The 72,089-nt window shown below is 40.4% G+C and overlaps 2 protein-coding genes and 1 long non-coding RNA gene across 4 annotated transcripts; 2 read left to right on the top strand and 1 right to left on the bottom strand.

Moving 5' to 3' along the window:
- Positions 1-26,330: 26,330 nt before the first annotated feature.
- On the bottom strand, positions 26,331-35,161 carry vrk1 (VRK serine/threonine kinase 1). 2 transcript variants are annotated; one of them, XM_015002024.2, is made up of 13 exons: positions 35,045-35,161; positions 33,522-33,700; positions 33,332-33,387; positions 31,774-31,843; positions 31,182-31,269; positions 30,732-30,840; positions 30,028-30,120; positions 29,070-29,202; positions 28,545-28,665; positions 28,395-28,453; positions 27,997-28,166; positions 27,173-27,263; positions 26,331-26,634 (listed from the first exon to the last, which is right to left on the bottom strand). In XM_015002024.2, the coding sequence occupies exons 2-13, from the start codon at positions 33,679-33,681 to the stop codon at positions 26,492-26,494; spliced, it is 1,293 nt and encodes a 430-aa protein (XP_014857510.2). In that variant the 5' UTR covers positions 33,682-33,700; positions 35,045-35,161; the 3' UTR covers positions 26,331-26,491. The 2 variants fall into 2 exon arrangements, with proteins under 2 accessions (XP_014857510.2, XP_014857512.2); XM_015002026.2 differs by lacking the exon at positions 35,045-35,161 and adding an exon at positions 34,664-34,682.
- A 15,390-nt stretch (positions 35,162-50,551) lies between these two features.
- Positions 50,552-52,836, top strand: LOC148152838 (uncharacterized). Its single transcript, XR_015761974.1, has 3 exons — positions 50,552-51,309; positions 51,510-51,629; positions 52,695-52,836. It is a non-coding gene; the product is annotated as an uncharacterized LOC148152838 (long non-coding RNA).
- A 2,143-nt stretch (positions 52,837-54,979) lies between these two features.
- On the top strand, positions 54,980-59,720 carry LOC106926863 (uncharacterized). Its single transcript, XM_088002701.1, has 4 exons — positions 54,980-55,272; positions 55,588-55,700; positions 57,158-57,299; positions 57,454-59,720. The coding sequence occupies exons 1-4, from the start codon at positions 55,194-55,196 to the stop codon at positions 57,723-57,725; spliced, it is 606 nt and encodes a 201-aa protein (XP_087858827.1). The 5' UTR covers positions 54,980-55,193; the 3' UTR covers positions 57,726-59,720.
- The last annotated feature ends 12,369 nt before the right edge of the window (positions 59,721-72,089 follow it).

A 72,089-nucleotide genomic window follows, 5' to 3' on the forward strand; every position in this document is an offset into this window, starting at 1 on the left:
ATTGTACTGGGTGGCCTGTGACATCCCTTGTAATGATAAATGGGCATAGATAATAGATAGATGAAATGTGTTTATAAGTAGACATACTAAAGATGAAAAAAAACCTGGGTTTTTGCTTCCTAAAAGGAATTTACTCCCCTTATTAATTGGCAAACCATTTTGGTGACAAGCTTGAATGCATTTGAGTTTGAGAATAAAATGAGCTGAAACCTCAACAACACGCTGCGTCACCTGAATTGCATGATTCATGTACACCTGCTAAATGAGTCAGACAGAACGCTCCGTTTTACATTCTCCGCTTTTTGTTTTGCTTGAGCAGATTTTTTCTCTGCGTTAGCCATCAAACCTTCATCTCAACTTGTCCATCAGACTTCAGCTTCTTTAATTAGTTGTGCCACACAAGTTTTTAAAATAAAATGCTTCATGTGTTTTTTTTTTCCAGAAATATTAGAAATGTAACACTTCTGAAACTTTTTTCTTACACAAAAACAACAAGGCAGTTACTATAGGAAGAAACAGCAAAAAGGTCAAGGGGAAACTTAAAAATCAAGACCGTGTTGATGACACCTCCCCCCACCCCCACTGCTGCACATTCACGCACAGCAATGCAGATCTGTCGGATCTCATTCTTTTGGTTTGAACATTGGATCAGTCAGTGGAAATAAACCTTTGTTCCTTGTTAGGTAATTTATGAACTGATCATTTTCCTCACGATTAGAACCAAGTCCTCCAGATAAAAATGTTACACAACTGGAAATAAAACAGGACCAGACCGGACTAATAAGTGTTGGTTTTACACTTGTTTGCTCCTAAGAGTGAGTGTTCAAGCAAAAAGTGGATAAAAGAGAGCTACAACCACGGACCAGTGAGTTTCTTGTTCGGTACAACGGTCTGGAGATTTTTACAGGGCCTGCACATAAATTTGCTTGCTTCTTTAAGCATCAATCTATCAGTCCTTCTGCGACCATGTCTCCCATTCTCATTTCTTTTGTTAAAATTTGTGGTGCAACACCTTAATCTCAAAGTCGACCACATGAATGCAACTTCGTGGCTCGCTTCACTGCTTGTGACCTAACGTTTCTTTATGGGAGGAGTCGGTGAACAGTTTGCATCTGATGCGATGCTCTCTTCGCTGCTGGCCCATCCTCCACCCCTCTGCATCCTCAACAGCTGAGCAACAACAGAATCCCTGCCTCTGTGACTGACAGCCTCCCTAATTGTATCCACTCACTCATGACAATTTGATTAAAATATTATGCCAGAGTCTCACCCCCTGTTTGTTCCCCCTATCCAAATCTAATTTTGATATAAAAAAAGAAAGATTACCTCCATGAGCATGACTGAGGATGTCATTAACTTCTACTTAATCTTTATTACTTATGTGATATTAACATATGTATAGCTTTGGCTTTGATTTTTTTTCCCCCCATGTCTGCTGTACTAATGGAAGACCAGGGATGGAATAAGTATATGGGGCAGAAGTTGAGCATTCATGTTGTCCTGAAGTTTGAAATTAGTGCCTGCAAGAGTGAAACTGACCTGAGAAAAAGTTGTCCAAGGACAGACAAACTTCTTACAAACTTCGACTTTTTCTTGTGATTTCTGAGACCAGAGTCTGATGTTGCAAAGCAAGCAGCCAAGAGGTCAATGAGGTGGTGACCCTCCAGGAACATTAATTACATAATCCCCATTCTCTCCACTTCAAAACGTCAAACCAAGCTAAGAATATTGCATTATTTTTTTTTTATATCTTTGGGTGTGTGGGAGTTTGGACAAACATTTGTAACAACTTTTACTAACTTGGAATAGGTTTTGGCCAAATCCCTCCTGGGTTCCTGTGGCCACCCCTTCCTGAGTCATTGTACTGCCAAAATGAAATGGTGGTTTACTTTGCTCTCAACAATTCAGGCCATTTGGCAGTGGCCTGAATTGTTGTCATTGCTACATGTCACAGATATTGGCTCTCTTGAGTTGGGACCTCCAGTGGGTACTGGTGTGATTTGCAGGTGCCCATTCTGAAAGCATGGCATTACCAAATTGAGTACCAGCCTAAAATACATTAACTTAAGTACTTAACAGTCTTATTCATGAATAAAGATAAAAGCAAGGCCACATTGGGTCTACCAGGCTGTCATAGCAAGAGGACAATCGAGTTAGCATGCAAAGTTTTCAATTCACAGTTGAACCGACAAGAAGCTTTTGTTTGCTTAAATGAATGACAAGTCATATCATGACAAACATCAAACTGAACTTTTTTAAGCTTTTAAACTGTATGTCTTGGATCAAACATTATAGGTATATTTCCTCAAGCTCTTCCCAGGAGTGTGCTGAAATTTTGACCCATTCCTTCTGAAATAACTGAGTTATCGACTCAGTTATTTCCTCTAAATACAACTATGGTCATGAGCTTTAGTTTTACTTTCATTAGACCAAAGAAATGAAGGTGTTTTTCCCTTGGTTTATTTGCACATCCTAATTTAAAATTTTTATGTTGAAGTCATTGGTTTTGTCGTTGTTTTACTCAATTCATCTTAACTTGAGTGAAGAACTGTCATGATTACAATGATTTTTATTATTCAATGTTATTTTTGTTTTTACTTAAATGGTCATATACACACATATTTGTAAACACAAATAAGGTTTTTTGGATAAAATGAGACCAATGTCAAACAAGCTTTTCCCCTATTTGTGCCACAAGACTCAAATGAAGAACTAAAAGAAAATTAAAATCTACAATTTATTTGTTTGGTAAAAATCTAAATACTACAGTAACAGGATACAAGCAACTGCATGAAACATTAAAAATGAGCCTGAAAACCTCACTGTGCAAGAGATGAGGGGAAGCATGACAAAACAATAGTCTGGCACTAAACAAAGAAACTGAGCTAAATATTTACAGAGGGAGCAATCAATTAGATACAAAGCAGGTGCGATGATTTTCCAGCCATGAGCTGGTGTGTGAGGGAATAGAGCGAAAGAAAAGCAAAAATAAAACAGCAACACATGTACACACATCACATCTATTTCAACCAACAGAACTGAAAATCATTTCAAACAGAAAATGTAAAGAACAGATGTGTGACGATAGTGAGAGACAGATTATCATGTTGATATTAACCCATTCCTGCATTTCTACTTGCAAAGCATTTTAATATTTGTAAAGTTATTCTCCACTTCCCCTAAAATACAATATGGACCTAAAAATACCAAGGTTTCAGGTGTTGAATTTTTAAAATTGTACCTTGAAAGATTTGCAATATCTTTTGTGAAAAATTGGTTGTTTTTTTGCTCCTAATTTAATTTAGACTTGTTTTGATGCATGACTTTATACCGACATTAAAAAAAACTGAACTATCACTACAATTTGACAAAGGAAACGACAGAACTTCCAATATCTGACAATGTAAAGGTCAGTGAAAGACTTTTGCTCTCTGTGAACATGAACCTGCATGAAAGCAGAGAAACTTTTCCTGCTTTATATTCATTTTCTTTCAGGTCATCTATTCGGCTAACTCATTCCCATGGCCTTGAATAAATGCAAAGGACTACCCATGTACAATTTTGCAGAAATATTTCAGACAACAACATGCACACGCTTTGTGTCAGTGAAAGTACCAACATACATTGCATGCACGCATGCATTTTTAGCTCCAGCTGTTCCCCTCTCAGCTCGCCCGTCCATTTGAAAGAAAAATAAATCCAGTGTAATGTGATAGTAGGAGGCAGGGGGTGATAAGGTGGTGGGAGGCTGTTATAGGGGGGCTGGGCAGCTCAATCATTCACTGAGCAAAAATTGCCGTGTATCATTCACCTGATTTGAATTGTGGCTCCCCCTTCTTTTGAACCTCTGCCAATTCATTTTGTACATTAAAAATTGGTCAGGGTTGATAAGATTCCATTTTCACGGTTGGCAATGCAGAACTGGCGAAAGAATACAATTACAGACCCCAGAGTAAACTCTCCGAATGTCAACTTGATGTAAATGATCAGGAGGTAGGGTGCCACAAAAGAAAAAGCCTCAACTTCATCAGCCCCCACCTTCACACACACCCATCTCCCACCTCTGCATCTTTGTGCATGTCAGTCCGACACTTCTTCTCAGAAGTTCACCTTTTCATCGGACTTGATGATGTGACATTGTGGGTTAACAATGTCAGAGTCGCAGTCTGAATAGCCTCAGACAGAAATACTAATACAGCTTTCTGTTGCTTTGCCATCTTTATGATGAAAATTTGTCAGAGTGACCATGGTGAAGTTTTGTTGAGAATGAAAGTCTTTGCACTCAGAGTGTTTAGCCTCTCTCTAACCTCTTCACCTGGAATAAAAAGTTAGAAATGTGATTAATCTCTTGGATTTACCAGCAGCACAGGTCATGAATGAGTCAAGTACCTGCTATTGGTCCATTTAAGGGGGTTTTCAGTGGGTTTTGAAAATGCCAAAGAATTGTTCTAGCTATATTTCAGAACGTTCCTGATATAATATGGTACACTACCAGAAACAAACTGTCAAAAGTTGAACGCTACACAGCAACCTGATGCATTTCTGAGGTAGAAGCATTCTTCAGATTGATCTTAAATATATTCACTAAAAAATATTGAATGTTGAATATCTTGGTATGCAGGGACATCATACTTTACTACAGTTTGAATCTGTTGGCACTTTGCTTGAGGATTGTCATATTGTGTACCTACAGCAAAGACAGAGGTATAGAACCATTTTCTTTTTATCCCATGCTGTAATGAAACACAGGTCCACTGTCCCAGCTTCTTCTGCATTCAAGAAGCTGGGACTGATAATAACGGGTGTTTCATTATGTTCAGCAATGAATCTCCAAACTGTATCGTCACAGAACTATGTGACTGTGTGGTGGTGCAGAGGAAAAAGGACCAATCCAGTCAGTATTGTGTGGAGACACGGCACCATTTCTCCTGGCATCACGTTGTGGGGACCATTAAGGACAAACTTCAAGGACTCTATCCTGTCTTACCCTGTCTAAGTCAGGACTTTGGTACAATATGATTTCCCATCAACTACTTTGCTGGTTGCAAAACTTTTTTAATTTGTGAGTTTGTAAGTTCGGGCATATTATATATTTTACCAGAGGCAGAGGATCTTTTGATCCTCCTTTTATATGAATCTGAGCAATGTTCACTTTCAGTGGCTATTTCTGCATGTGCATCTAACACATGACCAAAATGAAAATGTAAAAAAAAAACAATAATTAAAAGCTGCTATTGTAATTTCAGCAGATGTTTGAGAGTGATTTATAGAAAAAACTCATGTTTGTTTGCTTCAGACGTCAGCTCCCCCCGCGATGAGGCGTCATCTGCTTTGACCTCAGCCCCCTCTTCCACGCCCCAGCAGTGTCACCCGGCTCTCTAGCCAGCCCTGTGCAGTGGCAGCAGGGCTCTTTTGCACCTTGCAATTACAAGGGTCGTGTCCCTGCCATCCAATCACACATTACGAGTCGCCAACATGCCCCATGACTCCCCGTCACTTTCCCTTCCATTTCCTAAACCATTTTTTCTCACCGTCTCTGTCCCCATGATTATTCAGAGGTTTGCACATTAGTCACTCTGGCTGTGATGGACAGCAGCATGCATAAATTGTTTGCAGAGGCTGAACTTTGACTCCCTGTAAATAGATGAAGGACATGCACAAGCCATGACTCTAATCCACAAACAGAGCTTGTGTGCACACAGGTCAGGGGTCTGAATCAGTCCCTGTTTGGCTAATCGCGATGACTCTGTGTCTGCAAGTACACAGAAAGGCAGCGGTTCAACTCCAGTGCATGTGATCTGACAATATGCTGTAGTTTAAGTAGTGACATTTACATGAGCTTTGAGACCACTGAGCATATTGGCACCAGCAGAGCAGAAGAGGAACCGTCTGGGCTCAGAACAGCAACTTTACTCACCAAGAACAAGCTCAGTCTCTGTCGGTGTAATGATGGCAGAAGAAACAAAAATTTTGATGTTCATATCAAAAGTAAAAGAATGAAAGCCTGTATTGCTAAAAAAAAAAAGATTGTTTTGTCAATGTGAAATTAAGGATAAGCAAAAGGGGTGTTTTTGGACACAATTTAATATTTCAGTGATTCTTGAGAATAGGGACAAAACAGGTCCTATGGATAAAGCATGAAATTTGAATAAAATATACACAAAATATATTTTTTTCAAATATCTAACTAAACTAACCTGGGTCATGTGAGCACAACAATGTATATTTTTCTTTTTTTTGCTGAATATTTTTTTATTTTAAACATTGTAGTCGGTGGATGATGCCTGTAAAAGCCCTTGTCCAGGAGCAGAACTCAACACATTCTTATAGTTTAAAACAATTAAATAAATACTAAAATTATATATTATGACAATTAAGTATAAGTAGACATATAAATAATTATAAAAGTATTGATAAATTGAATTAAAAATAATTTTTAGATATTTTCCAACTCCGTTGAAATTTGTCCTTAGTTTTTGTCAACACCGTCAGAAATGAAAAGAATGTAAAAAAATCAGGCATTATTGGGGGGCACCAGAACTTCTGAGGACCCCATGACGTTGTCTTTTCTCTTCCTTTGCTAGGAGGGCTAGTTAGCTCCGGTTAGCTTAAGTTATTCTTTAGTTTTTTCTTCTGTTTTATTCCTAAGTTGTTTGTCACAACCATGATGTGTCAACTCCATAACTGACAATTTACAAAACTTTGATGAAATTTTGTGAAATAAAAGCTTAATTTTGGTATAATGTAAAGATTTCATGGACCTGACGAGCTACAATATGGCCTCCTTCAGAATAACATCATATAAATTGAGGTAGTTTGGCATTTCGTCAACTCCGTCAGATGTCAACTCCGTCAGAGTTTTTCTGACTCTTTCAGTGAAATTGTTGTCAAATCTCACTTAATTGTGCAACTAATTCATTTTAATGTATTTTACATGAATTGCATTACTTCACATGTACCAAGTTTTTCATTTTACTCACTAGTTTGTCACCACCTTCAGTTCTGTGTCAACTCCGTCATGCACTGTCAACTCCATCAGATGGACTTTTTCTTGTTTTTTGTTTTAAATAATATTTATTTTATTTCTTGAGAAGCATTTGTCTGTAAATTGAGTAAAAATATCACTAATGGGTATTTTAAAAATCATTTTAGATTTATTTTTGTCAGATGGTGATGACAAAGTTCTGGGTCAGGTCGATTAAAAATGTAATTTTTTTTTAAAAATTCGCAACTGGGAGCCTGTACCTTAGCATCTTCATATTTTCTAAACATTATTTGTCATATTTGCATACATAAGGTTGAGAAATAATTAAAAAAATATATGGGAAAATTAAAACCCATTTTGTCCCTATTCTCAAGAATCACTGATTTACATTCTTACAGATTTCTTCGAGAGAGTGGAATTTTGCTTAATTGGGCGAAGGTGATGTTAGTAGAATTTCATCCTGTACCAGTTGGTTTCCAAGTTCCCACCTCAGCTGCTTCAGTTATCCTTATAGGACAGTTCACCCGTCTTGTCTCCTGGTGGTGGTACACTGTCAAACTGCCCCAGGACAGCTGTGGCTACAATGTAGTAGCTTACCACCATCAGTGTATGAAAGTATAACATAAGCATTTTTTTGGACACATATTTTTTAGAACTTTTGTAAAGACATTTTTGTGTTTTTAATGATCTTGACTTTATGTCTACTCCACTTAGTAACCTCAGGTTCTGTCCAGTTGTCACTTCCCAAGATATTTCAGAAGATATCAATAAGACAAGTTAATTTATTTTAGCATTTACGTCAAACTAGCTTAAATGTTATATTCTACACTTTAAAAGTGTGAGATTGTGTCTGTTTTAGCATTTCTCACCTTGTGAGATCAATTTTTCAAACAAATACTACACTGTGAGGACCCATCGCTCTTTATGGGGCCCAAAGCCCAGTCCCCAGAATAGGTGCTGGTTTTTTTAAGTTAGGGGTTAGGACTAAGGAGTGAATCGAGTTTGAAGTTTACAGTAAGGTATGTCCTGGTAATGGTTAGGCGAAGGGTAAAGGGTCAGAGTTAGAGTATCGAAATTAATGAAAAATGAATGGAAGTTAATGCGAAGTCTTTGTGAAGATAAGACGAAATATGTGTGTGTGTGTGGATGGGAGGGGCGGTTTGCAGGGCTGACTTTTAAACACGTCACCCAGCATGCAGCAGGGGACCTCAGATCATCAATATTAATTTCTTTATGACAGCAACAGTCAGCGTTGTGTAACGCCTGGTACTTAACGATCACTGAACTCCTACCACTTAAGCATATGTCACCTCACCTCAGAGATGTTTTCATCAAGAAAAACCAGGAACATGGCAGTCTGTAGCTTGTGACGAGGAAGGCCATCTGGACATCATGAGGAAGATGTCAAAAGGCTATGTGGGGATAAGATGGACAAAAAAGGAAGAGATGGACGAAATAGAGAGAACATGGGAGGATGGAGGCAACACTTGCCTCAGAGTGTCATCAAGGGCTTTGACAGGATGCCATGTTGGCCGATGGTGGCTGATCTCCTCTCCTCACCCAGCAGACAGCCTTTGACACCAATGAAACGTGGCTTCTCTGCCCCTAATGACCACATGGCTGAAGGTGATGAAGCAGGAGGGGGAGAAAGAGAAAGGGAAGGGCTGTCTTCATTATCCATCAAGTTAGAAATATTCCTCATTTATCATCAGGCCCCTGCCCAAAATGCCACCCAGCTGAGCCTATATCCCTGCGAAAAACATCACGTCGAGTTGAGGGGAGGGAAAAAAAAAAAGGAAAAAGAAAACTGTCAGAGCCCCTGCAGCAGCCGATGGGCAAAATTAACATGCAAATGTATGCAAGAAATTAAAAAGCAGAATTACACAGGCAAATGAGGTAGCTACACTTGAATTGTTAGGATTATGAATAATTACTGCGAATTTCCTGCTCCTAATATAACTTGTTTTTTGATAAACAAAGACTTAATTATCGAGATGCGCTGGAGAATTTCCGCGGCACTCATTAATCTTGCAGAAAAAACAAGTCCCCGGTGGCCGGCGGTAATGAAGAGAGCGTGCCCTGAATCGGCACGAGGAGCAGAGCCACGGGGCGCCGGGCGAGCCGCCCTGCCACTGTCCCTCACCATACCCAGGAGGGTCATAACTTCTTCCGCTAACCATCAAAGGGACTTATTTATGCTGGCAACACAGCCATAAGTCCAATTTTATGAGGCCTGGAGCTGAAGGGGAGGAGGGAAGATGCACCGAGGGAGGGGTGGTCTGGAAATGCCACTTCTGTAACTGCAGTCTCTCTCCTCCTTCCGTGTTTCTCCTACTGTTTCCTTTCTATTGGTATAGATATGCAGCCTGAGGTGTTTCTGCAAAATGCTGCCCTCTGCAGGGGGCCAAGGGCCCACACAGGACCGGTCCTGTCCTCTGTGTGTGTCCTTCAAACCTGTGAAATGCAGTTTAAGCCCAACACCTCCGAGGTAAGAGAAGATTGGCTGGCGCTCACCTCTTTGTGGGGGCCAGGCCCCAGGGTTTGGTTTAAACAGCAGGACAGGAAGGACTCAGCAATGAGTGAAAATTACAGAAACTGTTTGGAGATGAAACTTCTGTGTCCGAATGTAGGCGTTTAACCTGTGTGTCTCCATCTTCATGTAGCCATCATACCTGGTCATATCTGTGGAAAGCTTGATCACAAGAAAGTCCCAAAAGAGTCAGCTATTGGGAACAAATCAACTGATAATCAGTTCTGAAGAAAAGGCCTGACACATCAACTCTGCTGCAGCAAAGCCTCATTCTAATGAGAGCAGTTAGTCAGGTAAATACTTACAGGGGAGCATGTTAATGGGTTTCTTTACATTTTTGTCCACTATCGAGACAACACTGACTGTGAGCGATTCCATTCCTGCTGGATCACACATGGACAACAATTACTTACATAAATAACGCCACAAGGGAAATATACAGATCATTCTTTTTGGTAAAAACCACTGGATTAAAGAGAAATAATCTTCCCCCAGAGGAGCTGACCTGGAAGTGGAAGACGATGGGTGGACGGACGGATGGAAAGAGAAAGAGAGTCCATTCTGGGTTAAGTTTTCAACTGAAAAACTGCATAAATGACTTAAGTCTAAATAAATAAATGATCCGGTTTCTCTTTAAAGGAATTCAAAAGCTAATGAGAAACAAAGTCCTTGACATCTGTCAGCCTGCAAAGGGCCATTCAGTCATTTCCAAGGCTGTGGGATTCCAGCGAACCATCCACAACTGGAAGAAGCATTTAGCTTCTTCCAGTTGTGTCATTTATCATCTAGTGTAAAACTAATCGCATTTCAGAAAATGAACATCATTCCAATAGTCAAACATGGTGGTGGTAGTGTGATGCTCTGAGGCTGCCTCATAAGTCCTGTGGGTATGACAGTATACCCGAGAATAATTTTCACACTATAGAGTATGTACATGTAAAACGACAAGAAACTGATGCAAAACAAAAAAAAAAAAAAAGGACTTTTTATTGCTGATGATGCTTGAGTGAAATTGACGGTTGCTCCACTGCATTTCTGAAGAGATCACTGAATGTAACTTTAGCCAATCAATAATACGTCTTGAGTGCACGGACTGATGTCAAACAATCTGCCTCTAAGTTTACAGAATTCCAACAGTACAGATTCGTTAAGATGATGGAAAGCTGCACTGCATGCCTGTGTGAAGACCGAGCGACTGACACGACGACACAGGCGAGCTCTTCGCAGCCTAACGGGGGAATGACAGACATCACAGCGCCTGCTTCGGGGCTGGTTAAAGAGTAGATTTCTGCAGCACTGCGGGGTCAACTACAACATATCATTATCCCCGTTAAAGATGAGGATATGAAGAACAGAGAGCCTGACAACCTTCATATTAAAACGTGATGGTAGTGACATTCAGCGATGAGTGACGCTATTTTTTTTTCTTTTTAGGTCAGTCATTAATTAGACAGCGTGCTGCCATCGGCTCAAGATGCCTGTTTGAAAAACAAAAGAAAGGAAGGAAGACGATGTGTCTCCTGATGAAGGCCGTACCTACGAGCTGACAGGCGGCTTTGATGCCACCGTACCCCCACTCTCGCTGCCACGCTCCACTTTTACTCACACGTGTGGAAAAAGAGAGAGGAAGGCCTTTGTCAACATGAAACAAAGACACTAAGTGAGCAGAGTCATCCCACATATTGTGACTGAAGAACGATCCTCTCTCCTCACATGTGATAAAGAGTTTTAGCATTCAGAGGTGAAGAAAATGAGCTTGTTTATCTGGAACTGATTAGATTTAGCTTTTTTTTTAAATAGCTGGATTATTTTGACTATACCCTAAACAATAAATAATTTTAAAAATCTAGACACTTTTTATGGGTTAAACATGGAATAGCTAGAACATGTCTAAATGGCTTAAAATCTAGGTCATCTATGCTTTTATGATTGAAAGAAAAACTGTAAATTGAGTCTGCAGACCAAAACCTCTGCAATAATTACTAGATTATGAGTTTATATAGTCAGTAGATGCTTTATTTGGTAAATGTGGAATTCCGTTTTAGCAAAAACACCAAATCAGTCAATCTGCATGTTAACTTGGGGCAAATCAATCAGGATTTTGCCATTTTTTCTGCCACTACCATTATCTGAAGGTCTTTGTATTCAGGGACTGTAATGAAATAAAAGTTCTAGGTTTTATAAACAAAACTTATAATTTTATTTTGCATATTTTCATTGTTCCAAGCCTTGTAACTGAGCAAAAATTATAACTTTCAGCAAACCATCTGGTTTTGTTGTTTTCAGTTTCATCTTTGGTTTATAGCAGGCCTCTAATTCTGGGTATTATCAGAATGAACTTAATTTTGTTTTTCTGCAGGGTTCCAGAGTTAAAAGCACTTTTACATTTCTAGGTTTTTTTTTTGTTTTGTTTTCTAAGACAAAGACAACAACAAAGTTTAAAATAGCAAACACGGAACTAGAGGTCAGTCAGTTATCTTAATTACTACTTTAATTTCCTCAGTTTCTACTTCATGTTGTTGATTTGAGTTGAAGTTGCTCCTAACTTCACAAGGGAAGACTTTCGTTTTCAGTGGATAAGTCAGCCTTTCCCCTGAGATCCCACGTGTTTGTGTGTCCCTTTCTGATGAGGAGCTGGTTGCCATGTTAACTAATGACCTCCTCTTAGCGGACGTGTTGTGGTGGCCGCTGCACACTGATCTCAGTGCAGCCTGACCACCACCTTGTCAGTTTAGTGATTGTAAAGTGGCCACAGGAGGTGACGGGGCTCAGCCAGTGCCACGGCAGCCAGCAGAAATAACCGACCACTAAGAGCCAATTAAAAGGTTTACTGTGACCTGAGGGGCCCGGACAGCGGTGTCCTGGCACAGCCCCATGCCCCCCTCCTCTCTGGGGCCTTCATTAAAGACAAGACGCAGTCAATTGATCTCAGAAGACATGCCGGACTCACAAACGAGCAGCACATCAAAATGAACAATGGTTGTAAAGTAGGACTTTGCCTGTGATTCCATTAATAGCTCAGATGTACACAGTGCCCTGCGTACGGACACAAGCAGGATGTAATTAAGCAGAGTGGGAATAACAGCAGCATGTTAGGTGGCCAACACGATTGCATCAGCAAGAAAGCTGCCGGAAGGGAAACGCAGAGTTGCATCATAACAGCAGCGATGATGAGGGCTGAGTGAGAGCGTTTAGGGATGGAGGGGAGTTACCTGCAAGCATCGACATGAATATGCACAGTAAGCATGCATGAATGTGATGCAACAACATCCAATCAGCTGAAAAACTGAGTGCTTATGGGAAGGTTTCATGGCAGAAACCTCCACATTATCAGTCCATTATTGTTCCCCAGAACATCAAAGTTGATCACCGTTTTAACCGCATCTTCTGGAAGTTCAAATGATTAAATCAACGATGAATAGAATCACCTTGGAAGTTTTTTATACCTCTTTCATTTTTCACATTGTGAAGCGCAAACCCAAAAAAAATGATGCATGGTTTTTAATACTTTTTACAAAAAAAATCTTAAAGGTGTGGGGTAGTTACTGTTGATTACTGATGTGTTCAACAGCCTTTAATCATCTTTTACATTTTTCCAGAAACAATTTGGGTTTTGACAATGAAATGAACTCTATTTTGCCCTCTTCATGCTCTGATTAATACCGACAACATTTAACCATGTTTTCCAATTTATGTCCACCAAATTCCTTTCACCGTAATGTCTTTGTAATGGTAAACTTTGACAACATTGTTTGAGGGTTCAGTTTCTCCAGGTAAGGGACGTTTCATTTTGTGACAAATTCTGACTGTTGATTGGTTTGTTGCTGACAAACCCAATGGATTTATTGACATGTTTGATTATGTCAATTGCCTTCAGAAATCACCTAAATGGAAGAGTCCACCAGTGTGAGTTTAATCCCAGTATAAGTGGAAAATGGGAGTAAGGATTTGGGTAGGGTTCTGAACATTTTACAAATATTCAAAGTAAATATTTGAAGTTGGAATTTTTCCATGGTAATAATGAGGACTAATGGGATTTTTATTTTTCTTGTGTGTGTGATATTATTAAGTATGTGGTGGTGATCATTTGGAATGTATGTGTGATTGAATTGAAGTTACTTGTTTGTCAAGTGTCTCAAAACATTTGTTGACTGGCACAATATGAATAAATTGAATTGAATTTTGAATTGTAAGCCAGCATCAATTAACATTTGCTGAAAACCCGGCACCTTATAAATGAACTAAAGTGAACTGAACTGAAATGCATTGAATTGAATATTTTCCAGAATGTTATTGTTTTTCTTTGGGTTTTTATTTATATTTTTATTTTATATTACACTTGATGCATCTCCACTCATACTGATAGAATCATATCGACAATGACAGCATTGACTCTTAACATGCTTTGTGCCCCACTGGCGAACATGGCTCTAGAAAGAGAAACCTGCAGGCATGCCTGAAGGAAGCAGTGGCACTGAAGCACTCTGACTGTCTGACCAGGTCCCAGGGACCTGGACCATAATGTGCCTTTAATTGAAAGCTGGGAAACTTGATGGGAGGCCAGGTTTCACAGCACATGTTCTGGGGTTACTTCCTAATTTGCAATAAATGGGATTTACGGCCTTTTGCTCAGACATGTTGGGGTGCTGGTTCCAGAGCGAGTGATTTAGGGGAAAAACCCAAATGGTTTAATGTTGGAAGACAGAATCACAGAACATTAAATGCTGTTTGTTGCAACTTTCGTCCATAGTACTGTATTGATTGAAGAATGAGGTTTTCTGTGACGAAATCCAAACTAGACATTGTTGATCACTTTACATCCAAGTTAAAGAGCTCATGCTTTTTTTTTATCACAAAAGCCTCCAAAACATATGCTAACAGTTTACCCATAAATAGGTGTGGAGTTTACAGATATGACACTTCACAAAATTGTCAATTCTAATGATGCAAAGACATTAAGAGCACTAACACTGTGTTTATGACTCTGCATTAAAAATTAATGTTCAGACAAATAGTCTCATTCATGAAACATGAAACAAGTATGACCAGATGACAAAAAACCACAGCGTTTCTTTGTGTGCAGCTGAAGAGTCGGCAGCGTCCCTAAGGATCATCCCTCAGACACTCCAGGAAACACTCGACCTTTTTAAATATTAACACTTCGTCTTCTTCATTACATTCACTGGGCTCTCGTCATATGGTGACAGATAAATAAATAAGAACGAGTGAGGTGCCAACAGGCGCTCACATGTCTACAGTACTCTCAAGCTGCAGCGGGGGCACGAACAAGAACCTTTGAGGGAATCGTCATTACATCCTCACTGGTTACCTGTTTAAAGTGGCAATGGCTTTCAGATTGTGCTAATCAGGTGTATCTGAACATAACATTTTGCCCTAAAAGTATTTTTATTTTCATCTGCCAACAAAAGAAACCATCTGGTTGCTGCTGGTGCCATAATTGGCAGAGCGAGACTTCTCGTGTAGAGTCAAGTTGTAAATTTTGTAGACGGCTTCTCTGAACAATAAAAAACAAGCTTTGTCTTATTACCACTATTACCACCACCTTCCATGAACTTACATGTTGTTAACAGTACTTCTGGACTTTGAACTAAGTTTGCTTCACTTTTAAATTACTAGAATTTATCACCTTCCTTTATCTGTTAGAACTGTGTTGTTTTATTTTACATTCACTCTGCTCATTGAAACCAACTAAATCACGACTGTTAAAAAATAAACAAAACAGGGAGTAGGTTCTTATTACTGCACAATCATCTTAATGCTTATCTTTAGCAGTGGGACGTCTCATATGGACACCTTGATCTGAACACCAGTGTTTTGCTGTTAACATAAGTTCTGGGCACCAATAATGAATCATCAGCGGGAACATTACACAACACAGAAGGACAGCAGAAGAAAAGCACAAGAGTAAGACCGTGGAGCTCAAAGCCCTGCACACATTATATATTTTATTGGAGTATTCGTTTGATAGTATCTGTACATCATGGACCCATCTCAACAACGGCCTCAACAATGAGAAGACTTTTTGTCAACACAGTATCCAAATGCAGAAATATCAAACTTTCCCCTTTCAACTCAGACTCACATTGTATCTGTGATGTAAGTGTAGGAGCGGATGAGCAGGAGTTAGGTATGTTTATGCGCCATTAAAGCTACAGATGCATATGTGTGTGCAGCTTGTATGCGAGTCCTTTCTCCCACTGGAGTCCCTTTACTTTGCTCTTAATGAAGTCCCATGGAAAGCTTGGTGTAGGAGTGTGTATGTGAGTTTGAAGATGTGTGTGTTTTGCCCTTGTTTTTCTCCCCAGTCTCCTTTTGAGCCGTGGCCTTAATTGGGGGCCCGAGCGTCCAATTAACGGTGAGCCAGTGCGACCGTTTGGTATGGAGAACATGTGGAGGCCACATATTATGATTTCATCCCAACCTGTCCCGCCACTCCATCCTCCCACAAACCTCCCCGTCCACCCAAGGGAGCTCCTCTCAGGTTGTGAGACTGGAGGGGTTAACACGTTTGTGCCGGGCGCATTGTCCACTTCACACCTCCCTCCTGGCGAGAGGTGAGTTTTCCCTCCAACCTGTGTCCTTTGTCAGCCATCCTGCATGTAGGTCACAAATGAGGAAAAGGCAGTGGGTGGAGGAAGAGGACAGGCAGGGGAGAGGGAAGCAAATGTTGGGGAGTCCCTCGATCCCTACTTCATTAAAACCAAATAAAAACAGGGGGTCATTTATCTCTTTCCCTGCAAAGCCATAAACACAAATAGGTTGTGTGTTGTCCCACCCCCCTTCCTCCAGCCTGTGGGTATATATCACACCAGATAAAGCTGGTCTGTGATGATAGCTTGTATTCAATTGGAGTGTAAGTGAAATTTCAGATTGCTGATACGACTGGAGGGGTGTGGAGCTTGATTTTGTTTCCCGTTTAATGTGTATCTTTGAGGCAACATTGAATCACAGTTTTTGGTCCAAATACTTAATGTCGCTGCTGTTCAATCTGCATTCTGGTGTGCTGGGATGATCTGATGTGTAAACTGTTCATGGTGGTAATGGCTTGGAAAGAAGGATGGATTGTAACCCATTTTATTCAGGTAAACAATCGTACTGTTCTCCTATCTGGTGACAGTTTTGGTGATAGGATCTCCTGTTTGAACTCCTGAGGAGTTCCTCAAGGATCCTTTCTAGCGCCACCTTTGAAAGCTTAATCTATTTACAGACTGGATTAAATTAGCTTTAATTACAGAACTACCTTTTATACTTATAATGTGTTTCTTAAAGATTTTCTACAACAAAAAAGGTTAAATAAATAAAAATTCTACATTATTTTAATCATTGATAACCCACTGGTCACAATTATTCCAGGCAACTAACTCTTATGGACTTTTACAGGAAGTAGCCATCATAACATTTGTAGACTGTAGATATAAAGGGATGGTTTAGCAACGATTGTAAAGCAGGCTGTGGTGTTTAACGAATGCTGAACTGGTACCAAGGGGCCCAAAGTGTGCTAAGAAAATGTACCCCACACCATTATACTACCACCAACAGCATATTTGCATACAAAGATGCTGTTCTCTGAGGCTGTGGCCTATGCTTCAAGGTTTTATATTTTATATTGAAATGGTACTTTTCATACAATAGTATGAAAAGTAACAAGGGCTTATTTAAGTTGCTGGTGCTTCTGTGTAAACAAAGCTACACTGTCAATGCTCTCACCTCCTGCACTAACAGCTGAACATTGTGATATTTTCACATTTTTACACCATCTTCGATAAACTAGATGTGTTTGATCCAAAAAAATCAAAGTTTCTGAAATAATCAGATGAGTTTTCTGATACCAGTAACCATTCCATGTTCACAGTCTCTTTAATCCCCCTTCACCATATTTATAATGTCCAATTGTATCAAATTCCTGGTTAATTTGCTATATGTGATAAGAACCCATGTAACGTGTAGTTAATAAACAGATTGGTGACTATTATGAATATATTTTTTGCAATTTCTAGCACTGTAAAGGAAGACCAAAGTGAAGATGAGGAAAAATACAAAAGTTATTTCATACATTTCTCCAACTATGATCCCCGAACTCCATTTCAGTCAGCCACCGTGGAATACTGTTGTTGATTTCCTGGAAAATCCTCCTTCTACTGTGGCGCTCCATCAGCAAAGTGTTGGCATTGGGTCCAGTTGACAGATCCAAAGGCAAGAAAAAGAAAATTCTCTGAAATGTAACTCTGTCATTGATGCATCTTTCAGATGAGAAACAGATCCCTGTTTAGCTGTCAGGCTGTAGTTAGTTTCTGCCATCTGTACACATAGAGAGAAGTAATGCTAATGCAGCTGACGGGTAGTCCATACTTTCTGCTTTCACAAAAAAAAATAAATAAACAAACATCTGTTTACTCAAAGTTCTCAAAAGTTTCTGTTTATTGCATTAAAACCAAACACACAGTTTTAACATTGAGCTGGTTCAGCGATGTCACCCACACAAAAACAGCTCTTCCTACAGCTTTTCGCACTGAAAGCCCACCAGGTCAGTCTACAAGAACTCATTATTTTTGGCTTGTTTAGCGCAGTAAGTGAACTGCATGAAGCTGAAACCTCTCCACTGTGAGTTTATCTTCTGATGGCACACCAGGAGATAAAAAGGGAAATTTCCTATGGGAACAGGTCAAAGAGTCTTAAATAGTTCCAGTTAACACCTTTATTTCTAACAGTGTACCATTTCCAAAACTAAATTTGGACAAGCCGTTTGAGTCTAATTAGTGAGGATGGCGTGCTCTCTTCCGCTGCGGGCTCACGCTGTGATTTTGGCTGATGAGGCGGCTGGATTTTTTATGGGAGCTATTATTCCAATCCATCTTCCTCCTTATCTGCTGTCTGGAGCAGCAGAGGAGCACGGGTTAGCTGGAGAGGGGCCCGCTGCTTCCCGTCCTCGTAGAGCCCGTGGTCGAACTCCAACACTTATTAAATGGACTGATGAGTGACAGAGTTTTAGCTCAGTTTTAGGGAAGCCTTTCCCGTAACTCAGGCAGAAACGGTTTGGAAAAGCAGCATAGAGAAATGAAAATCAGGGTTTGATTTACTAAATGATCCTATTCTTAACAGACCTCAACTTATAAAATGTTATCTAAGTCAACAATAATTTAGAATTAGGGGAGACCATGAATACACTCATAATACCACATTAACCTCACTAATCTCTGGTTAGGAGTGGCTTTAATATCAATTAAAGCTGATGGAATGTTTTCAGACCTTCATGAATGAAACAATATAGCTAATTTAGAAAATATTTGTATTGGATCACAATCCAGTCCAGAAGCATCTGTTTTCTGCTCTGGTCTTTATCCATCGCCACTGAGCGCTCTCTCCTCGTTGTGATGGACGGACAGATGAAGGAGGGAGGAGCAGGAGGCTCAGGTTTCACTTCTCCACCTTCTTTTTTTCCACCTCACCCTTGTGCCCCCTCTCAGCCTCTCCTTGCCCCCTCTTCGCCCTCTCCCACATTATGTTCCCATCCTCTCAGCACAGCACAGGAATGGCGGCGCCGCGAATGAGAGGAGCGGAGGATGTGATTGGCCCCCTTCCATCTGTCGTGACTCCAGGATCAAATAATAGGATTGTGTGTGAGAATAGCAGATAATTGCAGTCTGTATTCTGCTCCCTAAGTGTATGATATTAACCCCATGCTCTGTGCTCGCCCTGCAGTCACGGGCAGATGGCCGTGTGTTTTGATATCCGAGCCGAAGAGAGGGAGGTCAAGGGTCAAATTGGAGTTCAAATCCAAAAGAGCACTGTCTCTCTACCTCCTTCTTCTCCCACGCTGGAGAAAATATGGATGTCATTCAAAAAAGGACATTCCATGAGACCTGTGCTCCGGCTGACCCCTGGGAGCCCGATGGAGGCGACTGGCAGGTAGACATTTTATACCCACTAACCCACTTATATACACACTGAGGGGCGTGCGGAGGTGTCGGATTGGAGGAAAAATGTAGCTGTGCAGAGTCAGAGGTCACAAAAAGGGCCATTTGAGTAGATTTTCATGTTTAAAACCCATGTTTGACTGTGAGAGCAGCAAGGAAAGTCACAGACATGGAAAACCGAAGAAAAACAGTCGGGTGAAAAAAGATCAAAGTAATCTGGATGTAAACTGACGACTTTTACCTGTGGTTTAAAATTGTTTGATGAAAGGAGCACAATCGGCTCAAACAGTGTGGGAACGAAGCATTTCATTCGCAACTGAAAGTAGTGAATAATCTATATTTTAACGTGTTTTAATTTTAGCTAAGAGAAAGAATATCAAGCAGAAAACATCAGAAAGTTGAGAGTTTTTGAACCCCAGAGAAATGTGACTCAGGACTCAGTGAAGAAACATTTTTGTAGCTTAGACTCATCTTAGGAGAGATTTTGACCCATTCCTCTTTACTTGGCACCTCAAAGTTCTCTCTACAGATTTTCAGACAGACAACACATCCTCAGTCTGAGTGAAAGTATGAAGTATAAACTAAAGCTTACTCCTCAATGTGGGTAAATTGTCAGGCATCATCTACCTTCCTGACCTGCCATATAAAAGGACGGCTTACTTCCTGCTAAGCATTTTTTTTTACTCCTAAAAAAAGTAGGATTCATCTGCTGCCCATTTTTCAGTCCATTTTCTACCCTAGATTTAAATGTTGACCAGGGAGTCTCTACTAGTTCTATCTTTCTACTCAAGCGATCCAAAAGAAATATTTTTTGAGGCCAAAAACACATTTGAATGTCACAAAATCCCTCAATGAATACGCTGCTTTTTTCCAATAAATAAATCATAAATATCTGTCCTGCATCTCAAACTTAGATCATGATATGCATGAATCTTCGGGAGGAAATATTGAGGTTAAAACATTCATTAAGCATATTCCCCAAATCCACTGCTTCCATGTCCGAGCACGCTCCCACACAGAGCCGTGTCTGTGCAGAAGTGGATCCACGGAGCTGAGCTTCGGTGTAGAATCAGACCCAGGAGAGCTGCTTCACAGGCCGAGGAAGCAGCTCGCTCATTTAATTACTGCCGATCAGGAGCGTCAGAGTGGGAAAACCAGCCGAAGTGGGAAGTGGGTTGAAACGGGTGTTCGGGGTTTGGAGCGAGCTCAGAGCCGATGGATCCAAAAGAAGATATGAAACTTTGCTTTCTTCTACTTGTTTATCAGACAGCCCAGAAGTTTTTGTATATTATGCATCGGTTTAAAAAGAGTAAAGTGAAAATCCTGATGAATGTTGGCTTTGTAGGTTATGGAGTACATGTAATTATGAGTATCAAGTCAGAATCTGATGCTGAAATCCAGCCTTGAACGAGGGTCACAAGCGGTTCAAACATGTACAGATATGGCAAATGCTGATGTACATTTTCAAGAATAAATTAATTAATATAAATGTGTAAGAATAAAATAGAGCTTTGGGTTTTGTGAGATCTGCTCAGAACTGAACCTACTGTCTTTTTAAAAGGTAAGTCACATAAATTAATGATGTGTTATAAATGGGACATTTTTTAGGGAAAGAATATTGAATCATCATTTAATTGGCTTTTAAACAATAAAATCCCAACACAAGTCTACTTCTGTTGTTTAGAGGAGGAATCTGGGGGACTTTAAGAAGGTTTTGTAGCTGATTAATAAACCTAAAAATGATTCATTTTCAGAATGATAATGCATCATCTATCCGCTGTGCTGAGAATACAGTAGCTTTGTTTTTTAGCTCAACTCAGTGACATGGCGTCAGTGATGATTATGACCCAAGTGTGGATTTATTTTAGAAAATGGAAAGTTGCTGCTTGAGAAGGTTTCGTCCTGCAGAACTGATATGAGATCTGCTGGGACCTGAGAGATGACAAATATTGTTTTCTATTAGTGAATTCCTCAAAACATTCACGATTTTTCTTGTTCATAATTTAATCTTTTTTTTTTTTTTTTTTTTTACCTCTACTGGATTTGTCTTGTTTGTTTTAATAAAGCCAATGACTGATTAATCCACATTTGTCTGGACGTTAGCGTCTAGAAAAACTCATGGTACACCTTGAACCTTTTCAGAATTTATCACAAAACTTCTAACAAAAATCTAAATTCATATGTTGTCTGCCTCTTACCCCTGAAATAAAATGTCCCTAATTTATTTTGGTTGAGGCATTGCTTTTTATAGAGAATTATTCCCTCTGGGATTGGATGCTGTGCAGCTGGAAGGATTTTTGCTCTTACCTTTTTAAGTCTAAACAGTTATGTGTAACCATGGTAACATGGTGGGTTTTCTATAACCAAGACCAAAGCTTTTGAGGAAGAAACTGGCTTTTCCAGGTAATCCATGGGGTATAGCTGTTTGTGTGAATTGTTTTGAGAAATGCACTCACTGTGTTGCAAATGTCGATTCAAGAAATGCGCCAAAGCAACCGAGACAAACTGGATGATTAAGTTTTAGGAAGAGAAAGAGGGAAAAGTTTATGGTTTCCCTAATAATCAGGCTGAATGGACTTTCCACTGTCAAACTGCCTTCTCGTGACAGAGGACAGAATAAAAGTCTAGGCCTTTTCTCCAGCTGACCGCCATCCTCATGTCCCTGAACCCAAACGCTTTCACCACAACAATGTTTTGTGGCCCCACTGTGGGACTTTGCCTGGGGCTTCCCACCGGCCCTCGGTGTATTTTGAACGAGCGCGACCTCCCCACGGACCCCCGACAAGCTTCTTCACCCCGGTCACAGAGGGCTCCGCCTGGGGCCAGCCCACCAGCCGGACCCTGTCGCCTCTTCCAGACATCCAGGGGAGCGGAGCGTGCTCCCCCAGGACGGAGCACACACACCCCGCTACACACACACTGTCTGTGGGACTGACAGAGGATAAAAGGCTTCTGTAGAGGGGAACATGGAAGGAGATTAAAGTGATATTTCGTTGCTTTTCCTTTGATGGTGACAAAACTGAAGTGTTTGAAAGATTCATGTGAGCAAATTAGGACAATCATGTTTCTTTTGAGTGGATTCGTGGCTGCAGACATGAAAAGATCACATGACCTTAAAAAAAAAACCCGTCATATTTATTTATTTTTTGGGCTATAAAAATGCAGCTGGGCGGTCCGACAGCATGGCTGATTAGCCCCTAATAGATGTTTCATGGCCTGAGGTCTAAGCTGCTTAATAAATATGTCCACATAAGTTTATTTCCTGCTAATGGCTCAGTCAGCATGGCATCCATTACCGACTGTGATCCAATTTAACAGAGCCAAACCAGAGTTGAGGAATTTCTCGGCTGCCAATTTCCCGATGAAATCGATCCATGACCAGTCTGCAGCGCCCAGACGGGCTGTGGCTGGTGGAGATGAAGTGTCCGCCTCAGGGTGGAAGATTTTTAAATGTTTGGTCTCACAGGAGCAACGCTGTGAGTTAGCAAAAGATGGTTTTGTGAGCTGCAAAAAATAATTAATTTTAATTGCCGATGCTTGAAACAACACGAAGACGACTGGATATGGAAAAGTTTGAAATTCTTCCAATGGGTTCTGAAAACCCAACATCAATTTACAGAAAATAAATGACATTTTTCAAGGTCGTCATCCTCCAAAACGGTGAACCTCTGTAAGTGTGTTTTTGATATTTAGTAAGTTTTCTTTCGGGACTGTTCTGTATTTATCTTCACCCATCCTTCCATTACCTCCATTCTCCTCGTCTCTGCAAAGGAAAATAAGCATCCCCACATCATCATGCTGCCTCTACCATGTTTTTCAGTGGATTTGGTGTGTTCAGGGCAAGATTTCCTCCAAACTTTCTTTGCATCTGGTACATTCAGTATGGTCTTGTCTGACCAGAGAATCTTCTTTCACTTGTGGCAAAAACCTAAACAGGACATCCAATGATATTTTTCTTGCCGTTGAGTGTTCACATTGTTATCAAGCCTGCTGGACAAGGACCGAAGGCTCACCTCCTTTCTGACCCAAAAAACCCCTTTGTGCTGCCAATAATCTGCATGAAAGCCCTCAGATTTTCTGCAGTGGACATTCTGAAGAGTGAAGTTGACCCTCCATCTGAAGGATCAGCAGCAGAGAAAGGGCTCCAGCTTTTCTAAGTTTCATTTTACTGCTGCTTCTCCACACCTAAAGGAAAAAAAAAAAATCTGAAATTAAATGTGTGTGTATATTTTATCATGTCTGCTATCGTCTGGTGAAAATTGCAGGTAGCTGAGTGTTTAACATTCTCTTGTCAAGCGTCCTCCTGCTGGGACAATAAATGCCTGTCCAGTTTTGCTCACAGCGGCGGCTGCAGATTACAAACAGCAGGAGCACACTGGAGTCTGAACACAAAACCGATAAGGACGCCCGTCTCTGTGCTGCTGTTGCTTTGGCTGGCTTCTCCCCTGCTCCAGCAACCCGCTGCTTTCTAATATTTACACACAACTCGAAAGGCAAATGTAGCGTAACTTCAGCCACACACTGCACCCACACCTGGAACCTGTGTGCACATTTCTCTGTGTTGCTTTGACAAAGAAATAGAAGGAAAATGAGAACTAAAATTATAGTGCAAACAGTGAAATTTCATTGCATCTTTTTATCCAGGAGTTTGCAGGGAAGGAGGTGTGGATGATTGCAACTGTTGGAAAGTTTTTTTTTTTTTTTTTTTTTTTGAGGGCTGGAAGGTGGCTGGAATAAAATGTGTGTGCGCATGTGTGTGTGTGTGTGTGTGTTTGCGTGTGTGAGTTACCTGGCTGAGGAAGGAGCGGGAGGAGGGTGAAATGCAGATTTATTGTTGAAGCTGTGACAATTGGAGAGCCGGAGAATGCAGCAATACGACGCAGGAGGCCACTGACACAGCACATTATTCACATGTGCAAGACAAAGAGCCGCGTACGATTTACATTAAAGCTCAATGAAAAGAAAAATTACTTCTCTGGAACTTTTTACATCACATTCTGAGTCTTAACAGGCACCAGAATGTCAAAAATATATGTTGGCTCAGCTCCTCTCAGTAAGTTTAATATCTTGAAATACGACATGATTTACCGATTTAGTGTGTCAGTTTGGTTTCTCACCATCTGCTGCTTTATAACAGCCTTCAGCTCAATTCTTAAACCTGTTTTTGACTATTTCATGGCAACAAAAACCATAGGAAGAGTAAAATTTTATTTGTTTTCTGATGTGTTTGCAACCCATTTCATCAGCACTCAAATCCACTGTGTTCTCTGTCCAGCTCTGTTGTCGTCCCATCACAGCATTTCAATCTGAAAAGCACCTGGACTTTGAGTAGGCCTTTACAAAAACCCTGATTGTTACTGTGTTGTAGATTTGCAGCAGTGTTGCAAACCATTTCCATAATAACGAATGGGGTATAAAATGTGCATAAAATCTTACTCCACTGAGTGAAAGGCAGACACGCTGATGATCAGCTGATCAATGCATTTGATTAGCAACTCGGGTTGATTTAAAACCAGGAGGTATTCATGAGATTACACCAAACTGTTTGCCTCGAACATTCCAACAGTCCTTTGTCTTTAAGTTTTGGACCCCCACCACCACAGAAAACACTGACAATTGTCACAAACACAGAAACCCGGCGTTTGAGGAAACTGCTATTGAGTTCTGGCCTGGGGAGGGTCGGCTCCCATATCATGAGAGCAGCGGTTAGTCGACTGCTGCGAGGCTCGCCCATCGCATGCCGACCGCAGAGGACGCTCAGGTAAGGCCCCCACAACGAATTAGCCGGGCCCTTCTTCCTCTTTTCCATCCCTGCCCCCCCCCCCCGCGCCACCCTGCAACATCAATTTACTGTCATTATGTACTGCTGCCCCCTGCTGTGGGCCCACGGCTGTGACGCCCCTGAGGTCAAAGTGTGGGAGGGGGCTGGAGAGGCTCTTTACTCCTGAGGAGGCTGGAACAATCAATAGCTAGCCACCAGCCACCGCAGGGGCCCCCCCCGAGGGCCCTCACGCCACCAACATTAGTGGAGATGTCTTCCTCCGTAGGGAGGAAGCCTGTTGGGAGTTAATGAGAGAGGTGGGGGCCTGAGGACAGGAGGCAGATGAGGGGGAAACGGACAGCTTGTCAGCAACATCTTGAGTGTGAAGTGTTAACGTGAGCGCTCGCTGTGATGGAGAACAGAACTCTGATCGTCTGACTTGAGTTTCTGACATCTTCTGCGGAAATCTAAGACGCACAAACAAGGAGATTTAAGGCTCCTGCATCATCCCGTCTCCGAGGTAACGGCTTCATTGGAGCTGCGCTGCAGGTTGTGGCTGGTGAATGACTTTATAAAGCACTGATCTGGGAGCTGGACTGTAACATTTAAATCAAGAATATATATTTTCATCATTAATTAAAAACAATCCATCTAATCTTTCTGGGAATTAGTGGGCATGTACGCAGCTGTAATAAGATCAACTTCAGATTTCGGGATAAACTTCAGAAAAATGTCCATCAGCCGAGTTATTTTATCAAGTCCTGATGAGGCTGACCAAGTCTTTGCATGGGCCGTCCAGCATTTCATCTAATAATCCAATAAACAGGAGGAGTGTCCCGCATTTTATCTCTAATTTTTAATCAGCACCTCTGCAGGACATAACACCCTCCAAGGATTTGGGTGTCAAACAGGGCTCTTACCGCCAGGCTGTTTAATGTGCACGACTACAGTTAATGAGCTAAACAGAGCGCAATATAAAAGCTTTCAATGTGCAGAAAATCAGTGAAATATCACAGAAATTCCAACAAAACGAGTTATGCTGCTTATAAAGATAAATTCCATCAGAAATTGAAAAATAACTGATAAATTAGTGTAGCAGTGGCTGAAATTACAAAAATATTAGTTTAAGTTCCTCTTTATTTCAACAACTCTGGCGTCACTCAGGCACAGACAAACATTTTTCAGAGTATTACTACATAAAAAAAAAACAGTTCAATGTTTAAGAAGCAGCAGAAACAGAAAGAAAAAGGAGGAGGAGGAGTGTAGAAACACATGAACATTCAGGAGTCGACTTTCTTTCTTCCTCTGGTCTGCCGGGCAAGTCCAGGCGACGTCTGGGTTGCCATGTCCACCAGTTTGGATTTCTTGTCACCCTTTCGAGCTCTGGGAGCAGCTTTGGAGCTTTCCTTCTTTCCATTGACCTCTGCAAGAGGAAAACCAGCTCCATAACTTACTGAACAGGACTGACTCAACCCGCAGTAAAAAGCCACGAACAATACATGTAGCAGATAAATAGCAATACATATCACGATAAATACGTGAGCAATATCAACAGATAATATGTCTGAACTCCAAACCAGAATCCAACAGAATTCTGGGAGATGTAGGCAGAGGAAAGGCTTTAGCTGCACAAAACGTTAAGCAAGGTTGGTGGCATCAACAAGCTCACTCACTCTTCGGTTACCTAGCAACAACCTGTTGAGCAACGTGCACAACGTGTCATGTTTTTGCCACTGTGCTTCATAACTTCATAATAAAAACAATGAAATGTTAAACAAGAGAATGAGTAAAACAACTTCAGAGGAAATTGTGGTTGAAACAGAAAAAGTCATGTCATCAGTTTGGTTGTATTTCAGACATTTAAAACAAAAACTAGTCAATAATTATCGATATCGACCGATATGACAACCTTATACCGTGATATATCAGCCAGCCCTACATGTACGTTGTTGGAATCTCACCTTTTCCCTTTGAGGGCTTCCTTTTCTTGACAGAACTTCCTTCAGCATCGTTCTCCCCCGTTTTGTCCACCGCTTTCTTCCTCTTGGTCACCTTTTAAATTCAGAAATTAAAATAAGAAAATGTGATCTGTTCTTTAGCTTATTCTTTTACTTTATTGTGTAAAAATTGTCATTGTTGAAGAAAAATGTTAATCAGTATATCTTTTCCTGTGTAACTGCACTGCTACAAATCTGTACTTCTTTTTTCTGGCCATTAAAACACCAGAAACATCTCCAGTTCAAGTCTCACAGTTCAGAGGGGAACATGAATGTGACAGGAATCATGACCCAGGCAGAGAGCTGCAGCTCCAGTTGAGGGCTGAAAGAAGAACTGCTGATAGTCTCAGTCAGAGATCGACGTCTATGAAAGATGACTTTCTCCCGCCACCCGTTTCTCTCCATCACTCCTCCTCCCCTTTATCTACTGCTGCATTTTGATGCCTAATGATGGCCAAGCGGCGCCCGCTGAGGAGAACAGATTGGCAGGATAATTACATACAATAACCAGCGCAGAGACCCGGCAACCTTTTGGCTGGAAACGCTGGTCCCTGGTGGTATCTTCCATATACACAAAGAGCAAACGTGGCACAGAAACAAAGAGCGCAGAACAATGGCAGCGGCTTAAAAAAAAAGGTGAAAAAAAAGAAACTGGATCAGGATGAGTTTTATGCGACTCCAAGCAACTGATTTAAAATGCAAACGGCTATCCAACTGATCATGAACCGATTTCTGAAAGTCTCAGAATGTGTGTATGCGTATGTGTGTGTGTGTGTGTGTGTGCTGACCTTGGCAGGAGGTGTTGTCACTCTGCTGACAGGTGTGAACTCCAGCTGGCCGTCATCTTTCGCCTGGATGCTCTTCAGCCCGTTCTGCAGGATGGATCGCAGCTTCTTGTACGGAGGCGTGTCTTTGTAGTCTAGAGACTTCACTTCCTCCATGAACTTCTGGAGCTCATCTAGAACATGAGCACACCTGCATCAGCTTCAATTATACAGCCATATAAACGGGTTGAGGTCTATCATGTTCAGAGAAATGTTTTATTATGATGGCTGAAGTTCAGGGAAGCAGAAGAAAGAAGAAGATCAAATGTCTCTGCCTTAAAGAGGAGGAGAAAGCCAAAACTGTTGTTGCATTTTAGCACCTGGTTGGAATAAAGAGAGCCAACCTTCAGTTTTCTTCTCACCTGGTTTTTCTTGAGGGGGGAAACACTTGGACAGAAAATCAGAGATGTCTTCCTGACTCCTAGGAGGGGAAAACATTTAAAGCATTTTTAGGATATTCGGAGGAAGCCAAGCGATCCCAGCTGCAGCCCGGATTTTGTCCCAAGTCCCACCTGATCTTGGAGTCTCTGACGTAAAGCGGGTCCTGCAGCCGGTCCTCCCAGGGGAGCCGACCACAGAGCCACTGGACCATGCAGTAACCGAGGATCTGCAGGTCGCTGCGCCTGGAGGGAGCTGCAGCCAAAAAAAAAAAAAAAAACAGAGCAAGTTCAATCACACCAAGAACAGCTGAAATACGATAAGTCCAGCCTGATATAATAAGACACTGTTTAAATCCACTTATTCACTTTGTTTTCCCATCAAGAGATCAATATTAATCTAATTCCAGAGAATCTTCCTAGTTTAACACACACAGGCTTGGACATATCACCCCTCACTCACCACATCACTGATCTATAAAAGTAATAACACTGCGCACTGTGTTTTTTATTTTATTAACACTACTGAGCATACAACACCGTTCAGATTGCTTACCAAGATTGGCCGAGATTAACAGGGAAATAATTTCATTTTATCGGGTGAAAGAAAAGGCTAATTTAAAAACATTGGATCAACCAGATTGTGTCATTTGGACCTACATGCTCCTTTGTGGGCGTCGATGCTGGTGAACTCGATGGTTCCGTCGTGACATTTCTTCGGGTCTTCTTTGTACTCCTTGAGGACGCCGTCAGGTGCGTACCTGTAAGCCAGCCCGTAGTCGACCAGGTAAACCTGCAAAGACGGCGCATACGTTCATTTACACACCTCATAGGCTCGGGGGTGCAGTCAGACGTTAAGAAGAAGCTGAAGATGACTTAGTGTGTTGCACGATGGGACGGTGCTGCACAGTTTCCTCTGCACAGGTTTGGACAAAAGAGTCAATTTACAATGGAAGAAACAGAGACGGGAACATTTTTGCTTATTTCCACAAATTCTGTCTCTAACATGCAGCTGCTAAAATTAATCCTAACATTGAGGTCAAGGGTTTCCTCTTTGTTAGGTACACCTGTTAGATTGCTCACTAAGACAAATGGCAAATAAGCAGAAAGAAGAGATGACTCCATCTTCTTCAGAGGTCAACATAAATATCAGCAGGTATCAGAAACTTCGAGTCCGTTTGGGTTTTAATAAAGAAGCTGTGTGAAAACCCTGCAGCTCAGAAAAAGGAGCTTTAAGAGCATTAAAAAAAATCTAAAAACAGCCACTCTACATGATGTTGAAATCCCGCAGGGCTGATTTTTAAATTGTCATTTATAAATAGCTCTTTAATAACAACACCACTGATACATTATTAATCTCCAAATTAAATATTTGCCCCCACCCCCACCTTGTTTGCTGGAAAAATCTCAAAGCTGCTTCCTTTTAATCTCACACACACACATGCTCTGCAGGCTTTAATTGAGTCTAATGAAGCCGTTTGAGTGTATAACAATAAAAAAAGAAAACAACACACACATAAACACAATCATCTCTGCGGTCACAGAAAACACTGATTCTCAACGACAAAGAACATTTCTGATCTTGTACCCGCAGCGTGCTGGTTTCACTGGTACTGACCTGGTTGGGATCTTTGTGGCTCAGAAGCAGGTTTGATGCTTTGATGTCGGCGTGCACGTACTCGTGCTCGTGGATGAACTCCAGAGTGTCCAGCTGCACAGAGAAACAGGGAGGATGAGGAGATGATGAGAGCTGCATGAACCTGGATTTTAGTGTGTTGAACTAGAATTTCCTTCACAAGCTGACATTCACTACAGTGGTGAATAACAGGCTGACTCGGTTCACCACAGAGACTTTTACATTTTAAATTCCTCCTTGGGTGCTGGTTGGCTAGGTCTCCAAGCTACAGTTCTAAGAGTTTTCCTTCTTACACGTTCAGCATGTTAATCTTCCCTTTTTGATCTGAATTTCAAGCTGTATATTTTGCTGTCAGTGTTTTCTGTGTTCTCCATGTTGCTAGCAATGATCCCTAATTTTGACGTTCCAGTCATAACGTCAACGCTATTCAGCAATTTTTGACAGCTGCTTTGCTGTTATTTTTTAATATCCTTTTTATAAATTTCAAATTTATAAAAAAGTAATTTAAATTCATAATTTATAAAAAAAAAAAATATTAAAACTATAAAAACGTAAAACTTTTACAAATTTCAAATTTATAAAAACTGCGTAGTTTCTCGGAAATACCTCAGATGTTTGGCATTTATTCAGATTTCTGTAGAAGCTGCAAAAGGAAAATGAACAAACTGGAATGACTGGTGACCCACCAGGCGAAGACCGAGCTGCAGGACCAGTTTTCTAGGGAATTTCTTTCCACATTCCTCAAACTTCTTCTGCAGGTCAGTCCCGAGCCTGTCGATCACCATGAAACGATACCTGAAAAGAAAACAGATGAACGGATGAAACACCCAACAGAAACATAATTCTTCCTTTTGCAACAAGTAGACTGATGCATGAAATGTTGAAATGTGATCCAATCACATTTCAACATAAGCTTATCAGATAAGCAGTATCCGCTTATCTGTTGTGATCTGCTTCATTTTAATACATATACATAAACCTTTGGCTAAGTTTAGTTGCATTGAATGTGCTTCCTCAGCAAACCCAATAGAAGTTAAATCCTTATTTTATAAAGAAGCATTTGAGATTCAAGCCCAAAAAGTAACCTAAGAGGATTACAGTCATATTATAAAACACAAAAATGATCCTCAGCTCACCTTTTGTCCCCTTTGTTATGCAGACCTGAGCCCCAGTACCTGGGAACTCCCACATGCTTCAGCTTCTGATCCTTCAACCAGTTCTGAACTGCACAACAAGAGGAAACAATTAAATTAGAGATGGTCTGGTTGCTCGCACTTCCAAAGAAAACTACGATGTACTAGAGTAGGAACACCATGAGATTACAGTTCTGTGTGTTGTAAGGTGTGTGTGTGTGTGAAGGGTGTTTGTCCAGCGTGGCTGGGAGCTAATCTGCTGCTGGGACAAATATTTACCAACAACGTGAGAGTCCCACATGAATAAAAGATGAGCCTTTGCTTCCTTAGTAATATAGCAGTTAATTGTCAGGGGAGATTGACATTTGGATTGTTATTATATAAAATGCAGAGCGGTGGCCCGGGGGCCAGGAGAGCTCCGCCCTCCCCTCCCTCAGAGGAACCCTCTGCAGCAACACACTGGTTTTAATTAAGAAAGTTGCCTTTGTTTTATTTGCTTGGCCTGCTGCAGACATGCTCGGTTTTCTGATCACAGGGCTGGGAGCTGATGGATGATGATGATAATGATGATGGTGATGATGATGATGGGACTCACTGAGATCCGGCTTGGCAGCTCTCATGTAAAAATGCAGCTCAGAGAAGAGAGGTCCGTTTTCACTCGGCTCCTGCGGACACAACCACCACCGCCGGAGTAAGTCCACATATTTATCCAGTAAAGAAAAAGAAAAAAAAAAAGGAGGATGTCCAAATTCATTAAATTTTTAGTGACGAGAAAAATCAACTTAAGCCACAGGGATACATTCCTGTATGAGCTGAATGGACCCACAGTTTGTGTTGGAGGGGACGGATTCCTTAAATGTACTCATCTTATATCCAACTGGCTGCAGGATTCAGTTCATACATTTGGAAGTAATGAAACTGCCAAATATTAATCTGTGTTTTATGGATGGAGAATTAAACAATGGAGGAAAGTCTGGAAAACACTCAAATGAAATTCCATACTTTTCCAGACTACAGAACTAAATTTCCCCTTTTAGTTCAGCTCTCTCTAAAGAGTACAAATCATGACAGATGCTGCTCCCACTTCCTCTACTTATCAACAAAACCATAAGATACTAGAACTTCTAAACTTGGAGCAGTACTTCATCCTCACCCTGGCATTTAACTCTTGGCTTTGGGCTCTGAGCTGCTAATCTCTACGCAAGCTGCTTTTCACTTGCAGCAAATTCCTCTAGTTCTGTCTGAAGGTTCTGGAGTGTTTGAAATGAAGACAATATGGAAGAAATTGCACCTTCAATCTGTGACAAAGTCCAACCACAAGGAAAGTCAATCTAAACCAAACTTAACTGCTTATGTAGCAACCAAATGCCATATGGTAAGGGATCTAAAGCCCACACGCGAGGATGATGGTTCTGAGGTTTTTTCATAATAAACTACAAATGACTAATGGTTGGGCTAACATTCAGGCATCCACATGCATTGTCAATATGAAAAGTACACAATTTCCCCTGATTTTGAAGTTGAGCTATCAGTCCAACCTTCCTCTATTGGTTTATTTTATTTTATTCTTTATGTGGATAAAATTTTACTGGCAGGTTCAGAAATACCCTAAGGTATTTTTGTCTGAAATGATGACAATACAGCGAGAAAGGCGCCGAGTTGGCAACAGTGGGTCACTATTGTTAACAGCAAATGTGCAGACATCACTTGGTGGGCAGGTCTGTCTGTCAAACGTCTCTCACAGCGGAGCACTAGAGGACAGTGGTTGATTTTTAGACCTTTGTCGAGTTAAATAAGATCGATGGATAAGATCAACTTCACATGTATCGGCTCATCACAGATATCCCAAAACTAAGGAAATCAGGGCCGATTTATCATGCACCTCCAACAGATTTCACTCTGCTGCAGTTAATGAGGCAGACACTCTGGTTTTACCACACATCACTTCTGTTGAAGTGAAAATGTTTTTCTGGACTCCCTCCAGATAACAGATATACTTCTCCTCATTCAAGATTTTTCCAAACAGAAAACAAAACAACCCAATTATGTCTCAGTTGTTTTTTTTACTGTTTCAGAGGAAGTACCTCAGAAGGTGTTCAAGTCATAAAAAAAGGTTGGGGACGTCTGAACAATGCAACCGCAATCTGTCTCACCACTTTGATGACATAGGGAGCATCTGGTCCAACGGGTTTGTCAGAGTTTTGATCAGCTGGTGAAAAACAGAGTGAATGTCAGGAGTTGGTAATGCTCATATAAAAAACATACCTTTTATACAAATCTGTTTACATGTTTAAAATCAAACAAGCTCAGATAAAAAGCAAGTAGATGCTGGGGGGTTCTTACCCAGGTATAAGAGACCAAAGCCCCCCTTGCCGATTGGAGCTCCCAGCTTCCAGGACTTCTTTCCAGTATCTGTCAGGACTTCTCCAGGTGGGAACTCCTCTGCCAGCTTCCTCTTAGCAGGAGCTCTTCCTTTCCCCACTGCCTTGGCTTTAGGAGGCATCAGAAACGGACGGTCAGAGCTGTAAGAGATAATTCCAGATTTAAAGAATGAAGTTCCAATAGCTGGGCTCACAGACTGCAGCTTGCTACTAGATAGTTTTTCTTTTAAAAAACTGATATAAGGAAGCTCTGTGTGCTCTGATTGGCCAGCTCTGCCCAGAAACTGAAACTTAATAGCTTTATTGATGGATAAACTGGTACATGTCCATGAAAATACTTTCAAAAATGATACACAAGGTTATTTTTTAAATCAGAAATTGTGACATTTATATTCTAATACAGCAGAAAGGATATGTGAGACTTAATGTCTCTTGATTCAAATAATAGAACCGTCAAGTTGCTGTTAGGGTTCACTCAATAAAAAAAAAAAAAAAAAACATTGAAACATCATTAATAATAAAAGTTAAAAAATATTTAAGTCATCCTTCAAAGTGAGTGAAAAATGTAAAAAAAAATATTATTAGTGTTGCATAAAAAAAAAAAAACATTAATAAATAACATTACGGTTTTTGCTTGAATGGATAGTGGGGAGAGCAATATATTTTAATTTTTGAAGGTGAAGCTGTGAACTTAAACAAAAATCCTAAATAAAACAAATGGAGGACGGCAGATTAATTGGATGTTTATGGAGCTCTGGTTGTGGAAAACCGGAGAAGAACTGGAGCAAATTCCTGGTTTTAGCACCGACTTTGGTGCAAAATCACGAAAAGAAAAACCGCCCTAAGCTTGATAGGTGTATCACTAATGCAATGACTGGATGTCATCTTAACAATGCCATTCACAAATTTTCAACCATGATGAATCTGCAGAACTGAGAGAAACATTGAAAGGAAGACGACACAGTACGAGTGTCTGCATTTCTATCTCTGCGACCAAACAACAGTCACACGGTCGAATTGGGAGTCAGGCATTCTGGCTGATGGCTCTAAACGGAAGATCTGGGTGAAGTCGCGGCTGATGAGTCGTTACAATGGAGTACAAACCAAACCACGTCCACTCGGTGCACAGATATCCACACTAGGGAACAAGTGATGCTCAAACCCGGATATAAAATGTGATGTCATCACGTAAACTAAGACAGCTCCGAGAAGTTTAGGAGTCGAACGCCGAGCCTGAAACGCACTAAAGGATGTTATTTCTCTACCATGCCATCAGTTTCTGTTTATAGTGTAAATGAACCCCTGTGTAACCAGATCAATGGCTTTAATGCTACCTGTGAGCCACAGTGAAAACAAATAAAACCGAAACACACACCGGTTAGCATCGTGCTAACTGCGCAGACTCACTACATCTGATCCGCTTAAAAATAATAAGTCTTATGTATACGTCACCCATTGACGAGGATTAAAAATAACAATACACACCCTGGATGTGTTCTTTATAGATGATTGTTGGCTAAAATTGTTCGAAGACAGACAAGCAGCAAAACTACCGCTCAGGAAGCGGCGTCACGGCGCTTACGCTTTCTATTGGTCCAACACTACGCGTAACGGGCAGAACGTAAAGGTGCATTCAGGAAACAAAAGCTCCTCGGAAAATCTGTATTCAGACTCTAAAGATACACCTCAGTCATCAGAAAGAACCGAAGACGCATTTTATTTAAGAGTTTACATTAATATAGACGTAATTTATATAAATGATTCACCGAATAAAGCCCACAACAAATAATGCACAGTTTACTAATTTTCCGCAATACCTACTAAAACATTAAGGTTATTATTCTTTAAAATTTCCCGTTTCTTGAAGTTACTGAACTATAATTCTGCCTGGCATGTCCTACACCAAAACCACTTTCTTATGCACCAATACTACCGACGAAGAACGACTTCATGTGGTAAATTAATTGATAGGATGCTTAGATACAATTTGTATAAAACTTAGAAAACATAGCTGCACTCTTCAACCTAAAATGACAAATTGTCAACCAAGAAAACAACAAAATAAACCGATTTATAAATTGATTTAAAGTTTCGTAAAGTTAAACTAAAATGTCGAAATATACAATTTATTTTGTCGTTGAAAACCCTACTTTTTAAATAAGTTGGAATTTGTAAATTAGTGCATGCCTTCACAGAAAGTGTTTATGAACCCCATAGTAAAGGGCAGATTATTGGGGCCAGTATTGCAGCCGAATGGCCTACCTTTTCGTCAACTAGTCAGCCATTAGTTATTCTCCTCTGTAAGTATTCAAGAGTCAAACGTGAATCCATTTAGCTGACGGCTTAAGCTTAGTTGAAAACGTGTTATTTTACGGGACAGTCAAACATTTTAGATGAAGTTCATTTTAAAATAAAATAACAAAGACTAACATGTTTTGTGGATTTACTTCATTTGAAAGATCACGTGATTCTGATGCCTTGGGCCTCTTTCTGAAATTACCATATTTTTTTCAAATTCCTTTCCCTGTTCAAATTAACCTCTTTAGTTCATGTTTCTCTTAATATTTGGTGCCGTCTAAAATAAATAATAGAACACAAGGATAGTACCGAAGCAGTAAAAGATGAAAAATGGCTACCATTATGGCATGCAACTCTGAGTTTTTGTTCAGTGTTGTTCTTTGTGCAAAATCAAAAGACATCAGTATGTGTGATGCTTTTCTCATAATGAAATGGAGAAAAAAAAATCCTTCACCTTTGCAGCCCATCTCCCGAATGTTGCTGTGAATGCTGCATTTAAATAGCAATGTAAATGTTGCAAGTCTTGTGTGTTTTGAATGTGTCATTTGATACAAACATATTGAGTATCACCTGCAACCTGGAGCACAACTCATGAATAAGATATTGGTTCTTCAGTGCATTGTTTCCAGGTGCCATCTAGCAGGGCGAGCAGCTGGAAGTGGGCCCCTGTTTGTTCTCCTTCCTCTTTTGAATCAGGAAAACTTCACTTTCCTTTCCCATGTCTTCGTCTCGTACATTGACTGAGCTAAACTGACTACACGTTTTTCTTTTTTTTTTTTTTACCCATCTTGTTGTGATGACGCGCTGCAGTGATAGTGGTGAGGACAGCACAGAGAATCCAGACAGAAACCAGAAGAAGAGAAAGAAAAGGGGGAAACATGTGTCGTTCCCTCCTGATGAACAGATAGTGTCCGGCTTTGCAGAGGATGCAGGCAGAACAGGTGAGCTGCTGTTTGACTGCACATTTAGTTGAATTACAGTTGCAGGAGGACTGAACAGACGATTACTGTGTACTTTGTTGCAATTAAAGGACACTCAGTTTACTAAAAAGGTAGCCATGAAGTGTGGCAATAGTTCTGTGAAGCTCCCTGGTCAAAGAGGGAGAAGTAGCCATGAGATAAGACAAACAGTACTGATCAGCTGTGATCTGTCTGCATATGTGAATTTCTTTGAAAGACAAAATTTGAATTTGCAAGATGAAGCCATAATTTGATCTAGTAGGAAATATGCACACATTGGTTTTTATAGCAGTGACATGTGAAGCAATTTAAGTGGAAGAACGTAATTTACAAAAAAAAAAAACAAGGCCCGAGCATTTAGCTCTGTGGAACCCCAGTGGAGAGTGAAAACATTGAGGTTTTCACTTAAGTTGAACTTTGTACCAGTATTTTACCTATAAATGTTTCTTTTCAGCTTATTTGAGTTATTTTAGATGACTTTAGAAATATAAAAAGAATACTGTTTTATTGTTTTAGATGATAGCTGTGTCACCCTAATGGATGTAATTGGAGCTTATCAGCAGAGCTGCAGTAAACACCAGGTCCAACCCAGAGAGACCATCCTCCAGCAACTCCAGGTGTGTTGCATAATGTCTTTTGTGTAAATGTTTGCATTAGTGAAACTGTGAGTATTCAAAATGAGCCCCAATGTAAAGCCCATGCAACAAAAGCTAATTCCATCCTCAGTGTTTCAATAAGATTTAAAAGGGAGAGTACCAACCAGACAATCAAATGCATTGATTCACTCATCCCCATCATAGTGAGCATCCCTATCAAAAAATTACTTTTGTCAATTTGCTGAATGGAACATACAGATTTATACAATACCCAGGTCGACAGACATTCTTTTAAGGTAAACTGTTTTTAAGACAAAATTAACCAAGGAAGAAAAACCTGGTCACTGTCTTGTAAATGTGTAAAAGCTCCAGAAGCTCATATGTGTCTTCCACAACATGATCTTATTGACATTTGATAATATTCAATGGCGTGACGGTAGCCATGAAGCTCAACATCCTTCACCATGTGGCGACTTTTGATGCTCATTGTCAGAGACAAAAGCTTCGGAGTGAGATATTGGCTTAACGAAAATGTGCATTTGCTTCCAAGCAGCATCAGCAATTCTGCACATAAAATAACTGCAACATGCAACGACATTACAGTTCTCCAAAAACAAATCAATATGACCACCATAACCCAGCACAAGTCAAGCCTGTCACAGCCAAATGCAGGCTACAGCTCTGATTAAAACTAAAAGGATTTCAAGACTCACAGAGGTAGAGCAACACTTTACAGGCAAGTCGAGTATGAATATATGTTGTTGCATAATGTAAATGATTTGGTCCTAGCAGCCTGAGTCAGATTAGTTTAAAAACCTTTTCATAATGTGAAAAATCGGTTTCTTGAGACTAAACAATATAAAACCTTATTTTTTATAAAAAATACTAATTTAGTAAGTTTACTCCATTTAGATCAGTATGTTTGTGTGTTGAAAAACAAAAAAATGGTATAAAAAATATGTATTATAGTCTGTTTTGCTTGTGTTGGTCAGGATTCTGAGAGCAGTGTTTTAGCAGCAGCTATCTAATTGTTTTGTTGTTGTTGTTTGTTTTCTTATGGAAACCAATAGAGGCATCTTTACAATAATATTAAATACAGAAAATCAATGCGTGGAATAGACATTTGGAAAATGTGATGAAGATTCAGAAATGGCTGCAGAGAGTTTGAATTCCTCCTGGTTTCAACACATTTGGATCTGCTACAGGAAGCTAACAAGTGTTACTCATGTCTGAGTTTATCCAAACTGTTGACCTTGGATAAGCCGGAGACGATGGATGTGTAGAGTCCTTTTAAGATCACGGTTGTTTCATGAAAACGTGGAGTGGGCAAAAATAACTTTTCTAATGGAGTTTTTAAAGGAACTTTAAAATGTCCTTTCATTTGACAAACAAGAAGAATTTGCGGTTTCAGTCTTTTTATCATCTCCATCACTTGAAGTTTGTTGATTTATACCAGACGAAGATTTAATTAATCTCAGAATGTGGGATCCCAAATGCCATAGTTTCCAGTTTCCATAGTGTGCAGGAGATTTTTTATTTTTTTTTGCTTGTGTAAACTTAGTTTCACTCTCTCTCTTTATTCTTTATTCACATACGCAACACTCTCTTTTCCCCTCCAGTTTCTTGAGACATTCTTTGCCATTTATTATTCATTTTATGTACATATTCGCTTTATTCTAACCTACCATGTTAAATCGCTGCTCTCCACCTCTCCAGTGCTGCATAAATTTCGCTGAAGATCAAGGGGAATGATTTGTGAGAAATTAGAGACGTAGCCATGCTAACATTAGGCATACAGAGGCCGAGGTGCTAATGAACCCTGCTGCACTGAAAACAAATGTAGGTGGTCTTCCTGAAACAGTAAAAATATGTATATGTTTAAACATTCACTTAGAGGGGAGATATTTAGACCTAAAAAAAGGCTGCATGTGAATGAATCTGTAATAAGACGATGCAAATCGAAAAGAAGAACGCCTAAAGAGCAAATTTATTAAATTAGGTCTTTTAAGGCGTGCGGCGATCCCCCTGAGGATCAGCGCTGAAGACTATTTAAAGCTTTTTAAGAACCCACGAGGTCCTCTGCACTTCTTTGAAATGCTGTAAGTGGATAAAACAGTGTTGCTGCTGCTGGTGACATCTTTATAAGAGTGGTAAACAATATTAGGTTAGAGCCAGCGGGGGTGGAGGCCGCCCCGCTTTGACTCTGATTTCACTGTGTGAACTCGAGTGCCGGTCTCTGTGATTAAAAAAGTAATTAGGCCGATCAAACCGGCTCTAAACGACGGCTTCTGAATGAAGAAGGAGCTTAACGGAGGAATGTTTTAAACACTTCAGGAGCTGCTTCAATTACAACAGTAAAGGTCAGAGTTTCTGCAATAACTCCAGATCACTTCTGAAAACAGGAACTTCTCCAAAGTCTCATAGAAAAAGTTAGCGAATTCCCACTTTGCACATTTGTAATAAAACTTATCGGTATAAAGGATGCTGATGGGTTCAACCGATGGAAGCCAAGATGCTGAAAAGTTAGAGAAGAAAAATGAGTACATGGGTTCCTTGTAATAATCACAATAATCCATCCATCCACCACTGCAAATTAAAGCTTTAAAAATATATTAAATTGTAAAATGTATCTGAAACCCTCAGTCCTATAGGCCTGACCTGTCTGTAAAAAATCAAATCAAGCTCACTTTAGAGATAGTTTGTCATCATGTCGTGGTCAGTTCTTTGAATGTTTTGCTATTTTGTTGCAGATCATTAGTCAAGATAAAATCTTCTCTCCCACAGATTAATGTTTGATGCTAAACGGTGCATCAGTTGGAGTATTGTTTCCTTTCTTTCTAAAAACGCGCAATTTTGAACTGGTGCTGGACAAAAAGGAGAAGCAAAAAAAAAACAAAACACGTTTACCTCAGTTTATCACTGATACCCTTTCTCTTTTCTTTTACCCCGTCTGTAAAGCCTCTTTGGTGAGCATGTTGAGCTGGACTAAAAGCAGTCATGGCAGTTATGATAATTTCCCAACGGTAGTCACCTATCTGGAATGGAAGATTGGGACAAAGAGTTTTTCAATATGGAACAGATGGGGGATTTGAAGACTGTTTGTGTTTTTAGCTCTGTTTGTGCCAAAACAATCCAAATCTACAATATCTACTCTTAAAATTTGCTCACAGAGCCCTTCTTCCACCAAGAATTGGGCATGTTGTTGTTCTGGCACCGGACACTTAACGCTCGCTCTGCCTCTGGGGCTGCTTTGTGCATGTTGCATGGCGATGTCCAGGGATTCATTACTTTTGGATGAGAACTATCAGGACCCTTGGAGATCTGATACAAGTTCAATGCCAGACAACCCTCTGGTCCATCTTTTGAACACGAAGTCTAATGTTTTACTCCTGTTATTCGGGCATATTCAGAAATGTTTTCAGATTGGTTCAGGGATATTAAACATTATTTAGATCAAGCTGGCGAAAGATGTAATTTTACCCCCAGAAATGAATGACAAAGATTATCGCTGCAGAAAAATACTCCCAATTCATGTTGCTAGCTAACACTTCAGTAAATGCAATACACTGAAAAGTTTACTAAACCGCGCTCTGTTTAGTAATTCAGTGAATTACAAACAATAAAAACAAAACAATCAGCTGTTTCCCATTAACTCGAGTCAAACCGACAGGCTGACTCAGTTTTAATTTCAACATGCTTCCTGAGAAGTATCTTCCAACCCGCAGTTACAAACGGATTCCAGATTAGGAAGCTTTAAGTGTGAGTTTGTATTCTTTCCATGATGTTTGGAGAATAAGCTTAGAATTAGTTGCATGTTGGCAAATCTTCTAATGAACAGCTTAGTGCTTGTTTCCCTTGCAGATTATTCAGTTGAGTGGACTGAGGAGGAATCAATTACCACAACTTAACTTTCATTATTTATCCCACTGCCAACGGTTTCAAAAAAAAAAAGACCACACTATATTTATGAGTAGATGTCTGCCTTTAAATCAGGGTCAAATTCAATTCCCTGAAATTGTATTTTCCTGGGATAAATCCCTCTGAGGACGAAGGATGGGAGGATTGGGGGAGGGAAAAGAACGAGAATCCCTCCAGAAATGAAAAGACAAGAGAAAATCTGTTTTTACAGACCACCGCTGCTTTCTCAGCTCTGTTGATTAGCATTAATGTTGCACTGCGGAAGTCTTCTCACACACAAACACACACAGAAAGCATCTCCCCTCACACTGCCCCCCTTAACCCCCTTCTGCCTCTGTGATTCCAAAGGCTGGAGTTTTTTCCTTTTAAATTAAATGCATGCTGATTGTTATTGCGGCACCCCTCCCTCGTGTGGAATAGTCGAGGTAAATGTCACTAAGTAAGTGCTGCACTATTTTCCTGGCTGGTTGTTAGCAGCAAAATAAAAGCCCGGAGAGGTGGAGGGAGGAGGAGGAGGCGGTGGAGGAGAGTTCCCGGTATCCGTGTTATCAGGAAGCAGCAGGAGGACCGGACATATGTCGCTCCTCTCATTACAGGCCGAGGCGGCGATAACGGGGCACTTAGTGGCACATTTGAAACGACGATCATGGCTGAAGGAGAAGCAGGGAGTTCAGGTCGGGATGAGCATCACCGCAGGCCGCGCGCATTCACAGCCGTGCTTTATTTAAAACACACAACCTCCGCAGCCGTTCCAGCGTCACACAATTTCCCTAAACGCCATCTGGGAACCAGCGTGCTGAACTGGGGGGGAGAAAAAAAGGATAAAACCTCGTCTATGTGTAAAAGACTCTACTTTACATGCTCTGCGCCTAATTGAATTGGGAACAGTTGCAGTTAAAGTAAAAGGCATGTGTGATGCACTATTGGTGGGGCACTATTAGGGCGAATTTAATTTCCACGCCTGACTGAGTGGAATATGAGAGCTTTTGTAAGTAGGATAATATTACAGGCCTGGACTCGGTGAGTGGAGAGGCTTCGGCACCACAATGACCACATTTTAACAAAAACACATCTGTCAGCTCATGGAAATGATCTGCTAATCACCCGGTTGCAGATTTAAAGTCACCGAATGGAGATGGATTTTATAGTCAGCTGTCCAATTTTTATTCCAGAGTAAATCCTTTCAGACATAAAAAAAAGGGATCTTTTAGTCTCATCATGATGTCACTAAAAATAAAAAATGGTCGCATGCAGAATGGCACAAAAAGAGAAAGATGTTTCAGAATGCATTAGCATGAAATGTGCACACTGAAAGAGCCCTGCCAATATATTTATACCTGTGTCATTACACCAAATTAAGACCGTTCCTCTCCGTAACCCATGTTTGTTCAGATCAAGACAAATTTGGGGAACCTCATTTGAGTGTGAAGGCACTCATGATTCTGCTGCACTTGAAACAGAATAGGCTCTTCCTGGCCTCAGGTATCGTCCCTGAGCTCTTTCTCTGACCTCGACACGTTCTGCAGAATTTCCTTTTCCTTTCAGAAAGAAACGCTGTTAGTATTTTATCAGCATTATAAGAGGCTGCACACCACCAAAGGTGCAATCCAGCAGTCGTTGTGTATACCTTGGGGGGTGTGGTTAGAAAGAATCATCCCAAGTTGGTGAATTTTCTACAGATTAAGTGATGTCCATTTCCATTCCTCAGGGGTGAGTGGGTTTGACGTTTCCCTGTTGCACAAACTAGATTTTGAATAAACTGCTCAACACAGATTGCTATTTTTGTGAAATTTAGTCTAATGCAGTTACTCCAGCTGGTAGCATAGTATACCATCCATCCATTCTCTACCTGCTTGTCCATGCAGGGCTGCAGGAGTGCTGGTGTCTACCTCCAGCAGTCATTGCGGCAGAGGCAGGGTACACTCTGAATAGCCTGCCAGTCCATCACATGGCAACACAGAGACACAACCATACACTCACAAAATCACATCCAAGGACAATTTGGATAGACCAGTTAATCACAGCCATCTTTTTGGACAGTGGGAGGAACCTGGAGTACCTGGAGGGAACATGCACTGTCCATGCAGAAAGTCCCCTGACTTGTGATAAGTCAAATGCCAGGAAATATAATTTTTGCTGTTGTCATTATGATGACTAGATTTAACATCAGATATTTCTGGATATTTTTCAGCCTCAAAAATTAATCTTCCCTCATCCGTTCTTAACTATTTTTTTCACAAAAAATCAGACATACATCAAAGAAGAACAACTAAAGTAGCGCAGAAGAAGAAAAGCTATAGATAGGTGTTGGTTTATTTATTGATGTTACTGTTGAAGGTTAAATAAACCAGATTAGGATGGCGCAGCTAAGATGTTACCATTTCTCTTTTTATTTTGCTTTTCTAAGTGTAATTTGTTGTTAAAAATGTTTTCATTTATAGTCACAAAAAGGATCGTAGAGAGTTCTTCTTGTCAATATCTTAAAATTGTAATTATTTGGTGGCTTAAAGATTCCTGTTTCACATTCCAAACTCAAAGAAACACGTTTGCGATTGAAAACCTCCAGCCTGGATCCCTCTGAATGTTCCAGAGTCACAGTTTCTGAGGAGGCTTGTTCTCAAGTCTTCTTCGTGTCGAATCCAGATCGAACCCGATGTTGGGATAATTTCCATTCCTAACCAGAAATGTGCCGATCATCCCCGCTGCGTTCTCTTTTCTCCATTAAACATGGTGTACACTGAAGCATCGGGTCTGATTTCATCGGAGAGCGTGAAAACTGCAGAAGTGAATCTGAAATTCAGCTCAAACATCTCACACACACACACACACACACACGCACACGCGCACACACACACACACACACACACACACGCAAGCATACACACACAGCTCCACTTTGAGTGCTTGCCTCATCCTTGGATGTGTACATTATTCCTGACATCAGCCATTTAAGGGGACGGTATCTTTGACACAAAGTGGCTTTAATTAAGTCGCTAAACGCACACCATCACACATGAGAAAAACACGGTGGACGAACAAAGCTGGAGACAGAAGGAAACGCTCTGAAAGTCAATTACAATTTTATGTTTGCTTTTAGATCTCTCTCTTTTTTTTTAATGATAAATGAAGTTACTAATTTTGTCTGAGCTCTTTCTAGACACTGCAGCTTTAATTGCTAATTGTTAACAGCAAATTAATACATTTGCATATTAATTAGGTCCCAATTTACATTTTTAATTTGCCGCCTTCAAAGAGCGCGAGATAAAAGGTTGTGTTGTTTTAAATTATTTATCCTTCAGTGCAGAAAAGATGCTGAAAGGAACAGTGTGTGCCTGATTTTTAACCCCGAAGAGCTGTCATACACTAAAACATATAAATATATATCAGTTATTTATGGTGCCTGTCAGTTAATTAAAGAAACAGAAAAGAGAAAACTGGTGAACTCAGACATTTTTTAGCACAAAGCCGTCCGGAGAGGCAGAGTGGAGGCACCAGAGAGGATTTCTGTGGCAGCGGAGTTTGGAATCCAGATTCTTTTTCTTTTTTCCTCTTTGTGGAGAAATGTGTGTGAACGCCTTTATCACTCCATTTTGTCCTTCCTCCGTCCTGACACATCAATTGCTTTGGCAGCCAACGCCTTGTTTTTTTTGTTTTTTTTTCGGCAGCAAAGAGGGAATGAACGAACAAGTTCAGAAATTCATTAAGATGAGAAACAGGCGCCGCCTGCTCGTTGTGGGAAGGAAGATGTTTCACTGTGTGTGAGACGAAGTTCACCTTCTTACTGTCTGTTGGATTTGTGATCAACACAACTTCTTTCCATGGTGACTTCTAAAAAAAAAAAAAAAATGTGGATTAACTAATGAAATAGAAAATCAGGGCAGGGATTACGTCAGAATGGCAACATTTCTTTTAAGAAGCTTCATGCTGGAATCCCACAACTGAACAAGGTGATAATATAACAAAATAAGACAAACATGATGGATGTTAACACCGCAGCAGGATTTTCACCTCCGTTGAGTTTCTTCAGTAAAAATTAGAAAGAAGTTTTATGTGTCGTTATAAGTGAGAGACCTTCCCTAAAGAGGAACTTATTTCGAACAGACTCCATAGAGCAGATCTCACATATGCTCGAAACAGTCCGAAGGAAAGGCAGTGGCCTAGAGCGCCACCTACAGGAGGCTGCTACCACAGGAAGTTCATTTAAAAAATTTTTTAGTCTTTGTATGAAGCAGGAAAAAAAGGACACTCTTTATATTTTTTGTAAATATTTAAAAAGTTGAACTGCAAAACATTTTCATGTCTGGGAAAAAAAATAAATACAGTAAAAAAATTAAAATAAAAAAAATATATATATATTTTTTGTATTTTAGAACAAAAAAAATATTTTAAAATATGTGTACCCTTCATAAATATGTTTTATATCTTAGCCTGATTTGATTATTTAATTGATTGATTTATTATTTTAACCTCCTGACTACCAGTAGTTCATTTTTGTCCTCTGTAGAGGACATTTCTAAACTTGAATATCTCCCACCCCCTGCATTCTACTGAATTAATTCCTTTTGGTATCTGGAGAGGACATTTAGGGCTTTTCAATGATACCACATATGAAGGGGTGGGACTTTTGTTTGTATCTTTTTCTAATACATAAAAATTGTGTTCATCAGTAATAACACATTCTATGGGACGAGACAAAGTAAGTGCATAAAACCTTTTATTACCTTACGAAGAATGTGGGATTTAAAAAAAATGGTGATTGGACAATATTTTTTTTCCTGGTAGTCAGGAGGATATGAACAGTATTTCAGATTTATTGATTTTGTGCAGGAAAAAAGTTTCAAATGCAAAAATGAAAAAAAAAAGATGTAAAGTCAAAATCCTTTATTCTTATAATGAAATGTGTTAAAATATATGTAACGTAATTAGTTTTTCAGGTCAAAACGTGTGTGAATTTTTTTTTGTTTCAGACTGTTGTGGTCTTTTCTCAAAAACAGTTTAAACTCTGCAGTTTTGTTGTACGGCATAGGAACAAGACAAACTCGCTTTGCCCTTTTAAAGTCAAAAGACGACGACAGCAGAGGGAGAGAATGAATCCTCCAATCTGCTGTGAGAGACTGCTGCATATGTTACACCAGCCTCCAGTTTATACACAAAACAAACATAAATAAGTTAAATAATGAATCAAAAGATCAGATCATTTCCTGCTTTTTCTTCTTTTTTTTTTTTACAATGCATGTTGCAATGAAATTTGCTTGGTAAAATAAATGAATATCCTTAATAATAATAATAATAATAATAATAATAATAATAATATGACATATTTTTATTACTTTCAGATCATTTCTCCTATTTTGTTAATTATTGATAAGTATTATATTCAAATTGCCTTTATTAAAATTAACCAGATTTATTGTTAAAACTGTAATCACAGTGACATTAGCCTGTTTTGAAATAATACATACAAAACTATACAGATAAATAAACAACGTAAAAAAAACATAGATATGATCGTGAAGGATGCGATGAAAGGATAACGAGGCTTTCCTAAAAAAAATGTTTTTTTTTCCATGAACAGTCGGAAAACGTATCCCCTCCCCAGAACTGCTTTCCTCGTACTTTGATCAGTCATTGTTGCCTTGACAAAAATCACAGCAGCGATGGAGGAGGGGTGGAATCCCCTAAAATTTTTATTATAGAATTTAAATGGAAGAAAATCATTCTAAATAAAAGCACATTGTAAATACTGTCAAGCCTGCCTCACAAATCCCCCTTGTTATATTTTTATCAGTAATTTCACCAACTGTCGCAGTTGAAGCGGCTCGTGCATGCACTCCGCTTGTGAGTGTGAGTGCGTGTGTGTGTGTGTGTATGCATCTTGATCATTTCATGGTAAACTCAGGCACGTCAACCAATTACACACACACAGACAGAACAGTTTATGTCCTATTGATCAGTCTAATTTCAACAGGAGAACATTGCTGCCGCCATCCTTTTGTCCTCCAACTCCTTTTATACTTGCTGCGTCCTTACGAACAGGGACTTGTAATCGGGAATGTACGGAAAACACGTTGCGAATAATCCAGTGACGTATCCAGAGGGAAGAAACTGTCAAAAATCTGGGGCTTGAGGGGGGTAACAAGGCCACTTCACAGTTTTTAATCCGACAAGAAACAGACGCAGGATAGCTTTTAATTCATAAATTTGTAAAGATATTCTGCAAAAACTGAGTAATTAAAAAAAAAAAAAAAAAAAACAATTAGTGCAATTTGCACACTAATGGGGCCCCCTGGTGGAGCCTTACTGGAGCTTCCACAAAGTGACGTTCAGACCTTTTAAAGATGACTTCAGAAATCACCTTAGAGCTACATTTACAGAATCAATCCTTATTTAAAGCTACAATCTCTACGTCCATTTGCAAACTTACAGCTATAAAAATCCACATCCAGTTGCAACATACACATACGACATGATCTTACAAGATCTTCTTTATGTAAAACAGGCTTTTTAAAGATCTCAGTCACCCTGTTTTGCTTGTCAGTAAAAGAAAAAAAGAAAAAAAAAAAAAAGAAAGCAGCGTGTTTTCCACCACCGCACAAATCTGCCACCTCCGGTGATTGATGCAGTCAAATTAGATGTATGTGGAACACTGGCTCCAGCAAATGAACACATCAACTGATGACCAGCTGTTTCTAATTATTATACACTGGTTAATTAGGACGCCGTGTCACCAGCATCGACGGCGGCAGTAAACTGTGTGAAATTCATAATTCATGCTCCGGCGTCCAATGCGCCTCCCTGATCAAACCGCCACGGTGGATGGAAAAGGCCGTGCAGAAAGAGAGCACGGAGCATTTCTGTGTGTGTGTGTGTGTGTGTGTGTGTGTGTGTCGTGTGTGTTCACAGCTCTTCCTCACACCTCTCCCCGTCTCTCTCAGCAGGGTGTGTGTGGAGGAGGCAGCGTTGAATGTCTGGATCTCAAAGGTAAGATGAGCGCCTCACTCTGTCTTCATTAAATATGACTTTATGTCACATTGACAACAGACTCACTGCTTTTAAAAATGTTTCACATGTTTGAACAAAAATGTAAATGTAAAAAAAAAACAACAAAAAATGAAATACATGAATAAGTAAAAATATGAAAGAAAGGAGTTTGTTCTCCATTACCAAAGCCTCATATGCAGTTACAACTACACGATTGCTTTACTTTTATGGCTTGTTGTCGGATTATGACTGGAAATTTACCAGTAAAGCTCCTCGTGGAGGCAAGAACAGAATGGTGCCTGTGCTGCACTCCATGGGCTCTAATTATTCTCCTTTCTTGTCACGGTTTGTGATTTCTGTGTCTGGTTTTGTTATGTTTTTTCTTGGGTTGGATGTTTACAGTCTGTTTTGGGTTTTATTCCGTTTAAACTTGGTTTATTTCTATGTTTTATTATTCATCATTTACTTGTTTGGGTTTTGTTTTTTTTTAAAGATCATGTTGACCCCCTCATAGTTCTGTTTTTTAGGTTTTTTATTGGTTGTTTCATTAAGGATTGGTCCAACTGTGTTTTGCAATCAGGATTTTTCTTTAGACTGTGCCATACTGTGGGGTGCGTAATCCATCAAAATGTTGCTCCAGGCTTTAACCGGAGACTCTCTCCTGCATCCTCACCACAACCTGTGTAGCATTTTCCTATGACCAGGCCTGATTCAGAACCTTGACTGACTCTTTCATTTGATATCAGGATGGACCTACTCACTAGAAGACGGTGCCAACCTAGAATAATGCTACCGCCATTATTGGGACACATGGCCCCTCTTGACGATAAACATCTCTATGGTTCCAGCTCCGTTTTTAGAGCCTACCACGCTGGTGCTCCAAGCGTGCCGAGTCTGGTTGAAAACGTGATCTCAGAGGTCTGAGAAGAGGGACTCTCGCACTCTCCTCCACTTCTCCACCTGCAATCTTTTCTGATTCGCTTCCTTTTTCAGTCAGACAAAAACACAAAGACTAAGCTTCCATGTCTCCATTTTTGTGTTCCGTACAGATTTTTTTGGACTCTTTGTCTGCCCGCCATATAACGATGACACCCACTTGAGCTGTTACTCAATCATAAGAGAAAAGTGCCTGAACTGTCTAGAGAGGAGTTGAACCGTCACACCACAAGGCGCTAATGAAAAGCGGCCATTAGCCTCAGCATAAGAACCTCTTGGGCAATCTTGAAAGCCAATCGGATTACGCAGGGGCAGATATAGTCTCATCATATTAGCTTTGTGCACACTCCACACCCTATTTGTAACCCAGTTCTAAGACTCAACATTCAGGCTGAGTTTTGGTTTTATGATAATAAGAGTTTGTCAATTCTTAGTCATACTCTTTGAACCCTTAAACAATTATATACTTTTTGAATTATATTATTTTATTAACTTTGATGTACAAAGACTGCGATGGACTGGTGACCTGTCCAGGGTGTGTCCCTCACACAGTAGTTCTGTGTTTCCATCTTTGTTTATGATGTTTTCACAACACAGGTCTTCCCTAATAAAACTACACTGAAACTGCAAACAACATTAGGGTGAAGGTGTAAGTGAAGTCACAATGGGCATCGCTGTTGTCACACACTGATCACGTCTGACATCTTAGGATCTCCATGTTATTATAGGTGATACGTGTTAAAACCGAGGGGTCCGGGGTGTTCTGGAAATGGTTATGATAATAATTATTATCCCTCTCTCTTAGCTGGGGATATAAGATTTAACCTGGAAGAAGCTGAAACTTCAATCAGTAACAGTTTGATTTGGACAACTTTAGATCAAGACTCAGTAATAACAATAATCAGATTACAAAGTTAACAACCAAATATTCACATTAAAATGACAAAATAATCACTCAGTTCATTTTTTTTCTGTGAAGGTTATGAGTGCTCACTCACTCATTTTGAATGAAATGGTCATTAGCACAGGACTCTGATACTCCACAATCCCATCAGAACACCAAGATGTGCAACCATCTCAAAACAAATGAATATTGAAAAATAACCTCCACTCTACAGTGGATAAAAATAAAATCTTGCAACAATGCAACAACTTCTAAAGAAAAGTTATTCTTGTACTTGAAACTGGAGCACCTTGAAAAACATGCAAACGTACGGTGGACAGGAAGCAAATGGAAAAGCATGCGGACTCCACATAGAAATGCCAAAACCAGGAGGCTAGAAATCCAGGAGGAACTTCTAAAATATCTGCTTCTTTTGTATTTTTTCCCATAGGTTTGAGGACTTTCCTTTTCCTTATGTCCAGTACAACATGCTGGGATGTTTGGACTCCCTGTGTTACTATGTATCTATGTGAAGACTTTAGCTGACATGTACAGTAATACAAAATGACATGTAAGTAAGAATAAACTGGAAGTGCTTGTTGTAGTTACAGTATCAGTTCAAACATGATCTCTTGGCTTTCATGTGCTTTTTCATTTTGCATTTTGATTTTTTTTTTTTTTCCTGTGGTAAAGAAACATGAAAATATGAATCTCTTGCAAGAAGTTAAGCTGTTGTGTACAGGTACTTTTATTGATTACTGCAGTCTGCAGGCAGACAGTAATCAATGCACACTCGAGGATTCACATCTTGGAAGTCCAATCATGAAAAACCGGAGCTATCATCATTATTTTCCCTCTGTGTTTCTGATTAAGTTTCAGAACTTTATTAAAAGAAAAACATAAACACACAGGTAAACTCCGACTATAAAGGAAGTTGTTTTGTCCTGATTTTTTTTTTCTTTTTATGCTGAAATACTCATTTCACAAAAAGGATAAAGCATGTTCAGAGCGGTGCAATTTTGCCTGTTAGCAAACAGCCTCCCAATTATCTTGTCTTTGATTGCTTGCCTCCATCAAGGTGAGCGATTAGACCACCGCTCCTGTGAAGCTCTGGAAGTCGTCCTGAAATCGCTGCACTTTGATTTCATCAATCTGCAGGCAGCGCAACTGGAGGAAAATGTGAGTTTTATGAGCAAAACTTATTTTCCCCCGTCTTCGTCTTCCAGTTCCAATACAGTTTCATATTCAGGCCTTTCCTTGTATCAGATTAGAAACTGTTTCTTTTTTTTTTCCTTCCCAAAGAAACTTCATAACATTCCTGTCAAATTTCAGGCCCTGCTTTCTTCATTTTATCCCTTCACTATGTTTTTCTGTTCCAGGGAGCATCGTCCTTGCTGGATATGATTTTGTACTATGAATCCACAACATATCTTGACATTTCTGACAACGGGAGTATGGGAACATCATCTTGGAGGGCCCTCGCTCATTTGATAAAGCAGGTTGGCTGACGCAGTGGAACAGTAATCTTTTCATGTAGGCTTTCTCACCGGGATAATGTTGATCCGGAAAAAGTGAGTTTGTGGCGCATTAAGTGGAGAGACGATGCAGGGTCGGACAAACACGACGAGAAGTCTTCTTCGCTCTGCAGACACATGCAGCCACAAACTCGCTGAGGATTAAAAAAGCAGCGTCACAGGTTGTATCAGTGGATGCAACTGATAACAACAGGTTACAACCAGCCAGATCTCAGCTCTGTGTCAATAAGGAAGCAGGAAGACAAACTTCTTTATTTTGCTGCGCACTGAAAACAGTGGACCGGCATGCACAGAGTAGCTCTAGTCACTTTTCTGCTGAGCTATCCCTTATGTCCTAAGTACCCATTGGGTTTCTCCAAGCAGCTCTTTTAGTGTCACTGGAGACAGATATAGTATGTCTTGGTTTCCCACTGGAACGTTTTAACTTGGAAGACAAACATTGGATGATAAACTAACCAGGGAATGGATTTAACCTATTCTCCAAGTAAACCATCTTGCAAATCTGAAAGGAGAACTCTTCTGGGAACTTGGACAGGGAACCTTCACACTTTGGTGTTGCTACTGGATTGCATGCTGGATGTAGTTGTTAACAGTCAATTTTCAGTCACCAATTCACATAGAAAATATGTCTAGCTAGCTTTATGTTTAGCTACACATAGTCTAGACAGACATTAGTATATCTTTTCATTAACTGAAAAGACTCCTTGTTACATGTAGCAATGTCTTACGTCTATAATTAAAATTGGTCAAGCAGAAGTGATTTATGAAACAAAGAAAATTCCTTGCTCTTTTATTTGACTTGGATTGCTTCCATATTGATCGATGTGTAATCTTAACTGTATACAGAAACACAAATTTTACTCAAAGGATGAAGCGTAAAAATGGACACAAATCAGAACACATTTTTTTTTCATAACACGTTTGAACTAATGCATTAAATTGACGTAATTCTACCCTTCCTGCAGATTATTTTCTGACACGATTCTGTTCCATTTTCCATCCTGTTTCTGTTTCATCGTCTGGTTTCAGAGTGTGTGTCTATCTAGACTGGATGCTTGCAACGTGTGCCTGGTTGACTATCGGGTCCAGTCTTTATCTAAAGCTCTGCTGACCAGCCGACTCCGAGTGCTCCACCTGAACAACGCCCAGCTCAGCGGCTCGCCGCTGTTCACACTAGGTGAGGAACGGTCTTCTTTTCAGCATTGCTTTAGGAGGCCAAGCTTTATCTGACAGATTGATGGCCTCACATTTTACTCTAGAATACTTTGATATAAAGAGAACTTCATGGTCGACTCAGTAAGTGCAGGGTGCCAGGTGTTGTTTCTCTAAACAAGCCGAAATCATTAAGACAGCACGCTCTGATGTTGGGTTGAAATTCTGCTTTTGCATTAGCTCAGACAAAATGTTGCTGTCAATGTGCTGAAACATTTTTTTTTACCCTCCGAACAATCCAGTTCAAGAGCTTCTAGTGTGTTTATGTTGTGAGTGTTTGTGTTCTCTGGTCAGCAGGACCAGATTTTGACCTGTGACCGTCTCTGCAGGTCTGGACCAGGATTAGAGGCCTAATCTCTTACCTGCCACTTTACGCACCACCGCACATGTTTGTAAAGGCTGTGGCAGCCAGGACACAGACACCCGCATGAATACATTTGTTACAAGCAAGCACAACACAGAGAGAGTTCAGTGTTTTGCAAGGATCCATGCACAAACACACACCTAAACACATCTTAATTCGAGGCAGACACAGGCATAGATCAGATGTAAATCAGACAGATTGCACAGTGGCAGCCTGCCGTTTGTCCTGAATGTGTGAAGAGTAAACCTTAACACATTGATGCAACGACATGGTTTGTGTCTGTTTTTGAAAGTTATCCACCAAAAACAATATTTGGGTTCATTGAAGATGTCCTGTGCAAGTAAACTGTTAATTTTAGCTTCTAGATGTTTTTCATTAGTGTATGCATGATCTGAAGGAAGAAATCAGAGAAGTTTATGTTGCAACTGTAAGAAAGAATTAGCACTTTAGTCCATTTTTTTTTATTTCACACAAAAAATATTCAAGGTCAAATTTTGCTGAATTTACATAAAAATGTCCTCCTTTGATTTTTGCCTATGATATCAAACTGAAAAGAAATCCGTTTGATTTATTGTGCTTAGTTTTCAAACATGGAATACATCTATCAAAAAAACATTCATGCATAGTTTGTTTTTCTAAATTTTAATTTGAATATTTTTTTCATGATCAGATCATCAAATGAAAGAATTCAGTTTGTGTTTATGACTTCTCATGTGGACATGAAAATCAAAGTCATGCTCAGAGCCTGTCGCCTCCGCTCAGCTGGGAGCAGAACAGACCCAAATGGACTCAGTATGCTGCCCACTCTTCCCTCCTCATTTTCAGGCTCTTCCTGAATCTCTTTGATATTTTCAACTCTACCAAACCGCCCTCCTCCTCCCACTCACAACCCTCACTCTCCCCCCATCGTTCATGCCTTTACCGAGCCCCCTGGCCAATCCCTCCACCTTCCTCCCCAGCGGGGGTCCCAGCTGAGGATCACTGCCTTCGATCAGAGCGGATTGGGTGCTTGCAGTGGAGTCGGCCCAGATCAATCCCACCGATTTCACCATTTGCTCCCCGCTGGGCCTGATGACAATGTTGGCATTCCACATGCAGGCCTGTGGGTTTGATTAAATCTGCGGCATTGATCTAGGTGGAAGGACAGCGAGGGTCCAAACACATGGACACAAGTGAATGACAGCACAGCACAGACAACACAAAGGACGCGAAAATACCCCAAACACAGTTGGATTTCGAATATGTCTCTAAACAGTGATAAAGTCATGAAAAGAAGTGGTTAAGAGGCAATGCAGAAATCTGACAGGTGTTCTATTACCTCTTCTGAGAAGTAGCGTGTCTGCTTTCACCTCTTTTTATTGCGAGACGAAAGACCAACCGCTTCTTCATCGTAAGAGCTGCTGGAGGCTAGGACTCCTGCTGTGAAATCATTTTCATGATCACGTTCGCTAAGTCCCACTGCAGAGGCCTTGTGTTTGCCGTTCAGGACACAGTAGATCAGATTTAATACATATAAATTGAAACCACATCTCAGTTATCTCCAAGGTGAGGAGACAAATGTTGGTTCTGGTCCTTTCTGACCCTTCAAACTGTCTCATGTAATCCGTTCAGCAGACAGTGCAGCAATATTGACAGGACCCAACTACCTGCTGAAAAAGATTGCTGATAAATTAATTCATATTGAGGAACATTTAAGGTTTGATCGCCTGCTTCACTCGGGAAAAGGTGGATGGTCGTCTCTGCCTCATTTGGAGAAGTTCCAGTGTTTCAGCTGCCACTTACAGTCATCAGATTTGGATCAAGTTGTACATCTCACTGTCATCTGCTTGTGTTTCTTATCATTTTTAACTCCCTTTCTCCTCTTATTGCCTGTAGTTCGCGCCTTGAAGACAAACAGAGCTTTACTGGAGCTCCATCTTTCCAGCAACCAGCTGAACGGCTACCAGGACGCCATGCAGCTGGGAGATCTGCTGAGATACAACAACACTTTGCAGACGTTGGAGCTCAGTGACAATGTTTTAGCAGATGCAGGTAAGTTACAGAGATGATGACAGATTAAACCTCACAAGTGGATTTGTGAAAGGTTTAGCACTAAAGTTCAAAAGACGAGTCTGGAGAGATACTGATGAACACATACAGGAAACTCGTAGGGTCAGAGGGTCGCAGGGAGAAAAGATGGGAAACTGAAGGCTGATTCATGAGTTTTAGCACTTTCAGAAAGTTCTAAGACCGAATATCTTGGATGGGGTGGATCCTTCACATCTCTATCCTGATAACATCATTTACAAACCGCTTTAAAGTCAAACTTGACCCAAACAACGTTAACAAACAGTGGTTGGTTTTCAGGATTGGAAGAGCTGTGTGACGGTCTATCCAGACAGACAAAAGGTCTAAAAGTCTTAATCCTGAAGAACAACCAGATCACAGAGAGAGGCATGAACCACCTGGCCAGGACTCTGGTGAGGAGCATGGACACTGAACCCTTGCAAATACAGGCCTTTTAATAATAAATGTATATATATTTTTTCATCACAGAGCAATAAGAGTTGATTTAATAAAGGTATTGAAGTAAGCCCCTAATGTCTATAAAAATGTGCTCAAACTGCATTCATCATGTCTGCATTATTCTGACTTCTGCTTTATTTATTCAGGTTAATTCATGAGAAAGGTTTTTCCACATCGGGACACTTTTGTAGTCAAGGGATGTTGTACTTTTCCTAAATCCTCTGAGACTGATTTGTTTGGTTACATAAGTTGTCGTTTCTTTGCTCTTAGTGCTGGAAAACAAGGAGAAGACTTTGCAATCCCGTTTCCGTTCGCATACTTGGGCTCTTTGAATCACCTTCCACTGTCTTGGTTGGCTACATAAACAGCTCCTTCTTGTCTTGTGAGATACTATTGTGGAACTCAGATGGGTGGAAATTATGGCTGAGCCATATGATCTGCAGTGTTACCAAAAGAAGAGCAGCTTGATGAAATAATGGATGTGACCTGCCACTTCTAGGAGTACACCATAATGACCATAATTAGACCTTGAGCTGCTCATGTGGATTATGATGGAGGATGGGGGCAGGGTGGCATTTAACTCATCTGCTTGAACTTTTTTCCAGGAGATTAGTTGTGTTTTAAGTCTTGATGACGATGTCCAGGTTTCCTTTGTTCTGATAGTATTTGGGGGTGATTGTGTTACACAGAGCTCTTGTTGTTTTCCAGTTTAAAGTCAGCATGTCATGTGTGAAAACATACTGTGTTTTTGGTTCTTTCACACTCCCCGCTTCCCCTTAAACTTCTCACTCCAAACCCTGTGGGGTTCACGTTTGACAGCTTTCAACCACGCAGTCGCCTCTTTAATTGTCTGCTATTATCCCTCGTGCATATCCATCCGGGATGCTCTCCCTGCTCCCGCCATGCGTCGGATGTGGAGGCTCTTCTGTGTGCCTCAACTTGGTGAGGAAAAGGGACTGAGAAAGGGGAGGGAGGAGGGTCTGGAGCGTGTTTGTTGTCACGGCGGTGCAAATTAACTCCAAAAGAAGACGCTCTCCAGGTCTGTCAGTCGCCTGCCTGCGTGTTTCCACCCCCGTGCTCCGTCTCTTTTCAGAGCAGTGACCAGAGGAGGGTGGCGAGGCGACGGGACGCAGCCAGGAGTGGGCGTCGCGTTCCTCTTCAGGCGACGTGGGCCCCTCGTGCACCAAACACCCCCAGCTTCATGCACCAGCTAATCAACCTTCAATGCTAATGCGACTCTGGAGAGAGAAAACAGAAGTTCTGAGTGTTTAACATGAGAGGAAACATTTTTAAATGGAATAATATTCACAGCTGAACGATGGAAGTCCAAACTTTTCCATCTCACCAAGCTGACATTCTCTTGACACTGACACAGATAGCGATTTAAAGTTAATGAAGCCTGTTTCTGCAGCCAGGCCTGAAGATCCTGGAGGTCCTGGATTTAGGGGACAATCACCTGGGGAACGAGGGCATCCAGGTGATCCGGGAGCCACTGATGGTGAACAGTTCCCTGTTGCATCTCGGCCTTGCCCAAACCAACATCACCTGTGAAGGTACGGCACACTATAACTTCTAAACATCTACACCCTCGTAGATAATTACATCATTCTTCTGAGATTTTCTGTATGGCTGCTGCTGAAAACATCTTGAAGAATACATTTGTGGCACTAATTTTTGAAGGTGCCTCATCTGTCCCTCCATGTAAAGGTGCTGTGGCATTGGCCGAGTTCCTTGCTGAGAGTCGTCTCATTCAGAGGCTGGACCTCCATCAGAACCAAGTGAAGCTCGGAGGCTTGATGGCCCTCAGCCTGGCGCTGAGGATCAATTGCTCTCTGTCTCATCTGGGTGTGGATCCCATACCTCCACAAGAGCTGGTAGGTGGCACCAATGTGGTCTGGCTCAGGATTTCCTGCTGCAGTCGGCTGACTCTAGAGCTCTTGGAAATGTTGGTTGATTTATTCCAGTCGAGAATATCTTAGATCTTAGCAGTCCAGTTTGCCATAGTTCGCAGAACCTAAATGAATGTTAGCTTTCCAATACTAAACTGAGTTGGAGTGCTTGTTAATCCATGTTCTACCATTTACCCGAGACCAAATGGAGGCAATAAGAAATTCACCCTACTTTGTTATACTCCTTCATGTAAATAACTCTACAAAATACTGGAACTCCTTCAGTTACAACAGTAACTTATTCCCAACCTAAAAATGGCAGTCGAATCCGTTCTCTTCTGTCCTAGAGGCCTCAGACGTAAAGTTACTACTCCTTAGACTGGGTTCCTTGCTTTAAGGTTTAAAGAACTTCAGAGCCTGAGGTCTTTTCCTGATGAGATCCACCAGGTGTTGCAGGGCTACTGCACAACCCACGCATGGCGGCCTTAGTCCTCGACAAACCTCTTCAAAATAACTCAGAAAGGGCCCCCACCACACACATGCTATATTGTTTTTTTTTATGCTGTATTGTGAATTTATAATGAATTTACAATGAAAGCATAAAAAGCCAGTCATTTTGGGTTGGGGAATGTTGTGGTTATGTCTCTATATTTCTGCTCTCCGGTAGTTTCAGGTGATTTTTTTATGAATTTCTACTCAGGTTTTTGTTGTGTTCAGATTTGTCTCTTGTAGAGTCGAAGTTTGTGATGTTATGCTTTTTTTTGTTTGTTTTTTTGTCTCCACCTTTCCATGGCTGCAGAGGCCTGAGGAAAACGATGCCATAACTTTAATACATGCCCCTGCTGGATCCACTAAATAATTACCCACACTTGCCATCTGTTTGTCATGATTTTATCTCTGCTGACTTATTTGCATATTAAAGCATTAATTAAAATCTCGAAGGAAAGGGATGCTTACTTTAAAATTAACTCTGAAGGCAATCCGTGCACAGCTTCCAGAGTAGTTTTATTTTTGTTTGCAGAGGTTTACTGTTTGTCTGCGTGTTGTTTACACGATTAAGTCTGATTTTTATGAAACGCCTCCTCTGGCTAAAATCAGGCGAAAAGATGTGCCAGATTCTGGAGGATGTTTCTGTGAATGTGTGTCATTAAAGCTGGGATTTCTTCATCTTATTCCTCAGTTCCTTTCCTCCCCTAAAGCTGCCGAGAGATATGATTAGCATTCCCGCCGTTGTTGGGAGCTTGTGTGGCCGGGCATTTTAAGGGACTTGTAATAAGGGAATTTTTTAAGCCGTGGCAGGTTCTGGAGCCACACAGATGGGATTTGTCTTGCCGTGGCCTATCCAGGTGGGAGGAGTGACGATCGTATTAAAAACCAAATCTTTCCATCAGAAAGCAGCGGGTGGCCAGATCAAGTGTTCCCGCTCATTCACATTCCCCAGGCCGCAGAGGAATACGTGGAAATTCGGGGAAAATAAGTGTTGGAGGGGGTTACGGCACTTGCTGTTGTGCGTTGTGTGTGATCCGCCGTGTGTGTGGTTTCATGGGGAGGTGGAGGAGCGCGGGGACGACTGGGGATGCGCATATTTAGGGAGCGAGAGAAGAAGAAGGTAGAAGAAGGAGAGGAAATCTGGGTCCTCTCGTCTTTGTTTACAAGAGTCGGAGTTTTCATGTCTGTTGCCACACTGCTCCATTTGATCAGTGGCCTGTTTGCTGTTAATTATTAATTATTTACCCTTTTAAAATATTCATGCTCCCTGGCCCTGGTGGAAAGCAGCCTTTTCTGAGGGGCATCTTCTCTCTGTAGCCACTGCAAGAGGGAGCTGTGTATACATCCTTATCAGGGGAGCCAGCTAATGAAGTGAAGTTCCTCTGCCCGACACGCTCTTAATCACACATTGGACAACGGGGCCTTGGCGCCTGTTTGATGCCTAAATATTTGGCTTTGGATTTGTCCAACATGAACGTCCTGTTAGCTTAAGAGTTAGGAGATAAGGCAGGAGAGTGTCCTCTTTTGAATGTCGCATGTCAGAGAGGTGCGTCGTCTTGTCTGTGGGATCAGTTTTGCAGTGGATTGTGTGTGGATATTCAGTAACTCGTTCATCTTGGTGTACTGAAAAAATGGTGATCTGGTTTAATAAATAGTTTTTGTTCTTAAGCTGAATTATGCCATTTTAGTCCAAAACTTTACGGTCAAAAATAAAATCACATTGTCCTTATAGACTTTTAAAACAAACTTCAGTCATTAACAACAAACTCAGCCCCTTTTTCCAGGATTATGTGGCCACTTGTACTCAGTAGTTGAACATAGCGTTACGCTCACGGAGAGTTGTTTTTTCACAGCTCTCCTGAGGTTCCACAAAATATTTCAATCAGATTGAGATTCGTACTGGGCCATTGTAACTTCTTGTTCCTTTTCGTTTTCTTGGCATTGACCGGTTGTGCTTTTTGTCTTGCAAACATCGGCTTGGGTTGCCTTTACAAACTCACATGGTTGTTTCTCTTTGGTTTTCAACCAAAGCACAGTTACCTTTAGAAACTTGTGATATTTGCTCCTTCCTTGCTCTGCTCGGGTCAACTTTGATCGGTCGTGTCCATTTTTTAACTTTGTTGACTGCTCTGTGTAAGCTTCCGTCTTGCTCTGCATGACGTCTGAGGGTAGGGTTGTGTTTTTGTTGAACTTTGAGGAAAATACAGCACACAAGGAAGCATTGTCCTGTCCCAGTAGGGCGGCTGGGTGACGGGACAGCCCGACCATGCATGCAGCTTGTATCATGATGACATTGCCGCTCAGGGGAGTCAGCAGCAACCACGCAGAACAAGTCTCACGGTAAAGCCTCGGAGGGTGGCAACAAAGTGGGCTCCAAGCAGATGGATGGATCTGAAATCAGACTGTTCCCAGATCTGCACTGAAACTGCAGTACACAACAAGGCTCACAGGACTCAGTCACCTTGATGGAGCCACTTGTCATCTTATCAGATGAATTAACAGACACTAATAAAGGGAGTGTATTGTGCAAAATATTTTTTTAGTTGTATATTATGTTACAGTGTCATTCCCTCATCAAAAACATACTTGGAGTGTCGCTTTACCTATTTTATGCATGTTTGAGGAATCATTGAATCTCCTACAGCAGCCAGTCAGAGTGACTGAACCATTGCTCATATGTTATCTTGAGTTATTATAAGATGCTATATGTAATAAACATAACTTAAAAGAATCTTGACTTCACAATTTGAAGCTTTGACCTTGGTCTGTGTCCGTTTAGGAAGCTCCTAGGCTTTCTAACACGCTACCTGTTAGAAAGTTATGTCCACGATTTATACATGTGGACATAACTGGACAATACAAGTAAGGACAAATATGAAAACTTAACCATGAAATTAGTTTTTTGTGGCTGCATATCTGAAGGGATACCAGTGCAGCATTGTATTCTGATGTTATCCAACATCTGGAATCAGAGTTGACTTTTCCTTTTGATGCCTCTGAAAGGGACAAAGCTAGATGAGTCTCTCCAGCAGGCGACGGGGGTTTAGGGGTGGAATAGCTGAAGGGTAGCTGGGTGGGTGGGTGGGGGGTTGGTGATCCCCTGTTTCTTTGCAAACACAACAACAACAACTGCAGCAACACACTCGTCGCTGCGCTCCTGATGTATTTTCAGGCAAAAACAGGCATATTTGCCAGCTGTGTAATTTACTGCGGCTCTCATTTGCATATTAAAGCTTTAATTAGCCCCTCTGAGCGTGAGCGTGTCTCAGTGTGTGCGTGTGTGCTAGGTTGGGGTACGGAGTTGGGGGTATAATCACTTCAATGTGCAGTCAAGAGAAGAGCGGGATGGGTTTGGATCAGGGCTTGGTTCGAGTCCTGGGGTAAGTGGTGCTGCTCCGTGCTCCGGTTCTGATCGATCACAGCAAGAGTCATTTCCAAAAGGCCCAGAGAAGGGTGACATTTTCTATCCTGAGAAAACATCCAAAATGTAACATCTACATTTCCATTCGAACAAGAACTGATGTCTGCAAAAAAATTTTTTTTTTTTTTTTGCGAGGATGAGGTAGATTTTCAGCTGTATCGAAATTAGTGTATTTCACAAAAGTGCAATGGAAACAAGTTTCTTTTTTATGCATCACACAAGTCATGTGATCAACAACCGCATGGTACTACTGGTGGAAAAGATGAAGAAGACAACAGGAAGTGGTATGACGGTGATGGTACGGTACAAATATATTCATGTGTGATTTTAATTGCGTTTCTTATTTAGTGGAAACACCGCAAATGCGAAATTGTGTTTTTTCGACATTAGCGTAATGTTGACAAAGTTTTGCACACAATTGTAATGGAAATGCAGCTAATGGAGAAATGAATGACTGGATTTTTCTCCTTGATCTGTCACATCTGGGACTTAACTTTAGGTGGGAGATGATTTCTAGATGGATGAGATATTTACGTTCCAAGGGCTAAACTAAACTGCTTGGTCTGATTATGGTCTGAGCTTCGAGACTAAATGTCCTACATAAATTGTTAACATAACGTCATATTCAAATATTATTGAATATTCCAATAGCATATTCAGTAGCATACTTCTTGTGTGACCCTGATGCTGACCTCAGTTTTTTATAAACAAGACTTTAGTGCTTTCTGTGCAGTAGAGTTGCACATATTCAGTTAATTTGCTAATGAGTTCTTTTTAAAAACTTGCTTTGATTTGATTGATGAAGTTTTATTTTGTTGTTTTGTTTCACTCAGCAACTTCTCTGTAACACTTGTCACATCAACACTTTTGTGGAGCCACACAGTAGTTTTATGCAGAGGGGAATTTTCTCAATGGTCATAGCCCAGTAAGTACACATTTCCCACTAAGACATGCAACACGCTCGCTCAAACAACTTGGCATAATGACCAAAACACTGGAAGTTCTGCAATTGATATGGGTCTCCTCTGCATAAGAGGGGGCGTATGTATATAAGCTGAGCACAAGTGGGGGTATCGGATCGCATCGGCTTTCAGCGGGCATGTCCTGAGGCGCCACGCTCAAACAGTCACCCATCAGCAGCTGGCAGCCTCTCATCTGACTACCATGAAGTCCCATGCATGTCTATCTCTCTCCCTCCCTTCATCCACAAGCCACATCCCTTTCACTTGTGAATGGCGGGCTGACTGCAGAAATTGCCCCTGTCCACTATGTGTGCTGAATATTTAACTATGAATATGAAATATTTTGGCAAGACTTCAACCACCTTCAAAAAGTGAGAGCCCCTGCAGCTCTCTGAGCATGCAATCCAAATATCCCGAGCTCTCTGTGCTCTCCTGAATCGATCATCCCGCCGCTGTATGGAGAGATGTCAGGAGACCGAGTGCTGAGTGATCTTCTCCGGTTGGCCACCGGAGTCAGCGACTGAAAGTGAAGCTGAGGAAGATAAGCAAAGGCTGCTGCAGTTTAGGGTTCAGGAAGAACCCGAGTTTCAAACCTTTTACTCTATCTTCCGTCATACTCCTCCTGAACGGAGGTCGATAGTGGTGAATAAAGTTCAACATCGAGCAGTTGAGAGTTTAACATGTTCTGTTCCTGGAATTTTGTTTACAGAGTTAATAAAAGCAGCTTGTACAGCTTCTTTCAGAGACTATACTACAGTAAACATGTATGCACATGAGAAACAAAAGAAGAATTTAATCCATTTAGTTCATAATTAAGGAGCATTCAAAGGTTTTTTTATTCATGTTTTGACTTAAACAGAAAAGAAACATGCAACAGACTGAAATAAAGATATAAAATATGAAAATGTGCAATAACATCAGGTCAAATGAATAACATATCATTACAATTATTTTCTATATCAAACTATGATAAGGAGGTGAGGGCTTGTTTGGTGGCAGTGGTCCCTCCACCTGTAAGCAGGTGAGGAACATATTGACAGTCCAATACAGAAATATGAAACAATCACAATCACAACTAGAGAAATTTGCACTTTCCAGTTAATCTAACATATTTTATGGACTATGGGAGGTAAAGAAGAGTACCCAGAGAAAACCCACACATGCAGAAGGAGAACACACACACCTGGTCTATTAACTATCTGAGTTTCTGTTTTTTTTCCCTGCCTGCTGTACAGAAGCTCAATGCTTATTTTATTAAACAAAAAGGTTATGTTTGCTATGATTTGGGTATTGAAAACCTGGAACATTAGTTCAGAATTTGGTGATTAGGCTTTTCTAGTCCAGACTGGCAGCCATAGTCACCCAGTCTAATGTACAGCCGTGCCTACATCCATACACCAAGTGGCAGGGGAGGAAGCTGAACGCTTACCTGCATCTTTCCAACTGCAACACAGCCACTCTTCCCACAGAAGAGCCATAAACTTGAAAACAGTCTGTTCCAGACCCAAGTACATGCTCAAATCTTTGCATGTCATGATTTTTCAGATAGCTGCTGGACTTTTTATTTATTTTTTTTGACACTATAGTATCTCTGCATTGGATTGCTACATAGCTTCTAATTTAGAGTGATTCTAAATGAGATTGATCATATTGTCACTGATTTGCACAGACAGCATGAACTGATGTGGGAGCAGTAATGGGAAGATTATCTCAGATGTTCACCTGGACCTGAACTGACTGCAGCTTCTATCCAGAGTCAGCATCCTTCCTTCCTACTAAGGTTCAGTAATTTTCCTCAACCTATTCTTGAAGAATAAAACTAAAATGAAATTGGATTGGATGAGTTTGACTGCAGAGCTTCTCATTTATCAAAGGTTCAGCGAATATGCTGGTGTTCCTGCCGTGGAGATGTTAAACAAAGCTTAAGCCATATGTTGGTGTTAATCAGCAGATGGTCACTGTGTTGCTGACCAGGTTGTTGTTGCTGGTGTCATCCTGCCTGACTTGAGACAGACTTTTCCTTCTCAGCCTCTGAGTGAATATTTCTGCTGCGGCAGACCGAGTGAGAAATTTCTGAATCCTCCTGCACCACGCAGGACAACCGGCCACGCTGTCTCACAACGTCTCAGCCACCCTTTTCTCCCCCCGCCCCAAACCACAGCCTGGACCGGGCACCATGGAGAGGAGGTAATTGGATTTGTTGTCACTTTCACTGGCTGGCAGGCTGGACCTGTCTGCTCAGCTTAGTGATGAAGACATCAGCGTGACAGGAACCTTGGGACAGGATCAGCTGGAGTCCTGGACACAGCCAATAAATCTGTGGTCATGCCACTGCCATGACGCCTTGGCCGCAGCCAGCTGTTACCTCTGCCACCTCCCCTCCGGCGCCGGTGCCCGGTCCACAGCTTGGGGAGTGGGCAGCCTTATTAAAGCAGATGCCAGATCCCCTTCACTCTGCTGGAGAGGTCAAGGGGATTCATCCCAAACACTCCTTCGTGCTTCTTGTGGTTCTGGGCAAAATTGGCACCAGACGCTGGTGTCCTGGCATTCCCCGTGAAGCGCACTGTAGTTAGACATCTTATTAAAGCGCCGACAGGAAGCCAGTCAGAGTCAAGCTCTGTAGTTTCAGCTTCGTTGCAGCTGTCCCCTGGTTCACCTCAACAGAGCCAATGATTTATGTCTTCACAGAAAGACCACAGAACTACTCAGCTGATCAATTCGTATCGGATAAAATGTTACATGAAAATATGAAGAAAAACTTGATATATGGTCAAAAAAAAAGATAAAAACATGTCACTTCCTTTGCCGTTTTTCTCCTCTTATCCATTACAATTTTTTGTTTTGCTTGACTGAACCTCATTCCATGAACTGTGGTAAAGATGATGATTTTCCCAGTTTGTACTGTCCTTATTCCTTCTACTAACTCAAAACCTTATGGTATAAAGTATGCAGTGTTTTTTAAACACATCTTACTCCATCGTCCTCTTTTGGAGTCAGGTCAGGAGTGGAGAAGGTCCTTCTTTTCCCACAGCCATTGTTTTGACAAGTTGACAGAATTTGACTTTCCATGAATGTGGCCTTCTTCAAATTCAAAAGTTTACTAAGATTACTATGCAATTAAACAATTTGGGAAGTCAGATGACATTGTCGTGGCTTTATGAGATTTCCATTGATTTGTTAATTCATGAAATCATCCTCTGCGTCCCAGAGAGGAGTGTGTTTTGACATACGGTCTGTGATTAATCGCCAAGACAAGAACAAAAGACCTAGAAGACGATTCTGGCTGAAGCTGGTAAAAGAGTGTTTTTATCCAGAGTGAATCTAGTTCTGTACCAACGGAGACTGAGAGGTCACTCAGCAAGGAAGAGGTTATGACTCAAAATGCATCATGACAATATCATGAAATAAATATCTCCACTACACCAGTTGTGTCTGGAGGAATGTCCCAAAAATTCTGCAAACTATTGTGAGAAGCTTCTGTAAAGATACTGAAACTGTTTGACCCAAGTCAGACAGTCTAAATGGCAATTCTATCATATCCTAGCAAATGTGTAAACATCTGCAATTATTTTATAATAACATTAATATTTTGTCCTATAGGTTTTCTCTGAGGGTTTTCTTTTCATTTACCCCTAAATTCTTTCTTAATTTCTGTTTTGATGTAGCTACACCACAGAAACACCATCATACATTTAAGTTGTGCAGGTTTTCTAATCTAAAGATTAATAGCTTATTGATATGAGTGAGCATGCAGGAAGTTTTAGCTCATCTTTACCAAACAGATCACTACCAGACTGTTGTAAAATTATCGTTTTGGAGATAAAAAGCATTGATGTCTGTTTTTAGAGTCAAAGAAACTGAAGAACTGTCTGCATCAACAACATCCAGCAGCCAAAGCACGCAGATTTTTATTTATTTATTTATTTTTTTACAGTGGGGTGGTGGGGCGTTGTGGTGTTGCACTTGTAAAAGTGTGAAGATCAATTAAACAGAGTTAAAAGTGCTATTGGCCGGGGGTCTCTGCAGTGGTCTCCTCAGATAATCAGCAGCCCAGGGCCGTCTGTAATCTCATGGAGGAGTGTTGGCTTTTCCACGCTGCTGCTAAAAACAGGGATTAGAAAGTTACCGCTGATAAACGCTGAGAGCACAGAGGGGATGGGGGCAGGTGGAGTCAGGGTGTCTCTGTTTGGGTTTAAAAAAAAAAAACTACAGAAATGTGACTACAGAGAGGTTAAAAATACAGAAATGGCTTTTTGTTTTATGGATAGAAACAATATAATCGCAAAAAAATACTTCCTTTCCACCGATACAAACAGAAAATACCCCTTCAGCCACCCATCTTTAGATTTTCATTGAGATTGGACCAAACAAACATCCCTGCATCAAATGCAGATTTATTATTCTAATCCCAACTTCATCCGGCCATCTTCAGTACACGACTTCTTCTCTGCATCAGTCTGCACTGGTTGTGATCAGCCGGCAGGGTGAGTCAACATAAAGGTCTGTTTAGTGTGAGACGTGGTGAAGAATAAAGGCTGCAGACGTGAGAGATACGGTGACTCGAATCAACCCAAGTTGAGTTCCAGTCAAACGTGTTTACATGTTTCTCTTTAGTCGGATCTGGACTCAGTCGATCAGTGTGAACGGATCATCCAGGACTTTGACTACGCTGCCAAAATATGCTGTACACTCTTTCAGCCAGTAGATTACAGCACATGATTGCAATATATAACTAAATCTATAAATCAACATCTTCTAACCAGTTTGTGGACATAGGAATGTTTGCAGTGAGATATCACTTAAAGCTGCGGTATTCAACTCTAGTCGTTGAGGTCCGAAGAGGAGAAACTTTTAGTAATCTATAAAGCAGAAAATCAAAAAAATTCAACTTTGTGGTCAGGTTTTATAATTATAAAAACAATAAACCAGTTTCTGTCTCTCCACTTTAATGTTTGTACTGAAATACAGATCGAGCTCCTTCCTTTACATTTATAATAGATAAAATTAAATGTGTTCTATTGCCTGATGTAAGATTTTACAAGTCAGTTATTCAAAAGTGGTTCATTAATGGAAATCAAATGTTTGTTCTGCAAAGAAAACTTCTGCACTTTTTTTCAAACTCAAAATTTATTTAATTTCTGTCATTTTAGAATCCGTCTTCTTCAACACTTTCAATCATTTCTTTGTCAAATAATTGTTTATCCGTCTTAACAAGTTTAGATGAGCCCGAGGTGTATTCCTTTACAAATAAAATCACTTCAAATACTTGCACAGTACAATCACGCTGCATATTTCCCTTCACTCCTGGGAGCAAGAACTTGAATTCCTTAACAAATTTAACCAAAGTTTTCAGCTCCCGTTCCAATTTATGAGTTTGTTTTTCCTCTTCATCATCAGGAGGAGGAGGAGGCTGAGCTGCTGCTGCAGGAAAATTAAACAGCCTTTCTTTCTTTCTCTGAGCATTTACAGACCTAAAGCTATGAATTCAAATCACAACACAAAAACAGGACAATTAACTAAATATAAGTAAATCAAGCTGCATTCCTGCAGTGTTGGATTTTTTTTTTTGTTTGTTTTGTTTTGTTTTGTTTTTTTCTGGTCTTATATCAAATATAAGTTTTTGTGAAAGCTTCAGAGTTATTCTGAGTTATAATAATTTATTTTAAACCAGATAAAACTTGAAATCAGAGCTGCTCATTAGCTGTTGAGGACAGTGCAGCATATATGTTTGCATCGTTATTCTACCTCATTTGTAAAACAAAAATATGAAATAAAAACCTCAAATCTGCAGCAACGCTCAGATCTTTCTGCAATTCGTCGTGTTCGCTGGGGTTCATGCTGCAAATAAAAATGAAACAAAATCAAGAAAAGAAAGACCTTTCATGTGGAGAGTGACACAATAATCCAGTTTTAACACTCAACTATTAAATTCCACTATATAATTTAGATACTTTGACTTTTCCTCACTGTTTTTCTCTTCGCTGACGATCACTCAGCTGGATTAATGCACGTCTCTTTGTCTGCATTGTTGAAACTTCAAACGTGTTGAGTACAAAAAGGGAAGCAAACAGCCCGGCGTGTCACAGACGAACATGAAAACGTATTCGCGCAGCCAGAGAGGGGCTATTCGGTGTCCAACAGTGGCATCTTCAGTCCGAGGGCTGGAACTGCAGCCGACGAGCGGCAGAAACGCAGGTAATTGCTGCCACTTATGGAAAGGCAAGAGGTGCATGGATTTGCTCGGAGCGCATGCATTAACATTTACTCAGAGACGCTTCAGTCGGCCCTTCGGCAGAGCAGCTGGCTGAATCTTCTGCTGAAACATGTTTCCGACATCAGGGAAGACTGAAACACGATTTGGATTTAGATGTGAATCCAGAGTAAAAACGCTGAATGTTTTGAGTCCCGTTCAAAACAATAACTGACTTCCAAAATGCACCTTAGACGTCTAAGTCGCAATGTAAATTTTGCAAAAAAGAAAACAGGAAAGTACTGATGAATGTTTCACTTTCATTACTTTGGTCTGGTGCAATAATGTGAAACAAAGAATGATTGTTCCGTGACTTTGACATTGTAGTTATTTTTGAGCTTTTATTCATTTTTGTTTGGCTCTTAAACGCTTTTGCAAACATTTTTTGGTAAATTATCACATATTTCAAACCACTTGTTTTGGTATAAATCATAAGAACAATGGCACAAATTTGAGACAAATTCCTAATCAAATGTTATTGCAGATGTTTACATGCAGCAATGGAATAATACGACACCAAGGCATTCCAATGTGTGGTCACTGAGGGCAAAAAAAATAACTTTATGTGAAATTTGACTTCCTGCTGTCATTTCTCTGATTATTTTCAGAGGAAGTTTAAATGTGGATTCAGTATTTCTCTGTCAGGTTCTGCCAGAACATGATAGCAGACAGATACATTTCAGAATCACTTTTTAGTACTTTTTTTTGTTTTAATTCCTTCCAAGCTTCACTTTGACACTTTTTAGGAATGAAACTCTCTTTTTTGTTTTTAATGATTTCGCTTTTGCATCTGTTTAATGAGTTTGCCAGATGAAATAAAATATCACATTTGGAGAAATGTTGTGAAGGCAGTGTGGTGGAAGTTAAACTTCTTAGCTGACAATTAATGATGAAGTCAAAAAGAAATGAATCTTCCAGTTCCTTGTGTTCTTTGTCTCTTTTTTTTTCTTCCTAGCTGCTTCCTATTAAACTTTACATTTCTTCATTGCAAATGTCCAAACTACTTCAGCTGTTTCAGGTTCTTCATCAAACTCTTATCTCATTTTCAACCAGCTTTTTTGCTTAATTCTACCACTAATTTGACATTTATCTTTGGTGATGTACTCCAAGTCTTTAAGGCTTGAATTCCTCTGTGCCATCACCCCAATATGTAGTAACAATCATTAATAGGAATTTCTTGGCTGCTGGTTGTTTTCTTATGTGTGCATGTAATTATTTATGAATACCATCTGATATCTGATCCAGTTAAACTTGTTCATTTAAATGTGCCAGTTGCAGTTAAATATGAAAAATCCTTTTTAGTTGTTGTGTGTTTTAAAGTCTTCTCCTTTACAACCAAACACATCATTCAGACAAACGTACAAACCTGCAATTGTTCACACCTGCTGATTGAGTTTTATTTGCAGACAGCTGTGTGCACAACACTGTGAGGATAAACTCAATCATTGCTTTTTTTTCCTGTTTTTTATTTCTTTTATCCAATTAAGTCAGAGTAAAATTTCAAACTGAAAATTAATTTTATTGTAAGCCAAAAATACATTATATCCTTTTAGTCATTGGTTATTAAAAGTGTGAAACTTTTTTGTTTTTATTTGGCACTAATTGCTCTTTTGCACCTCCTAAAAACACATTTTTTTAAAACTTATTTTATTTTGCAAAAAAAAAAAAAAAAATCTGACAGTTTGCACCAACTGTCCACTTACCTGTAATTGCAAGGTTTTATTTAAAAACTCAGAACAAGAAGAAAAAACACAGAATCAACGAGTGTTAACACGCATCAAGATTTAAAGGACATGTTTTGATGATCAGTCTCAACAAAACAATTTGAAAAAAAATAAAATAATAAAAGAAAAATACAGAGGATACGCAGCACGCATGGCGCTCGACTGGCGTCTGAGGTGTCATTTACATACATTAGCATATAAAGTAATTGGCACAGATGCCAGGAAGCAGCAGCAAACAGATTAATTGTCATCGAGCAGTCATGGTGACATCGTTAAAAATGAGCTGCTTTTAAGGCTCCAATTATCAGAGAATTTCTAAACTCATCTTTTTTTATCATCACCGTCCTCTCTCTAACACACACACACACACACACACACACGCATACAGAGAGACTATCAGTCTCATAAGAATCTGTGGATGTTTGAAACATGGCTGCTCTTGTTCGTTATGTGATGACGAGTTTTCACAGACAGGAAGAAGAATCGGTTTCTTCTTGGCTCTCAGGTTCTGCGTTTCTGCTGTTTGGCTGGAAGCAGAGAGGAGCTGCAGCTGAGCTTTTCCTCTCACAAGAGCAGAGAGGGGAGGGGAACGTAAAAATGTAGTCTCTTGATCGAACTCAAACAAATCCACCTAAAAGTTCCTGAAACCTCTCTCGCTTTGAAACAGTCACCTGAACTATCAGTTTACTTCAAAATACTCTTCTGTTCCTCTTAAAGAACCAAATCAAGATTTCTGAGGGAGCTATTTATAAAATGAGAACTATCTACACAGAACAATATAAACCCAGCAGGAGATTTCTTGTTGAACCACTTTCAGCTGCAGCAACCTAGTTACCTACATTTTATCAGACTGTAACATCTGTCAACTTTTATTTTTTATTTTTTCAGATCATTGAGGTTTAAAAATATTTATTTCTGCACACCTCCATCACAGAATTCAACCAAGTTGGGAGCTGGACTTTGACTAGGCCATTTCAACATTCTGTTGTAGATTTGCTGGTGTTTGCCAGTTCATGACAGTTTTTGGCCAAACTGTTAGCCCAAGCTGTTTTTAGTCATGTTGCCAGAGAGAAGAAGCTTCATCTTTAAATCCTCCCAAATAACCCTTACTTTCTTTTTATTCCAGTTGTCCTTTAAATAACAAGATATTAACACACTAATGTCTGTAAAGTCTGAAAATGAGCTCGTTTTGCAAAGCACAGCTGATGTTTGCCGCTGTGGAAGAAGGCTGAGTGAAAGGTGTTTGAATTTTCAATGTTTTGAAAATTCAAAACAAATCACACCTGACCCTGACAAAAACAAAACCATATTTTGGGGAACTTGATGGAGAAATTCAGCAGAGTTACAATCTGAGGAGTGCGGTGGTTGATGGGCCTAGCCAGATGATTCAGATGTGTGTATTTGTAAAGCATACACTCAACTGAAACACAGTAGAAAGAGTTAATAAATAATAATAATGCAACTCCGTCATGGAACGAAGCAAACGATAAGACTTCACGCAGCCTTGTATGTTCAGGAAGGAAGACAGAATAATCACCTCAACAGATTAAAATATGCTCCAAGTTTGGCAAAACAAAAACTGCAGCATCCGTGTGCATACACAATCTT

Source organism: Poecilia mexicana, unplaced genomic scaffold, assembly GCF_051168715.1.
Source record: "Poecilia mexicana isolate PSO_F unplaced genomic scaffold, ASM5116871v1 scaffold_22, whole genome shotgun sequence".
Lineage (NCBI taxonomy): Eukaryota > Metazoa > Chordata > Actinopteri > Cyprinodontiformes > Poeciliidae > Poecilia > Poecilia mexicana.

What these genes read in the sequence shown, in the direction of transcription:
- vrk1 (XM_015002024.2), bottom strand. Translation starts at nt 33,681, where the DNA reads ATGCCTCCTAAAGCCAAGGCAGTGGGGAAAGGAAGAGCTCCTGCTAAG. An exon ending in TGCAGCTCGGTCTTCGCCTG is followed by an intron (nt 30,121 to 30,731) that starts GTGGGTCACCAG and finishes TTCTCTGTGCAG; the next exon opens with CTGGACACTCTGGAGTTCAT. An exon ending in CGACGCCCACAAAGGAGCAT is followed by an intron (nt 28,666 to 29,069) that starts GTAGGTCCAAAT and finishes TTTTGGCTGCAG; the next exon opens with CTCCCTCCAGGCGCAGCGAC.
- LOC106926863 (XM_088002701.1), top strand. Translation starts at nt 55,194, where the DNA reads ATGCAGCTGGGAGATCTGCTGAGATACAACAACACTTTGCAGACGTTG. An exon ending in CAATGTTTTAGCAGATGCAG is followed by an intron (nt 55,273 to 55,587) that starts GTAAGTTACAGA and finishes GTTGGTTTTCAG; the next exon opens with GATTGGAAGAGCTGTGTGAC. An exon ending in ACCACCTGGCCAGGACTCTG is followed by an intron (nt 55,701 to 57,157) that starts GTGAGGAGCATG and finishes CTGTTTCTGCAG; the next exon opens with CCAGGCCTGAAGATCCTGGA.